Below are 72089 nucleotides of genomic sequence, written 5' to 3'. Positions count from 1 at the left end.
AAAGTTAGCAAGAGGCTATTTAGCTTTTAAAAAGATATTCCCACATTTCAAACAGAATTTACGAGTTTTCCAAAGTAAATGCTCTACCCTAGGTTTTAAATGTGAACCCTAATCCGAGACTACTAGGAACCTTCATAGTAATAGTGGCATAGAGCTTTTACCAGGTATACAATTGTTAAGTGAGGCAGGCAAATTAAGAATTTGGCTCCTATCTTGGCATTTCAATGGGGGATTTAAAAAATTACTTAGGTATCTGGGTATGTCAACATACAAATGAGTATCTACATTCAAATTCAGGTGGGAAGAACTGTAGTAGAAATGATACATCCATCTATTTCTTTATAATGTGAAACTCAAGTTATCTTCAAGCTACTGATGATAGACTCTTTTATAATGACCATGAACATTGCCACTGAATTATCAGATAAAGCCATTAAAGGTACTGAGTTCAACAAGATATAATTTAAAATCTAGAATGTTTGTATGTACAGTCCCAAGATAGAATGGTAGGTATGCTGGATTCCACCAAATTTAAAGTCTAGGCAGAAGACCGAACTCTTGCCTAAGAAATGGCAAAATCTATATCAGAGATCAACCAAGTTTGGGGTTGCAGACTTCTTCATATGTTATGAATCTAGTGATCTCTTGGACTAAGGCTACTTCCTCTTGTAATTGTGGATTAATTGACATAGCAATTATAGATGGAGTTTAGAACATCCATTCATGCCTCCAGTAAGAATCCAGTCAAACCCTTCACCAAAACTCTCATTCTTACTATCCTCAAGGGTACTAGAGAGGCAACCACTGAAGTTATATAGTATGATATAATATTTTATATAGTTCCAAATACTATGCTTGGCCTACATCTTTAGTGGGAAAATCTTTAGTGGAAAATAACTCCGGTTAACTAGATCGGGGGGGGGGGGGGGGATTCTTTCCCTTTTAATTTCAGGTATCTTACTTTCAGTGTGATTCAGAGTATAAGAAAGTATAAAGTGTTTTAAAGTGTCACCTATTTAGAAGGTTCAAAACCATAGCATCAATATAATTTCATTAAGAAATTAAGAAATCCATACTAGTTTAGTATTTTATAATTTTGTGATATTTAAGAATATGTAGCCTATTAGAATGCAGAATAAGTCCAGTTTTAAAATTTGATGGCTTGATAGCTCATTTCTTTTTAGCACTGAATAATATTCCATTGTCTGGATGTACTATACTTTATTCATTTACCAACTGAAGGGCATCTTGGTTGCCTTCAAGTTTTGGCAGTTATGAATAAACTACTATTAACATCCATTAACAGGTTTTTGTGTGGACATAAGTTTTCAACTCCTTTGGGTAAATGCCAAAGAGCTCAGTTGCTGGATAGTATCATAAGAGTATGTTTAGTTTTCTAAGAAACTGCCAAACTATCTTCCACAGTGACTGTTCCATTTTGCATTTCCACCAGCAGCGAATAAGAGTTCCTGCTGTTCCACATTCTCGCCAGTGTTTGGTGGTGTCAGTGTTTTGGATTTGGGCTTGTCTAGTAGGTCTTTTGTCCATTTAAAAAATAAGGTTGTTTTCTTGTTGAGTTTTAAGAGTTCTTTGTACATTTTGGTAACAGTCCTTTAACAGATAGGTCTTATGCAAATACTTTCTCCCAATCTGTGGCTTGTCTTATTTTCCTGGAAGTGTATTTTTTTTTCAATTTTTTGTTAATGTTTATGTGTTATTATTGAGAGACAGAGACAAAGCAGAGAGAGGGGGAAACACAGAATCTGAAGCAGGCCCCAAACTCTGAGCTGTCAGCACAGAGCCCTATGCTGGGCTCGAACCCACAAGCCATGAGATCATGACCTGAGCTGAAGTTGGATGCTTAACTGACTGATTCACTCAGGCACCCCTGGCAGTCTCTTTACAAAGTCGAAATTTTGAATTTTAGTGAAGTCCAGTTTATCAGTTCCTTCTGTCATGCATCTTGCCTTTGGTTTTGTAAAGCTGCATTGCCATACCCATGTTTCTTGTATGTTATCTCCTAGGAGGTTTAATGTTTTGCACTTTACACTTAGGTCTGTGATTCATTTTGTGTAGATCCATTAATTTGTGTGGAAGGTGTAAGGTCTGTGTTTTGACTGATTGATTTTTGCATGTGGATGTCCAGTTGTTCTGGCACCATTTGTTGAAAACACTGTTTGCTCCTTTGCATTGCCTTTGCTTCCCTCTCTCTCTCTCTGTCACACACACATATACATATATAATGGTTGACTATATTTGTATAGGTCTATTTCTGAACTCTTTATTTGGTTCCATGATCTACTTATCTGTTTTTTCATCAACATCATAGTGTCTTGGTTACTGTAGCTTTATAGTAAGTCTTGAAGTCTAGTAGTGTCAGTCCTTCATCTTTGTACTTTTTCATCACTATTGTGTTGCCTGTACTTGGTCTTCTGACTCTCTATAAAAACTTTAGAACTAATTTGTCAATATCCACATAATGAACTTACTGGAATTTTTATTAGGATTACATTGAATCTTAGATCAAGTTGAGAACTGATATCTTGACAGTATTGAATCTTTTTATCCATGAAGGTAGAAAATCTCTCCACTTATTTAGTTCTTCTTTGACTTCATTCATCAAAATTTTATTGTTTTTCTCATATAGATCTTGTACATTTTTTGTTAGATTTACACCTAAATATTTCATCTGGGGGTGCTAGTATAAATGGTATTTGTTTTTCGTCACAAATTCTACTTATTCATTGCTGATGTACTGAATTTTGAGTTTTGTATATTAACGTTGTATCCTGTAACCTTGCTGTAATCACTTATTAGTCCTAGGAGTTTGTTTTGGCTGAATTCTCAGGGTTCATGAGTTCAAGCTCTGCATTGGGCTCTCTGCTGTCAGCACAGAGCACACTTAGGATCCTCTGTCCTCCTCCCTCTCTGCCTCTCCCCTGCTGGTGCTTTCCCTTTCTCTCTTTCAAAGATAAACATTAAACAAAAAAGGGATTTGGGAAAGGGGACATCTTTCCTTGTGCCTAATATAGTAGCAAATATTCAGGTTTCTCACTATGAAGTATGATGTTAGCTGTAGGTTTTTGTAGATATTCTTTATAAAGTTTAGGGAGTTTCACTCTGTTTCTACTTTACTGAGAGTTTTTATCATGAATGAATATTAGATGTTGTCAAATGCTTTTTCCACATCTCTCGATAAGATGGTGTGATATTTCTTTTTTAGTCTGTCAATGTCATGGATTACATTCATTAATTTTCAAATGTTGAGCCAGCCTTGGATGTCCAGGATAAACCCCACTTGGTTGTGGTATGTAATTCTTTTTTATATATATTTTGGGCTCAATTTGGAAATGTTTTGTTGAGAAATTTTGCATCTTTGTTCATGACAGATATTGGTCTGTAGATTTCTTGTAAATCTTTGCTTGTTTTTATTATTAGGATAATGCTGGCCTCATAGAATGATTTGGGAAGTATTTCTTTTGCTTCTAACCTCTGGAAGATTGTAAGGAGTTGGTATAATTTCCTCCTTAAATGTTTGGTGGAATTCACCACTGCACCTATCTGGGACTGATGCTTTCTGTTTTAAAAGGTTTTAAATTATTGAAGCAATGTCTTTAGTAGATGTAAGCCTGTTCAGATTATCAATTTCTTGTGGGAATTTTGGCATAGTGTGTATTTCAAGAAATGGACCCATTCTATCTAGCTTATCAAATTTGTGGGCATAGTATTGTTCATAATATTTATTTGTGATTTTTTCTTTGTGATTCTGTTAATGTCCATGGTCTCTAGAGTGATGTCTCCCCTTTAATTTCTGGTATTAGTAATTTGTGTCCTCACTTTTCTTTCTCTTAGCTTGGTTAGAAGCTTATCAATTTTACTGATCTTTCAAAGGCTGGTATACTGACAACAGATTTCCTCAACATTTTTTGGTCTGAGAATGTGTTTATTTTTTCTTCACTTTTGAAGGATAGTTTCCCAGGATACCGAATTCTAGGTTGTTGGGTTTTTTCTTTCTCAATACTTTAAGTATTTTACTCCAGTTTTTCCTTGCTTTTGTATGCTGTCTGGGGATGTGTTTCTTTTCTTTGTTCCTCTGTAGATAAGGTGTTTTTTCTCTCTTAATTCCTTCCGGAGTTTTTCTTTATCTTTGATTTTCCGTTTAAAAATTATATGCAAATGTATAGTTTTGTTTTTTATTTTTGTTTTCGGTGTTTATCTTACTGGTTGTCCTCTGAGCTTCTTGGATCTGTGGTTTGGTGTCTGATGTTAATTCAGGGAAATTTTTAGTCATTGTTTCAAATATGTCTTCTGTTCTTTTCTCTCTTTCTTCTCCTTCTGGTATTGCCACTCTGCATATGTTATACCTTTTGTAGATATCTCACAGTTGTTGGATACTCTGTTCTTTTTTGTTGGTTTCTTTGTGGGTTTTTTTGTTGTTGTTTTTGGTTTTCAAGGACTCCATTGATATATCCTCTCACTTAGAGATTGTTTTCTCAAGCATATCTGGTTTACTAATCAGCTATTCTTTTTCATTGCAGTGTATTTTGTCTGTAATATTTCTTCTTGATTTTTCTTAGTATTTCCATCTTTTGTACTTACATTTCTCATCTGTTCTTGTATCTATCTACTTTATCCATTAGAGCCCTTAGCATATCAATCATAGTTATTTTAAATTCCTGGTCTGATAATTTTAACATCATTGGGTTCTGATGCTTGCTCTGTCTCTACCAAATGTTTTTTTGTTTTTGTTTTATGAAATGTCTCGTAATTTTTTTCTTGATAGCCAGATAGTTTTACCCTGTACATCACAACTCCTATAAATAGGACTTTAGTAATATGGTGAAGTATAGGGGGAAGGAAAGCATTCTATAGTTCTATGATTAGGTCTTAGTCTTTTAGTGACCTATACCTTTGGACTATGGACTTCACAAGACTTTTTCCTTTTCTTCCTGTCCCTCAGATGGGATGAGTTGGAGTTGCGTATTTCTTTTTCCCCATGTTAGTTAGGCTCAGACACTACCCTAGCAAGTTAGACTCTTGTTAGCCAGTTTCCCCTGAGGGCAGTCTTTGTTAGGAAGAAAAGAGTATTTTGCTGTATTGCAAAATGGTTCCATTTTCCCTCCCCCTGCTGAAAACAAGAGTGAATTTTTCACTGATGCTTACTGTGGGAACCCAGTTAGGCTCCTGGAAGTAAATTTCACAACATTGTAAGTCTGCCTCCTAATAACTGGGTCACTTTGGAGTGTTTAACTCTTATGCTTGTCTACATTGAGGCTCCAGCAATTTGTCAATCAACTATAGTTCAGGGTTTTCTGTCCCTACACTGGATCCAGAGGTGGTTTCTGCTTATGAGTTTTTGCTCACTCTGGTTATCTGCAATTCACTGTAGTTGTGTGCCTTTCCACTTTTGGGGGTAGAGGTTTGCCCTGTGACACCCCTTCACTTGAATATCTAAAAAGAGTTACTGATTTTTCAGTCCCATTAGCTTTTTATTTGTTGTTACATGTGAACTGGAAACCGGAAGTATCACCAGTGAATTAAAAAAAAATATTTTGAGGGGTGCCTCGGTGGCTCAGTCGGTTAAGCATCCTACTTTAGCTCAGATCATGATCTCATGGCTTGTGGATTTGAGCCCTGTGTCAGACTCTGCTGACAACTCAGAGCCTGGAGCCTGCTTCAGATTCTGTGTCTCCCTCTCTCTCTGACCCTCCTCTGCTCACACTCTCTCTCAAAAATAAATAAACATTCAAAAAAATTAAGGGGCTCCTGGTGGCTCAGTCAGTTAAGCATCCTACTTCAGCTCAGGTCATGATCTCATGGCTTGTGGGTTCGAGCCCTACATCAGACTCTGTGCTGACAGCTCAGAGCCTGGAACCTGCTTCGGATTTTGTATCTCCCTTTCTCTCTGCCTCTCCCCGTCTTGTGCTTTGTCTCTCAAAAATAACATTAAAAATTTTTTAAAATATTTCGAAATAACTATAGACATGCAGGAAGTTGCAAAAAACATTAAAATCCTCTGTATTATTCACCCCATTTCCCCAAATACAGACATCTCACCAGTGAATTTTTATCAAAGTTAAAGAAAAAAAAAATAATGGAAATCTTAGATAAACCTCCAGAGAATGCTCCAGAGAATGGAGCAGAGTCATCACATCCCAACTTTGTTCATGAGGCCAGTATCATCTTTATACCAATATCTAATTTTTAAAAATGTTTTTTTTAACATTTATTCATTTTTGAGAGAGAGAGACAGAGTGCAAGTGGGGGAGGGCAGAGAGAGAGGGGGACACAGAATCTGAAACAGGTTCCAGGCTCTGAGCTGTCAGCAGAGTCCCATGTGGGGCTTGAACTCCTGAACCACGAGATCATGACCTGAGCTGAAGTGGGACGCTTAACCAACTGAGCCACCCAGGCACCCCACCGATACCTGATTTTTAAAAAGTGCACATAGGAGAAACTATGAGCCAGCCTCTGATTCAAAAAACCCTCAACAAAATATTTAACCGAAATGATATCCAGTGATTTATCAAAATGAAACATATCATGACCAAGTTGGGTTCATATCAATATTACAAGGACCATTTAAAATTTTAAAATCAATGATTTTATTATTAACAAATACTAATCATATTAATTAACAGATAAAGGAATAAAATATGAGAAAAAATATATAAAAGAATCCACATTAGAAAAACCCATATATAAAAGAAACCCCATATGTAATCCATACATAAAAGAAACTCCATATATATAAGAGATCTATATATAAAAGAAACTCTGAGTAAACCAGGAATGAAAGGGAACTTCCTTAATCCGATAAAGTATAAGTCCAAAAAACCAACAGCACTAATGCCAGCCACATGAAATGTTGAAAGCCTGCCCTCTGAGATCAAGAACAGTGGAAAATCTTTTATTTTATATTCTAATAGTGCTATCTCAAGAAGAAATGTCTATTTAAGGGCAGTTGGGCACTTTCTCTTTATAGGAGATACAAAAATCAATGGGCAGTATTCAGATGTAGGCCTGCCAACAGGAGTTTCCTATGAAGAAATCCATTGTCTTTTAAAGGAAAGGGTTTGACCAAAAAACGCAATGACCTAATCCAACTATTTTAAATGGCTTAATTGTATGTTTTGTTCTATTTGGATTGGACGGTAACTATGAAATTAAAGATGATGCATTTTGTTAATGTTGAAATCTGGCTGGACTATGATTAATGAGATGGCTCATATTCTAGTCACATTGATTGCCTTAATCATTGTCCATCTATTTTTTCATACATTAATTATAACATAAATTTATGTATTTTTCAGTAGACTGTTCTACACAAGGGAACAAACGTAACTTAGATTAGTTTAGAAAATCAACTTCATGAAACTCTGATAGTTATCATCCATCCTCATGGATTTATATCATTGACTGAAAGTGACTAAAAATTCTACTTTTCTATTCCACATTAAGGTAAAACAGAGAAAAAGTTTTGCATACCTAAAGACAATAGTGTATTTTACCACATTTTATGACTATTCTAGTTACCGCTTGTCTGTTCAATTTGATTAGTATAATATAATTTTGATATTAGGAATTTTAGAGGTCAACAGTCAATTCCTTTCCCAATGCTTTGTAAACAGACTGTTGGAAAGAAGGGAATTGCTTTGGGAGGTCTATGGTTCCACTGCTAAATAGCTAAATGTTGGGAAACGCTTGCTTTTATTTCTCAGAAGATTCAAATATATTCTTTCTGGGTAGAGTCCCATGTCTAATTCTCTGATTATTCACACTTTCCTTATCACATTGGCACATCCTTCCATTCACCATCTTCAGCGGTCTATTGTCGTTCTACATGCTTCATTTTGTTTTCTTGTTTACTTACTTCACTTACTCTAGTGATCTTCATCTCTAATAAGTCAATGGCCTTAGCACTGTTCCCTCAGCTACTATCAGACAAGTAGACACACCTGAAGATTGAACACCTTCTCAGGTAAGAAGGCATATGGTACACACACACTGGAGAACAGTGCTGCATTAGGGTCCTTTGAAATTTTCTGGGTACTGACAATGGACCCCAGACCTTCATATTCCTCTCCTGAGAATTTTCACACATTAAATGATATGAAACATGATCTTTCCTGTCATAGCCTTACATAATAGCACATCAGTGCAGTAACACATCATTAACAAGAGTTTCAGTGAAGGCAGGGACAATTATCTCTCTCTCAGCACCTAGGTAATAAAACAGAGTGCCAAACTTGACATGTAGCTAGAACTAGATACGTTCTCATGGAATGGATAAGGGAATGGACTAGTGAGTGCCTTCTCTAAAACATTCACACCAGCATCTATAAAAGTTGTGGATCAACAATAGATATTCCAGGTTTGGTGACAAGTCAAAAAAGCCTATTGTCTTCCAGTTTTTCTGTTCTTTTTCATCTGTTAAGTCTCAGCAGGGTTTCTTGGCTGGAGTGGTTAGTGAGAGGCCAGGAGGTGATACAGAAAGAAGCTGGCTCCTCCGTCACCCACTGACATTCCACCTCCACCCTGTGTTTCTAGGTTGACGCTTGACACTTGAGGTTGTTGCTAATGAAGATGGAGAGATGGTGTGGGTTTTAGGCAGTGACAGATGATAATTGCTTTGTGGTGCTTATTATGATCTGGTTTCTTTCTAAAATTTTTTAACGTTTATTTAGTTTTGAGAGAGAGAGAGAGAGAGAGAGAGAGAGAGAGAGAGAGAGAGAGAGAGAGAGAGAGAATGAGTGGGGGAGGGGCAGAGAGAGAGGGAGATACAGAATCGAAGCAGGCTCCAGGCTCTGAACTGTCAGTACAGCCTGACACGGGGCTCAAACTAACGAACTGTGAGATCATGACCTGAGCCAAAGTTGGTCACTTAACCAACTGAGCCAGCCTGGCGCCCCTGACCTGATTTCTTTCTAAACATCCTCTTCTCACAAAACCTAGAACTTGTCAGTTTTCAGATGATTTGTGCAAATCATTGATAAAATTTGATATTAAAAGAAGTTTATATCAGGTCATTGATTATACAGACAATAAAACAAGAATTGTGTGCATAAAGATGTAAAATGCCCTCTGTAAATCAAGTGGCAGCGGGAAAAAGAATGAAGAAATTTAAATTTGTTTTATAAATTTTTAATTTTATTTTTCAACGTTTATTTATTTTTGGGACAGAGAGAGACAGAGCATGAACGGGGGAGGGGCAGAGAGAGAGGGAGACACAGAATCGGAAACAGGCTCCAGGCTCTGAGCCATCAGCCCAGAGCCCGACGTGGGGCTCGAACTCACGGACCGCGAGATCGTGACCTGGCTGAAGTCAGACGCTTAACCGACTGCGCCACCCAGGCGCCCCTGTTTTATAAATTTTTAAAGGAAATATGAAAAAACTGCCATGCTAAGTCAAGAGATTAATATTCCTGTATAAAATAGAGTTGCAATGGGCCAAAAATTCCTGTTACTCAAGCCATGGAAGAATTATATATGATGTTTTAATTGGTAACGAAATTTGAGCCAGATTCTAACAAAGACTATAGGTCTGGTCCAGATGGCTCTGCTTTTGTAGTTCATCCCAGTGGCAAGTTTGCCATGGGATTTTAAAAGCTTAAGGAATCCAACTTGCATACTAGAGGAATGTTCTAAAAGCGTACTAGAGGAAATATTTGAAGATGATGCACTTTGAAAACATTTTCATTTTCATTTCACAAAGCGAGGTGTGTGTGTATATATTACATCCATCTATGTGCATTCATTGTATATGTATGTATGGACATCTGGCTGTTTTGTGAAATGAATAAACACATTTGTATCTGATATTATAAAATTGACTAACGGATTAGAAGTTCAAAATATAAGACTGTAATGACAAGAGATGGCACTCTGTTGCCAAAAGATTATTATCACTACTCCTGTAGATCTTCCTTAATTACTCTCTTGGTTACTCCTTTTTTGGTTATTCTCTGCTGTCAAACTTTTCAAATACTGCCTAGCTCACAGCCGTCAGTTATATTGAATCCATTGTGATGGAGTTTCAGTTAACTTGTCCTTACCTATCCCACTGTCTTACAGGTTTTCTTTCACTAATTTGTTGCCTGAATATATAAGAAAAGCAGAACGGGTCACAAGGAAGCAACTGGAGAATCAGTAAATCCTAAATATTCTTTTCCCAACTTGACTAAAAAATTGGGGCCCAAGACAAATTTTGGTTTTAGGAAAAGAGTATAATGCATAGAAGTGGGAGTTAGGAAAGTCAGACACTGGTGAAGAAGTAAACTGCAATAGGGATATCAATAGGAGTTTGCTTTATGTGTCAGCTCCTCTTAATTAATAGTAGCTGCTTGGAGTGCTGTGTTGAGAAGGATACTGAACCAAATCAGACTTAAGAGGAAATAGTGCTTTGAAACACTATTAATAATTCCAGTGTGCATGGGAAGAGCAATAGGCAATGTTCTTGTCAAAAATTTAACATTCTTTGTTCCTATATCCATAGTTTTCAACCTTTGGCCCCTTCCCTACTCTGGGGATATTTGGTTGTGTTTGGAGATGTTTTTAGGTGTAACAACTAGGGGTAAGGACTCTATTGGCATTAAATGGATAGGCCAGTGAGTGACAGGCATGGGGCAGCTACCCACAATAAGTAATTATCTGGTCCTAAGTGTCAATAATGCTAAAGTTGAGGAAACTTCTCAGCTATTCCTGCCACACATAACTACATTGTCTTATTTTTTTTCCTTCCCCTACATTTTCAGTTGCTTAATATCTAAGTAAAACTAGAAGCTGTAGTTTTAGAAGAGGCAATTGTTTTCTATTAACAAAAAATACAAATAAAGATGATTTGAACTCCTAGCTGAACCCGAAGTAGGCAGCATTGGAACGTCCACGATGGATTTCTGCTGTCCCTTTGTCATGGTCTGAAATATAGATTCTCATATGGGAGAGGTTGCTGTCTGCCTTGTTTCACTTGTGTCAGAGTTTCTACTGGCAAACAACAGAACCCACTTTTAGTGGTGTAAACAGACATGGGATTTGCTAAAGGGGTTTTGATAGTTTAGAGATTTCCAAGAGGGCCAAATAGAGATAGAGGTTACATGTGCAGGAAAAACTGTGGGAGTCACTGAAGCAAAGATCCCAGTGCTGTGTGGGACCCAGAAACCAGTAACTCCTACCCGGGATGCTGTAGGATGAAATCACTTTACTCTCCTTGATACCCTTCATAAAAGATGGACTCTATCTAGCAATTGCTTTCTCACACTGCTCTCTTATAAATTGAAGTCTCACACATGTGCATCTGTTTGGTGAAGGGTGTTCTACCTGTGCTCTAGCTGCAAAGGCAGCTGGAAAGCAAATTTTGACTCACAGTGTGAAAGATTGTTTCAATGATGCTGGGCAGTCAGAAACATGTGAAATATTCCTTTTACCTTTGCTCCTCCATACTACCAAAAAGAAAGCATATACAGTTGCCCCTGGAACAACATGGGGTTTGAATTGCGGAGGCCATTTATATGCAGATTTTGTTTTATAAATACAGCACAGTGCTGTAAATGTATTTTCTTTTGTGATTTTCATAACATTTTCATTTCTCTGACTTTGTTGTAAGAATACAGTACATAATACCGTAATACATATAACATACAAAATATGTGTTAATTGACTGTTTTTAGTAAGGTGTCCAGTCGACAGTAGGCTCTTAGTTGTTAAGTTTTGGGGTCATCAAACATTATGTGTGTATTTTTGACTGTGCGCAGATCAGTGCCCCTGACCTGAGTTGTTCAAGGGTCAACTGTAATTACATAATGCTTTTGCTGAGCAGTAGGCTATATTTAATTGGTTCAGATCAGTGGAGAATCATGTTCAGAGTCAATGTGAGTGCAATAAAACTATGTCCTGGTCTCAGTACAGATCTTCTTCAATGTATTGATGGGGTTGTATCCCTATAAACCCAATGTAAGTTGAAAATATTGTAAGTTGAAAATGCATTTAATACACTTAACCTACCGAACATCCTACCGTGGTCTACACAACCTTAAATGTACTCAGAACACTTACATTAACCTATAGTTGGGCAAAGTCATCTAACACAAAGGGAAAGCCTGTTTCAGAATAGTGTTGAATATGTCATGTAACTTATTGAATACTGTACTGAAAGTGAAAAATAGAATTATTGTTTGGGTACCGAATGGTTGTATCAGTTGTTTACCCTATGGTCACATGGCTGACTGGGAGCTGTGGCTGCTACCACTGGCCAGCATCATGAAGGAGCATGGTACTGCAGATCACTAGCCCAGGAAAAGATTAAAATTCAAAGTTTGAAGGATAGTTTCTCTTGAATGCATATTACTTTTGCACCATCTTGAAGTGAAAAAATTGTAAGTCACACCAGCATATATTGGGAACCAACTGTACTTACTACAATTAAAAAAAAAATCAACTAGCTTGGTAATATCCAGGGCTAGTTAAAAATTTTTATAATCTTCCAGGAAGGAAATTTAGCATAGTATGTAATTTAAACTGTACTTTAATCAGGAACTGTTTGATCTAGGTACTGTTGATAACCATTAATAGATGAGAAAATTCAGACACAGAAAAAGTAAGTAATTGGCCTTAGGTCACATAGAATATAAGTAGGGAACACCATTAAAACCAGGCAGTTTGCTCCAGAGTCCACATATTTAATTACTTTTTATTACTTCCAGTTTTATACTTGAAGATAATGAGGTTCTAGATACTAAAGAATTTGTTCAGAGTTACATAGGTAGAGATTTGAACTCAGGCAGTTGGATTCCAGACACTTTTTTTTTTAATTGTTACATTATATGGCATTTTAATAGTTGGGAGAATTATAACTCACTCCTGTCAAGTCATAATTAATCATGTAGTGCAAAGTAAACAAAGATGTGTAATCATGAAGTTTACTTAAGATGTATACATTAAATTCTATATGTAAAAAGTGTAGTTGCTGTAGTAAGTGGGATGCAAATGCAAAAGTTGCTCCCACCCACCAGAAAACAGTGCTCAAGTTTGATTCACCTTGTTTGAAATAATTGAGAAGCATGTCCTATTCAGAAATCAACAGAATATAGGACTTCAGCAGGACCAAGACTGTGTTCTATTTTTCTGTCAGTTCTGGAATATCTTTATAACCTTCAACATGGCCGTCACTGCTCATAGCCTAACTAGCAGACATCTCCTGCATTCCACTCTACTCCCCAAGTTATGATCTCTCACCTCTCTGTCCTTATTAACATCGCCCTAATTTTTTTCAAGTAGCACGGTATTTCTCAAAGAGATTCCATTAGTATTCTAGGAAATAAAAAGTCTTATACATTTTTTAATTGTTGCACAATTGTCCAAATATTATTTAGGAAGTAAATAAGTTGTAAATTAATGTCAACAAATTAGTAACAACAAAAAACAAAATCCTGCTTATCTTGGATTGAATTTAGAATTTAAATACGTGAATCTATGATTGGCATTTATTACTTAGTAGAATCACATGTCCAAACAATTTATTAAAAAAAAAATCTTTTGGGTAGTGTTATCACATATGTCTGTGCCTTTGACCCAACTCCCAAGTTTCACTAAACTTCCATAAAGGCTTCTATTTTTATTTCATGTTTAATTATAGATAGACTCTATTGTCATTCAGTAAGTAGCATGACAATTACTTTCCAGAAAATTCAGCTTTTGGAAGTATGGCTCTGTAAAACATTTTGGAGAAAATCCAGGTTACTGGGAGTAACCAGTATTACTTCCTTTGGCAACATTCTTGGGGCAGACATAGGTGGCATGACAAATAGGAGTGATTCACTCTGGTATTGAATATATCCCATATTAAATCAGGGCTGACCACTCTTTTGTTTAAAATATATTTTTAAAAAATCCACCCATCTGCTATTATCAGCGAGGGTTATATGATAATAATATCACTTTTAGAAAATGTGACACAGTTGTTTTTATTTAATAAAAGTAATACAGTCTATGGTTTTTTAGTCCATTGTTTATGTTCTCACAGAATATCCTTGATAATTATCTGTAATAGCTGTGGTGTTATTTCATGGCCTCTAGCTACCATTTCACATACAAGCTTAGAATATTAGGTATCTTGTAGCATTTCAATTGTGTTTTCCAGTTTCTGAGACAGGGACTGAAAAATATTTAATTAAGAAGACAGAAATCCTGAGCAAATACACACCATGCTGGGTCCTGTAGAAATGTTGATCTTTTCCTGGGGCTGAGGTCTGGTTTTATTTTGAGGCAGCATTGAAGGATGTCTGGAGGCCACTGGCAGGCAAGTTGTAGTCTCATAGTGAAATTGATCTAATTCATTGTGAATTGCTGAAACAAAAGGAACACTGTTTCAAAATGATAACTGCCATTTCTAAGTGTTTACATGTTTGGATTGTCACCTACTTCAGTTACTTGAGAAATTTCAAAATGTACATTCTGAGATTCTACTAAACACAGATTTCAGTGGTGCTAGCCAGAAAGCAGGGGTCCAATCACAGATGAAAGAGTCTCCATATTTACCTTTAAAAGTTTCTCTTTCCCTCTGTTGCAAGCTATACTGCCTTGAGGGTGAGCAGGAGCTGTGGTTAGGGGAAAGGGAATGGGAGGGAGTGAGAGAGGGCAGAATGGAGAAATCAGGCCCATTCTGCCCAACTTTCAAGCAGAAGAGAAACTGGGGACCTGAATGCTACCAAATATCCATTTAAAGGAGACTGAAGTTTTAATAACCAGATTATGCTACAGATTACAGTGAACTGTTTTCTGTTTGAATGGATTGAGGCCTCATTGATTAGTGATTTTAACTTTTCTATTTTCTCATGGTGTGGTAGCTGTGGCTCTTGGGGGATGGAAGGGGGGAAGTTGATAGCATTTATTCGAGAATTAAAATTTCACAGCTTTGTCTATCACTGAGTAGAGATTGGTCAGGAACCACTTCTACACTAATTGAACAACAACAACAACAAAAATAAGATAACAGTATTCATTTGATTTAACTCCCACTTGAGGAACTGAGGAAACATGGCGGTGTCCATCCTGCTTCTTTCAAGAAGGTCCAAGATTTGGGGTGAGATGGTAGTTGTATCCTAAATATATGAGAATGCAGCTTATTGTGTGGGCCCCCCTTTTTTTTTCCCTCTAGTGTTTCTTCACAAATAGCCTTTCCAGAGAGAACACTTTTTTTTTTTTTTTGCTTATGATCTGACTGCTCCTGAATGCTGCACTTTGCCAACCTTAGTGCAGGTGAAACATGTCAGGCTTACATTTGTGGCTTTGGTCCTTTCTCTTTTGGCTTCCTGTATTTGATGCTCTTTCTCATATGGTCATTCATTTTTGTGATTAACTTTTCCAACTGTCTCTGTTCTGAGTTGGGAAAAAATGCCTTATTTGGGCAAACACTGTGAATAATAATTATTCTGTTACTACAATGTCCATTTACTGAGCACTTACTATATAACAGGAGCTCATGTGTACCGTGTCCCTTCCCTTTAGTTCCATAGCACAGGATTTGTTCTTCCCCTGGGATGCTTGCTGGCCTCATCTTGGGTTTCTTAACCCTTATTCATACTTCAGGTTCACTGGCAGTCTTTCAGGAAGTCTTCTCAAACTCCCCCATAGCGTCATGAACTGTTCCTTCCTAGCTTCCCTCATAGCTGTAGCTTGGCATTTGTTTGTGTGGTTAATGTAAGCTTCATGTACCATTGCACTCAAGATCTTCCCTCCATTTACCTTCCCACAAATCCTTTCCATTCCAACCAGTCTTTTTTCCCCATTAGCCCAGGGTCACTGACAGCATGATAGGAGTGGAAGGTGATAGGACAAGGTGGGACAAGAAGAGAAGAGGCTCCCCAGGACAACACTAATAATATCTGGGGGATTTGTGAGTGATGGGAACCCGTGGAAAATGGTAGAAGAATAGCTGTCACAGAAGCCCATGTGGAGGACTTAGGTCATTTGAAGGCTCCCCAGAATATAGAGATGGTGTGCTGTTCAACCATGGTCCTTAATTGGGGGCTGAAAGGAATATGCAAGCCTGGATAGTAAGCCATTCCATAGTGATTTGTGTGACCAAGGGATGAACTGAGGGGTCCGAGGGAATATTCTGCTCTATGTACCATCCCTGAGCCCTTCATAAACCATTGTTGGGAAGGGGATGGTGGACATTGGGGAGAACTGAGTGATTTTTTTCACCATCTAGGCAGCATGGGGTATACTGTGAGATATAAAGAAAACAAATAAATGTTTCGCTTTCTGCACTCACACTTTTGGAGTGATACTCATACCCACTGCACTTATGGTAATGGTGAGAAAGAAGAAAAGAAGAAATAGTGGTGGCCCTGCTCTCATTGAGGAGCCTGCAGGAATCTCACACTTGAGTTGTGTCATGAGTGAGGTTATTCTTAGCACATTCAAGGGTGCTGGAAGGAAGAAGAGACCAGTGAATTGGTGATTGTCCCCTCCTGCCCCATTCCACTACTCACTGATCTGTGATTTAGAGCAAGCAATGAAACACTATGGGACTCAGCTTAAAAATAAGAATACTTAATATATAATTTGTAACTTATGATGTTTTGCTAGAGGAGGTAATTCTGATTTTCCAGAATAGGCCACTTTGATTTAAATGTCTTCAATGTAGCTTTCTTCAACTTGCTTTTTTTTTTTTTAAATGTCTATTTATTTAGAGAGGGAGAGAAGGAGGGAGGGCAGAGAGAGAGAGAAGAGAGAGAATCCCAAGCAGGCTCTATGCTATCAGCATGGAGCCTAATGTGGGACTCAATCTCAGGCATGACCTGAGCTGAAATCAAGAGTCTGACACTTAACTGACTGAGCCATTCAGGTGTCCCATCAACTTGCTTTTTGAACTCAACATTTTGGTTTGAAACATTTTTCATGTTGATAGTACTTACCAAGTTTATTAATGTTAACTGCTGCATAGCTTTCCACTATGTGAATATATCGCTTGCTTATTTCTTTATTCATTCACTAAGGAATGTACTGAGTACCCACTTTAGTTAGGGTACCAGGTTTTGGGGATACAGGAGTGAAACAGATGAAGTTCTGACTGTCAATGAGCTTGCATTCTTACTGAGAAAACAGAACAGGCAAATAATGAACCAATCCACATACCCTATATCAGCTAGAATGTCCTTTAAAGAAAATAAAGCTGGATAAGGGAATAGAGAGTGATTGGGATGTTTTTGATAGTGGAGTCCGTAAAGGATTGTCTGATAAGGGGACATCTCAGCGAACCTGGATTAAAATAAGGTAGCTCCACAGGTACTTGGGAGAAGAATATATCAAGAGGGACTGATAGTTACAAAGATGGAAAGGTAGGGGCAGTCTTGGTCCATTCAAGGAATAATGAAGAAACCCATGTGATTGAATTGCAAAGAGAAAGGGAGATAAGGGTTGCAGATGAGGTCAGAAAGATAGTGAAAGAAACAGGTCATTCCAGAGCAGAGTGAGTAAGTAATTCTGAATATGATCTTTCTCAACCAGAGGAAAAATTGCATCTGGTATAGGTTGCATGAGGTTATTCTAACTACCATGTGGAGAATAGAAAGGAAATTTGCAAGTTTAGAAGGAGAGAAACTAAGCTAAGCTAATACTGCAGCCAGGCAGGCTGTGGCCAAAGCGGCAGTGGTGGGAGTGATAACATTTGGGCTATGTTTTACATTACATATAGTCTCCCAGGTAATGCTAGTGCTTAGAATATGGAGTTGACAGAAAAGCAAAGATAACTTGTCATGTTATCAGTTTTTATACTGATATTCAGATTAGTTCCTACTTCTTATTTTTTCACTCTTTTAAGCTGTTTTTGTTAATTATTTGCAATATGGTTTCTATTCTCTCTTTCCTGGTTCATATTCCTATTATAATATATATTTATATATTCTATATATTATATACTTACATATTTTGTATGTTATATATATTTATATAAAGTATACCCATTTGAATACTAGTAAGTGATCCAACTTGGGTAGTGTATAAGAAAGAAACATGACAGGGGCACCTGGGTGGCTCAGTTGGTTAAGCATCTGACTTTGGCTCAGGTCATGATCTCGTGGTCCGTGAGTTTGAGCCCCGTGTCAGGCTCTGTGCTGACAGCTCGGAGCCTGGAGCCTACTTCAGATTCTGTGTCTTCCCCTCTTTGCCCCTCCCCCATTCATGCCCTGTCTCTCTCCGTCTCAAAAATAAATAAAAATCAAAGAAAAAAAAATTTTTAAAAAGAAACATGATGGAATAGCTGGAGATAAAACCTGGGAAGTTACATTACAAGAAGAAACTAAAGAATCTGTACCTCATTTTGTATAGGGGAGAATCATCGACACCTTTTAGCAGAGGGATGTTATGTTAAGAAATCAGCTGCAGGAAGATAATTTGGACAGAGGGATTCATACAAAAGATTCCAGATAATTCTGGAAATTATCTAGGAAAAAGGAAATGAGGGCCTGAGTTCAGAGAGTGGCAGTGGGTTCTTAAAGCCATGTTTTATAAAGGGGAAGGCTATGGAACTCCTTACTTGTGCTTGTCCTCAAGGCCTAGTTGTTAATGAGTTGGTGATAAAACCACAAGTCATTTCACACTTAACAGTCAAGGCAATCTTTCAAAAATGGGAGCCATCTCACACATCTGCTATTTTAAGTCTTTCAGGAATATCACATTGCTTTAAGAATAACATCCCAATTCATTATCTTCATCTGCAAGGCTCTGCATGTTCTAAGCCCTGCCACACTCCCTCCACCCTTGCCTCAGATAGGAGTCCACTGCACCAAGGCCACACTGGCTGTTTTCTCAAGTTGCCTCACTCTTAGCCTTTAAGCCTCAGCCCAAACTTGACCTCCTCAGTGGCCCTCATCCCTCCCTTCTCCTCAAAGACCCTCTACAAGGGACTGTCTCTTTCTTTATCAGCACTTATTAAAATTAGTAATAATCTTGTTAATTCATTTGCTAAACTGGTTATTGTTCATCTGGTTTTCTCTTGTGGGCTTCATGGGCCAGAGTTCAGGATTTATTTGACGGGATCTCCAGCACCTAGCATAGTAGCCAGACCAAGTAGGGGCTCAATACACATTTGCTGAATTATAGATATTACCTCAAGGATTTGGGACTTTTTGTCAAGAGATCTGTTTACCACATCTTTTGCTTCAGCCCAGCAGATTTTAATAATAGGTAGTTAGTGGTTATTAAATGCTTCTGAAAACATCTCATATTCATTGGGTAATTAAATTCTATGTAATGAGAAGTACTTCCTCCTTAGAACTGGAACAAGATTGAGGTTGAGGCACTCTGATACGTTTATCTTTCTGACTAAATCTTATCAAGAATATCCTCAGAAGATGGCTCCATGAAACATGCATGGCAGAACTTTGCTCAATCTTGGTGATGACTAAGTGGGCATTTATTTTATAATTCTATGTAATTTTGTGTTTGAAAATTATAACAATAAGACATTAGAAAAACATGATATCTATCGATCGCCTGTGTGTTTTTGAGCTCCTGCAAAGGTAGAACCTGATGGGAGAACTTGGGTGCCGGTCGTTTGAGATGGTCCGGGAAAGAGAAGTGAAGGGGCGAAGAGAGTAAGATGGAGGGGGCATCGGGGATATAGAGGTGCACTGTTCAGCAGGTTGCCACTGTGGGCAACTGAGGATCAATCCATCTGGGACTTGCTGAGGAATTGTGAAAAAATATTCCTCAGGCTGTTTTATCAGATGAGAGGGAGAGGGAGGTGAACTGTTAACCCAGTGAAGTCAGGGACCAGCGGTTGAGGGTTGTTCCCATGGGTGTTAACTTCCTTAAATGTCTGAGGCTGCAAAGAGTGAGCAGCCTACCATAGCTTTGGAGAAAGTTTCAAGGCAGAAAAGCAGACAGGTACAGCTCATGTGCTGGAGGTGGAAAGGACATGTAATTATCCAACACAACAGATAACTTCAGTCTGGTAGAAGGGTTGTAGTGTAGGACACCACAAAGATTTGCTGTGATGTGTGTGTTTATCTATTTTGATGACAAAGCAGCTGTTTTACTACCTCTTCCATTTCTTTGCAGATACAGTGCAGTTGCCATAAATCCTTTATACAATTGGAAGATTTGCATGTGGCTTGTAAAGCAGGCAGAATATTAACCATTTAGATGCTGGAGATGTAATTAAAAATAAGACGTAGTGGACTTCGCCACTTTTGAGATTTCGTCTTTTAGGTGGTAGAATGTCTTCTCTTTACTTTTTGGTGCTATCTTAAGAGTGGTAAGAGGAAATCTGAAGGGAAAAACTCTAAGAGAAGCAAGTGTAGTTAACAGGAATTAGACAAAATGATTAGTCCTGTTCCTCACCAAGAGCCATAATTACAGTCAAAGAGAACTTCTGTTACCTAGTTGAACTTAAAAATTTTAGTAGTATGAAACATCTCAATGTGTTTTCCTCTTTTAAAATTCAAGCCAGGACTAGGACTTGACAAATGAAATAAATATTGTAGCTTGTAATGCTTGTGTTGCAATAGGATTTATATATATACATACATATATGTGTGTGTGTGTGTGTGTGTGTGTGTGTATACATACACAAAATTGAGCTCAGTTATATATATATCTTTAATACAGTTAGCATAAAGGCTAATTAATATTCTTTAGTAATAAGATCTCTTCAAAAGCATTTATGAAGCTTCTTTACTGTACTAAATAAATCATCTCCCAGTTTTGAGTCCAGGAACACCATCATTCAACTAGGCAAGGTAATCTTTTCCAAATCCTCCATCTTCTTGTAAATATATAATGATGACAAAATGCAAAATATTACCACATAACTAAAATTTTAAATTTCAAGGGCTAGTACTTAAAAAATGGTATCAGGATTAAAATCATTACTTTCCTATATTTTAAAAAAAAATATTAATTTTGAAAGAGTGCAAGTGAGCAAGGGAGGGCAGAGAGAGAGAAGGAGAGAGAGAATCCCAAGAAGGCTTCCACATGCTGAGGGCTTCCACAAATCATGAGATCATGACCTGAGCCAAAATCAAGAGTTGAACACTTAACTGACTGAGCCACCGAAGCCATGCTGATTACTTTCTTATCCTTAAATGAGTGAAAGGAGAGAGTGAGATGATGAGGAAATTGCTTCACTTCATAGAACCATAACATTTTAGAACTTTGGTTTATCAACTGTAACCATCTCATTTAATAGCTAAGATCACCCAAGCACATAAATGTTAATTGAGAAATGTGAAAGTGCAATGAGTTGAGGCTGCTGAAGAAATGGGCAGAATACTAATGAGTATTGTTAAGAGAAATTTCCATTTCCATTTGAAATCCATAGCTGGTATTAACAAAATTCCTATTCTGGGTTTTCTGATACTACTATTTTCATGGTCACCATTGGTTGTTTAAAGTTTTCCAAGTTACTGCATTTCTTCATTCAGAAATGGCCCTGAAAGACCGATATGCCCACCCCATTCTTGCTTCCTATCCATTTAAAAAATAGAGCTGAAGAATTAAATAAATAAACAAAAAATACACTGGCTAATATATCTCTATCATGTAAAAATTTTATATGCCCTTTCTACCTACCCATCCATGTATCCATCTATCACCCATCCACCCACCCACCCATCCATCCATTCATCCACCCATCTGTTCATAATAAGGTGTTCATAGACTCATTAATGGCATCTAAATAACGGTGTGATGGGACCCAACATGCACTGGATAATGAGACCTGATTCTGTGCACCTTTAACCAACTTCACATTCAGTGACCCTAAGGTGATAGCTTGAAATTGGCTATGGTAAGACTTTTTACACCATAGAAAGTAGCAAATGTTGTAAATCATCACCTCCCTGCACTCCCCTACAGTGAACTGGTTGTTAAACATTTACTAGTGCAGTGCTGTCTTGCCAGTAACTCCACTTGGGGTTGGTTTAAAAATTAAACATAGTGAAAATAAGACGATAAACTTGAGGATAATGAGAAATTTACTAAAGTAAGCTGTCAACTGAGCCCATGTTTGATTTAAAAATTATAAACCTATAAATCTGAGGAAAAGAAAAAATATTTCCTTGGAACTGAACTAAGAAAGGACCACATTTTCTTTTTTAGTATTATAAGAGACACTTTTGAAATGGACAGTTCTTTGATGGGCTATAAAGGCTAAAGTTATACTATTTAAAAATATATGTCATTTATGGGCCTTCTGGGTGGTTCAGTCAATTAAGCATCCAACTCAATTTTGGTTCAGGTCATTACCTCCTGGTTTGTGAGTTCGAGCCCTGCATTGGGTTGTGCCCTAACAGTGCAGCCTTTGTCTCTCTTTCTGCCCCTCCCCTGCTTGCTCTCTATCACTCTCTCAAAATAAAAAAAAATGTTTATTATTTGTCCAGATCATAGAAATGTCAAATTTGGATTTTTTCTAGGTTTTTGAATTGAATGCTTAGATTATTTAATATTGGTTATCATGGAAATTACTATTTTCCTGAGTATAGGTTTAGAAAATTTTCATAAATTTTTATAGATACAACTTAATGGGTAGCATTATCCCTGTCAAATAGTTACTTATGAGATTTTTTTTCCAATTTCCAAAGGTTTAACTCTAAAATATGGTTTCTTTGGTTTGAAGTTCTAGTTTTATTTCAGTGTGATCAAAGTATGTAGCCTGAGGAAGTTCCTCTTTTTTTTTTAATACATTTTTTAAAAAAGTTTATTTTGAGAGACAGTGGGAGTACGGGAGGGAGAGAGAGAATCCCAAGTGGCTCCATGCTAACAGCATCCCAAGGTGGGACTCCATCCCTTAATCCACAAGATCATGACCTGAGCGAGTCAGATGCTCAAATGACTGAGCTATCCAGGTACCCCAGGTTATGCCCTTTCAAATATACTGAGAATGGTTTAACTACAGTTGAATTTTTTTCATGAAATTGTGCATAGTGTGTGTATGTATCTATTAAATTAGCTTAATCTTCAAATTATTAAATTTATTTGTTTTACCATATAGTTTATGTCTTCCTTATCTATCTATGAAGATATGTTAAGTAATTACAATTATAGCTGAATCATAATTTTATTTTTCATTACATAAGTCTAAACATTTATATTTTACATGTTTGGAATGTTATTTCACGCTTACAAGTTTAAGACAACTAACTTCACTGTGAACTACATCTTTATCAACATAAAATATCCCTGATTTTAAAACTTACTAGTTTTACCTAAAAATCTACTTCTTATATTCAGGTCAATATCCCTATTGTTTGTCTACAGTTTCCGGTCAATTTCCCTCTATTAAAAAAAAATTGTGTCATTAAATTTTATCAGTGTCTTTTGTTCATACTGAAATATTTTTGTTCATTTTGAAATATTGCTTAAATTCTCTTTTTTCTTCATATAGTGGTATTAAGTAATATATGTTATTTTTAGTCCCTTTGGTTGTTTTCATATTAAAAATTATCTATTTGTTGGGGCACCTGGGTGACTCAGTCAATTGGTTAAGCGTCCAACTCTTGGTTTTGGCGTAGGTCATGATCTCATGGTTCATGGGTTCAAGCTCTGCATCCAGCTCCGTGCTCTCAGCATGGAGCCTGATTGGGATTCTCTCTTTCCCTTTCTCTCTGCCTCTCTCTCAAAATAAATAAATGAACTTAAAAAAAAAATGATCTATGTTGATTAGAGTATACACACTGGGAAGCAGGGACCCAGATCTGATCATTGATCTCTGCACACTAGCATAGAGCCAGGTACTTGCACACAAAAGACAAATGAATAAATAAATAAATAGACATTGTTAATAAAACAGAACTGATTTGCTGTTTCTGAATAAGAAAAGTTTAGAATACCTTTATTTCTCTCCTCTTCTTAAGTCCTGCTACTGCCCTGTTTCTATTGAAATAAAACTAGATACTTTCAGTATTTAAAAAAAAAAAACGGTATTTTTTTATCCACCCAAGAATTACTTTTGACATTTGTCAAGATTCATAACTGTGTTTATAACAGTTACTTAGACACCAACCTTGTGTTAAGTTCATTACTCACTGCCTTTTCTTTTGAGCCACACATGCCTTCAAATTGAGTTAATTTCTTGGTTTTGATTCATTTCTTGGTTGGGTGAAATACTTCCTTAAGTAATTTTTTTCAAGACAGATAACTAAGTAGTATATTTCCTGAGTCACTTCATGTCTGAGAAGGTCCTTCTGTCCTCACTAATGAATGTGGACTTGGATGAGATTGGAATTTTGGAGTCATAAACATTCCCCCTAAAACCTTGAAAACACCTTTCCATTGCCATATTTCATACACCACTGAGAAAAGTCTGATGGTATCTTCATAGCTCTTACTTTACTCTCTTCTGCCTGGAAGCTTTGAGAATATGTATTTATACCCCAAAAATACAAAATATATCATTATTGTTTAATTGCAGATTGATCTTTATCAATATCTAGTATTCTTAGACCCTTATACTAAATGCTCAAAACTTTCTTTAGCTCAGAAACTTTTCAGATTACTTTGATTATTGCATCTCCTTTCTTTATAGCATTCTAATTCATACTTTTTCAATCCCCTGGTTCTATATGCCTTGCTTCTCATGTACTTGTTCATTGTCTTTCTCCTCATATCCTTTAATCTATGAACTTGGGCTGAATTTCTATAATCCATCTTCTTTTTTTTTTTAATTTTTTTTTCAACGTTTATTTATTTTTGGGACAGAGAGAGACAGAGCACGAACGGGGGAGGGGCAGAGAGAGAGGGAGACACAGAATCGGAAACAGGCTCCAGGCTCTGAGCCATCAGCCCAGAGCCTGACACGGGGCTCGAACTCCCGGACCGCGAGATCGTGACTTGGCTGAAGTCGGACGCTTAACCGACTGCGCCACCCAGGCGCCCCTCTATAATCCATCTTCTAAATGTTGCTTTTAGCTTTCTGTGGACTATAGTATACCATTTATTTTATTGACTTTTACTATTTGCTGATAATTATTTTTCACCTGCAAAAATAATTCCTAATAGCAGGCTTTCCTTTACATGAATGTTAGGTCCTTTCAGATTGTATTAGGAATAGGGATTAGAGAATTCTTTTTTTTTTTTTTTTAATTTTTTTTTTCAACGTTTATTCATTTTTGGGACAGAGAGAGACAGAGCATGAAAGGGGGAGGGGCAGAGAGAGAGAGAGACACAGAATCGGAAACAGGCTCCAGGCTCCGAGCCATCAGCCCAGAGCCCGACGCGGGGCTCGAACCCACGGACCGCGAGATCGTGACCTGGCTGAAGTCAGACACTCAACCGACTGCACCACCCAGGCGCCCCATAGAGAATTCTTAAAGAAAAAGTTATTCCATGGACATCACAGGTTCTCATGCCTTAAAAGAGTCCTTTATACTGAATTGCTGTATTTTTCATATTTCATTGAATTTTCAACACACACACACACACACACACACACACACACACACACACAATTATAGTCTATGATAATACAGTATGTGATTTGAAATGCATTCTGTTAGATGTCATTTGAGTCATTAAAACAAGCAAACAATCCCCAAAGAGGAAAAAATGTTTCTTTTTTTACAGTTTCTTTTTTTTAAGGTTTACTTATTTATTCTGAGAGAGAGCAAGTGTGCACACATGAATAGGGGAGGGGCAGAGAGAGAGGGAGAGAGAGAAGCCCAAGCACCCTTGGTGCTGCCAGCACAGAGCTTGATGCAGGACTCGATCCCACCAACCATGAGATCATGACCTGATCCAAGACCAAGAGTCATATGTTTTAACTGAGCCAACCAGGTGCCTATATGGTTTCTTTTAAAACTGGGATTTAGGGGCGCCTGGGTGGCTCAGTCGGTTGAGCGTCCGACTTCGGCTCAGGTCACGATCTCGCGGTCTGTGAGTTCAAGCCCCGCGTCGGGCTCTGGGATGATGGCTCAGAGCCTGAAGCCTGCTTCTGATTCTGTGTCTCCCTCGCTCTCTGCCCCTCCCCCATTCATGCTCTGTCTCTCTCTGTCTCAAAAATAAATAAATGTTAAAAAAACAACAACTGGGATTTAATGGGCCCTGAGAAATAGTGGAAACACTCTAGGAATCCAATGTGTAGTTGAGAAGTTCATGAGATGCCTTCTGCTCTTCTCCTTAGCTACTCTGTACCTGTGGGTGTAGTTCCCAAAATTGTTTGTGAAGTTTTTGTGCTTTCTATTGATAGACCCTTGTGTATATTCTACTCCATCTCTGTGCATAATTAAAAAATACTTCAGCTGCATGTGACAAATCCCAAATAACAATAGCAATAAACAGGTTACATTTTTCTTTCATTGTTGAATGAAGGATGCTCAGTGGAGACATAATGTATCTTGAGAAAGGAAGAGGTAGGATCAGGCATCCAGTATGGTTTTTGAGATAGAATGAAGGAAAGCCGGGGCCTCAACAAAGAAACTTAAGACAAAATAGTTTCAAGGATAAATTTGACAAGAATAATGGACTGTTAGCTATGCATCTCACCCTTAGTTGAAACTGTGTCATTATTATCATCCACGAATGTTGAGGCCATATTAGATACTGTGGTGATCAAGAGCATAAGCCCTGGGTTCTGGCAGGTCTGGGTCTGAATCTTGTCTTTGCCATTTATTGGCTATGGAACCTCCAGCAAGCTATATCACTATTCTGTGTCCCAGATTCCTCACTTCTAAGAGTGTAAAAGATTCTTACAGCACTATGGAAAACACATGCAACAGTACTTGTGAAACAAACCTGGCATATAGGAACTACACTCATTAATTTTAAATTTAAATATTATTATCACATATATATTATATATCACATATGATAACACTGTATATTAGAGTTGATCACCAACCCAGAAAGAAAATCTCTCTTATAAAAGAATGGCATTGAGAATATTAGTCACATATTTTCGGTTTTTAGAATTATCTGATTAAATACCCCAGGCTACATGCAATGTAATATAGAAAATTAATAACTTCCAAGAACCCTGACATAAAAGAATAAGTGGTTCTATTTTGTCACCAAGGAGTTTCCAAACCTTTCTTCATATTTGAAGCACGTAAGGGTCTCTTAAAAATTACAAAGCCTAGGTCACACTCTAGAGCAACTAAACTACAATCTCTGGGCTTGGGACGGAAGCATCAGTAGTTGGAGCCATCCAGGTGATTCCAATAAATGTAGAAACCCCCTACTCTAACACATAGCACCCTTACCTGGCATTTAGTATCTTTATTTGTAAAATGGAAGTAATGACACATTTATGAAAAGGTAGAGTTTAGAATTAAATAAGAGATTTGTAAACAAAGTTCTAAGTATCATATATAACTATGGGCTCAGTGAACAGTGCTTTAAATGATTTAAATTTATTTAGAGAGGCCTGAGTTTTATATCTTCTAAGACCAAAATATTTTATATCTTCTTAAGTCTTTGGTAAGTCAGAAATATTAATGTCAATAGTCATATTGAAAATCCTGATTTAAAAAAATTCTCACATGTCTTTTTGTTACTAAGAACAGTAAAAATGCTTATTGACTCAGGAGAGTGATTAATATGTTGGGCCCTCTTTATAAGAGAAGTATCTCATCACCTAGCGTACCATACTGTATTGACGTCAGCATTCTGAAACAATTTGTTTGCTAAAAGTCTCACCAAACCAACGACAGTAAAAGTCTCAAGAATTTTTTTTTTAAATGTGGTTTGTGGCTAATGGCAAAACCCTAACAATATCCAAAAGCATCTAGAACTGTAATTGGTTTTTTTTTGAGATCTTCCCACAAAATAGTAAAAAGGTATTTAAAAATCAGCAGGCACTGTTATTTCTTTTCAAAAAGGATGTATCCATCATTGTTTTTTTAGCACTATGAATTTCTATGTGTTATGTCCACCTTTATAACACATGACATAGACATGGGTGTGGAGAGAAGACAGCTACTCAGGACCTCTTAGGGAATCCTCCACTGTAGGTGAAGTCAAAGCTTTAGGACTTAACATCTTTAAAGAACCTTTTAATCTTTTGTAGGATAAGAATCTAATTGTCAAAGGCACAGTAGGAAAGAAACCACTAAAAGGAACCATTTTATATTTGAAAAGATAAATAAATAAGCTGTTGATGACTTGGGTTAAGTGTTCTACAAGTACCAAGATGGTGTTCTTCAGAGTTTCTCACAGGTCCAATATATACAAGTTCTAAAAATTTGAATCTGGGTTCGTTAGAGAAATTTAGATTGCATTATTATTGGGAATGTCATTACATGTATGATCTTTCTGTGAAATTGGAGTAAAACTACTTGAAAAGGAACTAGAATTTCTAAAGCTGGTGTAAGCTGTTCCTGAGTTGGGAAGAGAGGCTTTTGGCATTTATCAATAATACAAAATTTCTCCCACCACACTGACATTAGCTTTAATGGCCAGATGCAGAGGATATTGAAAATAGATCGTGCTTCAAAACTAAGAGTGAATATAAATAAAAAATGCTAAAGAATGTCCGCCTCAACCCCAGACATGTCCCCTGTAAGAACCTGCAACAATTCTTATTATTGCAATGTCTCCTTTGAAAGCAATATTTTGTCATCTTGAGAAAAAAAATACATACTTCCCATCCTTATGGGACAACAATTACCTAGAAATGGTGCACTGCAGGAAATGGAGTCAGGCGTGTTGGGAACTACAGATCTGGGCTGTGTGGTCAGCAGAAATTCCCCCAGAAAATAGGTACTCGGAAAAATCTGCTTTCTTACTTACAGATTTTCTCTGTCTTTTTTTTAATAGTGGACGTTCTCCCACCAGGTTATCCTTTACGTTCCCATCTCATTGCATAGTGCAAAGCCATGGTGGGGTTCATTTTTCAGACAATGTGGGATGATGTTCAAGACTTGACACATAATCAGCAGTAAGACTGGCGCCCTGGCCAACAGAGTGGAAATATTCACTTTGAAAAGGGATATCGTAAACCAAAGTATGAGAATCACATTAAAACACATGTCTATAAAACACAACCTATGCCCTGAAGCTGACATTTGACCTCTCATACTTGCATATGAAAAATGATTTTCTGCTGCCCAAAAGTATGTTTCAGAAATTGATATGAGGGGAACTGTCTCACTTTTCCATGCAGGGATAGAATTTCAGAAAGGCAGTCTTCTCCCTGCATTCAGTTTCATTCATTCTTACCTGTAAAGCCTAAGAACTAGAAGTTAAGTTTAAAAGGAGTATAATAATATCTTCCCGGTGATAATTTATCTTCACGCTTAAGAGAGTTGGCTTACCTAATTGTTCTCCATTTACAGATGGTGTTGAAGTCAATCATATTGGACTCTCTTCTTTATCTTTCATCCTTTTTATAATCTTCTTGCTCATCAATTAAAATATATTAAATATTGATCTGTTGAAGAAGATATACCTTTTATTTTTACTGTATTGCTGCCTTTTATTATCATTTGATAATAAAATGGTTCTGTTACATTTTAGAATTAGATACACTAAGGTAAATTGTAGGAATCTCTCTCTCTCTCTCTCTCTCTCTCTCTCTCTCTCTCTCTCTCTTTTTTCTTCAGTAGTTCCTATATGCCCTGGTCCTAGTCCATTGTATGATTAGGTTTAATTGGATTTATAGACCTCATCTTGTCATATGTCACTTGTGTCATTATGGCGTGGCAGGAATAAAAATGGCTGTTGAAACTGTTGCCTTGAATTTGAATTGAAGGTACTTCTCCTTTATTTATTTTATTTATTTTATTTATTTTTGAGAGACAGAGTGGGCAGGGGAGGGGCAGATAGAGAGAGAAAGAGAGAGAGAGGGAGAGAGAGAGAGAGAGAGAATCTGAAGCAGGCTCCAGTCCCTGAGCTACCAGCACAGAGCCCAACGTGGGGCTTGAACTCATGAGCCATGAGATCATGACCTAGCCAAAGTCAGATGCTTAACCAACTGAGCTACCCAGGTGCCCCAAAGGTACTTCTCCTTTAAATGGCCTTGAACAGTTTGCTCTGTCTCAGTGACCCCCCATTTTCTAGTGTGTAAAATGTAAGCAGTGACCCTAACCTACCACAGAGCACTTTGGAAAGCATCAGATGGATGTACTTGAGACTTAACTGCTCATGCATGTAAGGTGCGTTGCCTTACAGAAGTGTGGACATACAAATATTAAAAGTGGAGACATGAATTCTGCTGCTTTCTGAGGTGATGAATGCTGCTCTGTAAGCAGGAAGGAGTGTACACGTGTAGATCTGTGGTGACGTAGCTGATAACATGAGTGACCTGCCAGGTGCCTTTAGCCTCGGCCCAGCCTCCCCCTGCCTGAGGGCTTCCTCTGTTGGGCTCTCACGCAGCAGGCCCCACACCAGGTACTGAGGTCCTGAGGTGCCGGCCCAGCGTCTTCCATCCAGGGTTAATGAGAATTGGTTAGTAAGGATGCTAACTCCTTTGCCCCTTGGGTGCGATGGTCCTGAGATACGTGTTCTACATGGTCTCCCAGTTCCCTGGCAGCTGGTGAAGCTCCACTAGCCCACAGTGGTAGTTTAATTGATACCCCATCCTCTGTCTGCTGTCTTCCCTGTTTTGTGTCATATCCCCCCTACTGGTGCTTTTTGGGCTCACCTCCTTGCAGAGCCCTGATCTCAGAGGCTGCTTCTGGGAGGTGCAAACAAACGAGACACTTCCACTGTCCCTCAAGGCCCAGCAGGCTTAAAACCCTCCTATGCCACTTGAGCCTTTGCCGACTTCCTGCCAGCCCCCTGGATCTGTTTCAGTCCCTCAAATATGCTCAGCCGCATGCTCTCTCAGGGCCTTTGTTCATGCTGTTTCCCTCACTGGGACACATTTTACCCTTTATCATAATGTTCACAGCAGTTTATGTGTGTTCATTTTTCTGGTATCAGTTCAAAAATTCAGTGTTCAGGAAAGACTGGCATCCCTGCCTAGACTGGTTTCTACCTCTGTATACTTCTTATCCTTTAATCTTCCTAGCGTTTATTACAGTTTGTAATTATATACATGTGGGGACATTCCACTGTCTGCCTCCCCAAAAGGAATGTAGAACTCTAAGAGGGCAAGGATCATTTCTATTTTACTCTCTATTTTTTTCCCTTAAGTCCTAGCAGAGTGCTTATTGACTCTTTATTGAATGAATAAGTGTGAGGGTGTGTGTGTGTGTGTGTGTAATTGTATCTATTCCTTTATTTTTAACGTAACATCTGCTTCCAGAAGTTTCACTTATCAGCCCTTCCCCTTAGAACAAAAGGCTCCTGGGACTAAAATTCTCTCACATCCACCATGATGGAAGTGGAGCTCTGTATCGTCAGAACTCTTTCTAGAGTAGAGTAGACTGGGGTGGAGATAGGAGCTGTTACAGCAGCTGTGGTAGGCAGGTGAGAAGGAAGTGACCCAGAAGCTGCTGCCAGTGAAGGCTTGAACCTTTGGGGTCAGTCAGTGGAGTGTCCTGGGGCTGGAGTTGAGCTCTGGAAAACAAAAATCCCCTCCATTTTGCTGAGAGGCTTAAGATATTTTCCTTTTAGGGGTTCACTTCCCTTTTATGACCCCCATCCAAGGATTTCTCGGTGCACATTTTAATCCATGTATCAGATCTTATGGGGTGCGTGGGTGGCTAAGTTGGTTAAGTGTCCAACTCGATTTCGGCTCCAGTCATGATCTCACAGTTCTAGTCCCGGCATCAGGCTCTGTGCTGACAGCGCAGAGGCTGCTTGGGATTCTCTGTCTCCCTCTGTCTCTGCCCCTCCCTGCAATCTCTATCTCTCAAAAATAAACATTTAAAAAAATAAAAAGAACTTACCTGTATCAGAATTGATTGCGTCGTCTTTGAGTTTTAGTGGTCTAATGCATTTTCTCTGGAATGGTCCATTCTGTGGGTAGATTGTATTTAGTGTAAATTTTTATTAAAAAAACAAAAAACAAAAGGATGGATACCAGAATGTTCTCATATTCTAGTATAGTATCAGAATTCTAAATATAATTATTCAGTTTAAAATGTTAATCAAAATAAATTATAATAAATGTGTAAAAACTGCTTTAAAAATGTATACTAGATTCTCGTGAGAAGTGATATTTAGATATCCTTGGAATAGAAAATGTGTACATGTGAGCACTTCATCCCTTCCAGGGTCATTGTGTGTGACAGCTTCTTGTGAACCATGTAAATGAGAGTCAATGCCCTTCTCCCTCACTGTATTTCTACATGGGCACACTTGTGTGTAGGAGAAACAAATCTCTTAACTATTGGGATAATGCAATCAAACGTCACCAGCCCTTACTCCAGAAATCTCCAGGTATCTGAAGCAGAATAACAAAATCGTTTCCTATTTCTCAGTTTTGCTTGAACAGCGACCTCATTCTGGACTTTGTTTTCTGTGTGCTGACATCATCCTTGTGCTCTGAGCAGTTGCCTCTGATCAGCTGCATCAATTAAGGGAATCAGTCCCCCAGCTTGGTAGTCAGAAATGCTGGGGAAGTTTACAATGGGCCCTTAGGGAAGGACTCAGATGTACAAATGAAATTACAATAATATCAGTAGAGAGGATACCTGTTGGGTTTCTTTCTTTCTTTTTTTTTTCCTAGAGCAGAAGGAACCTTAGGGGAAATGAACACCTGGTGAAATGGTTTGCTCAAATTCATTTAGCAATTTATTTTTTTCATTCCTGTAGGGGAATTAGCAGAGTGCTAAAGGTTTTAAAGAATTCAGATGAAAAGCCATCTGTTCCCTGGGCTTTGTTCAATCTGAATTTAAGGATGGCTTTGGAGATTTCCTATTCCCTAATTAATTCCTCTAGATGAGCTTGTGGGGTTGGCTCAATTTATTTTTTGAAAGATGGAAAAAAATGCTCCCATCAATTAGTCCTTTGTTACATCGTGACTGAGATGGAAATAGCTTTTTGCCAAATGGAGCGAGGAGCTGAGAGATGCCTGTGTTTGCAGTGGCCAGGTGTCCTTTGTCATTAGGCCTGGCTTTGATGTAAGTCCTGTTCTCTGGGCCTTTCAGATAATTGGTGAGAAAGCACCCAGCCTTGCGGGAGTCTGAGTAATATTTAGCCTGAAGCACAAAGGCAGGGAAACCAAAGCACTGAATGGGAGTCATGTTTTAAAGAGCATAATTGTTCTAACAATTGTTTGTATTACCACGTGTAATGCATTATCGTTGAAGGCTCCCTGAGTACGGTTTTCTAGAATAGAGTTTTCTATGTGGACAAGCATGAGGCAGCCAGCTAGAGGATTGAATAAGGGAGAAACAGAGGAAAGGGAAAGAGAGAGGGAAACAGAGACAAGAGAGAAGATAGGAGGGGGGTGAGACCCTCCAATAAGTTGGCTTATGGATTTGGCAGTGTGACAGTATAAAAGTGTAAAAATCTGCCTTCTTAACTTATGTCTGCTCTCAAATTAGAGCATCAAACTAATGCCTTGTGCAGAAATCTCCATCCACCATGAGACACAAAAAGTTTGAGGCTTTCAGATCCATTGGTTGGGGATGGGTCCAGGCCATTCTGAATGGCACATTGAAAGAAATGGTTTTAAAGAAAAATGATGATCCAGTGGTATTATTTTTAGAACATTACATAGGTTTTAATCCTCTCATGTCCCTATTTTATTTTCAAGATGACTGGGTAATTTTTTTATAAGACTTATGTCTGGCAGACTCAGATCACTGGTTGTTTCACAATGCAGGGTAAGCCTTAAATTCTCCTGTAGCACGTAGTAAGGAGGATATGATACAGGGGAAGTACCAGCCAGAGCAGGATAGAATGGGAACTCTCAGTCCTTCTGCTTGGTGGATTGTAGGAAGGAGAAGAGCGCCAATAAGGAGGGAAAAGAGCTGGTGATCTAGTCTTAAATCCTGTAGGGTATTTTTTCTCAGATCAGTTAAATGAAGAAAGAAGGTGCAGTTCTTCAATCAAGATACACACACACACATATGTGTGTGTGTGTATATATATCTTATATATATCTTATATGAAGACATGTATGTATACATATCTTATGTATATAATATATATAAATATATAAATATAAATATATATACATATTTATTTATATATTTATATATGACTAAGTCAGCAGTGTGGCTTGCTTGGGATGTGTGTGTGGAGACAAGCATGATCTGGGGCATCTGGAATTTCCTACGTGTTCCATTGTAGAGTGGAGGTTGCTACTGATGACAGCTGGAGAGAAGGGTTACCATGGTGGAGACACCAAGAGCTTTCGAGCTGAATGTCTCAGGTTTGACTGCCTGGTTGGGATTGGGTAGAAGTCATGGTGGACACTTGGGGGAGTAGGATATGGATTGCCAGCAAGAGTCAGGGAGGACCTAACCTAACTCAACAGGAAGGGACATCATCGCCTAAGACCAGAGAGAGTAAGACCGTACAGTCACAAGCAGTAAATATCACAATGATGTTACCTAAGAGAGCAGTGAAAAGGTAGATACAGGACCCATTGCCAGTAATGGCCCATGGATGCCTTGGTCAGGAGAGCATCACAAGACTTCCCCCCAACACACTCATATACCTTCCCCTATCCGCAGTCACCATGGGATAGAGGACCTGTCCCCACCATGGGAAGGAGGAGGGAAAGAGATGAATCACCAGTCTGGATAGTTACAGAATGTGTAAAATTAAAGGAGAAGGTGATATTCCTCTATGTCATATTTAAGTCAACATTTGTACATAAAATTGTACAAAGATTAGACCAGTGTAGGAAAAAAAAATCACATAAAATGCTATGTTGTCTTTGCCCATCTGTATGTAATAGAAGGAAATTTATGACTCTTTGCCGCAGGATCCTTTCAAGTATTAAAGAAGTAAGATTGAGAAAGGGAAGTTATCTTGGAGGAGGGCTTTTTCTTTTTAACTACAGAAAGAATAATTTTGAACACTTTGCCTGAAAACTTTTGTTTACCACCCAGTCCCCTTAGGATGAAATTCAAATTCTTCTGCATGCCCCTCCAGATGTCACGGGGCCTGTCACCTGATTGTCTTTTTAAACTGCATTGTTTCCCTCCACTTTCTTCCTGTCCTGCCAGATCCAGAGATTACCAATATTTGTGTCTCGCTCCCACTTCACGTTGCTCCAGGGTTGCATGTGTATGTGCTGGTGTCTCTACCTGGAACACTGTTCATTTCCTCCAGACAGAAGCCAACCTCCCCAGTCTCCCTCATCCATACCTCCACCAACAACCGTATGGGCTCCCCTACCTGCTTTCACAAACTTACCCACTGCCTGAGACCAGGGGAAGGATTTTTCCTCCTTTGGGACCACGGACCCATTTAGTCATGCTTCAATACATACAATAAAGTGTATGAGCAAGGAGAACAGTTCTTTTGAAATACATCTATCAAAATTTAAGAGGAAATAAATTTATTCTTCTTTATTCATGTGTTAAATGTGCTTCTTTATTCGTGTGTTAAATGACAAAATACAGTGATGGGTTTAATAACCTCTGTCATTTTGAAGTGATGATAAGCATAAAGGACATTTTAAAATATCTTCAGTAACTGTGATATGATGTGAAAATATCTATGATTCCTACTTTGTGACCACAGAGTCCATTTTTGCTGCTGTGGTTTGTTGCCTTACAATCATTATAGAAAGACATACTAAATTTTCAGTTAGAGTTATTGAAAGTAAAGGTGCAATATTTTTCACATTCCAAGTTCATAACCCTAAAGGGAAGACCCCTTGATATTTCCACCTGCTCTTCCTGGCCCTGCAGCCTGTGCTAAGCTCTTTCTCTGTCCCCATGGCATACAGAGCTGTCCCTTTATAGCATGTACCACCCTGGATTGGAACCAACTGTTTTTCATCTATGGATTGTCACTATATATAAGCTTTATGAAGTCAGGTCTATCTGCTTATCATTTCCCTATTCCCGGAAGAGGGGTTTCCATATATAGCTGTGGCATTAGGTTGAGCTTTTAGAGGTCTAGTTATGTTTTTAAAAGTATAAATAATCTGGGGTGCCTGGGTGGCTCAGTCAGTTAAGCATCGACTTTGGCTCAGGTCATGATCTTACGGTTCGCGAGTTTGAGCCTCACATTGGGCTCTGTACTGACAACTCAGAGCCTGGAGCTTGCTTTGGAATCTGTGACTCCCTCTTTCTCTCTGCCTCTCCCCCACTCACACTCTGTCTCTTCTGTCTCTCAAAAATTAAATAAATGTTAAGATTTTTTAAAGTATAAATAATCGGAGCCCTACTCCCCAAAGAATTGTATTTTTTATTGTTTTCAGACATTTAAATCACCAATTCTACTTGTAAAAGCTTATTCAAATGTCTTTTTAAGATACGCTTTCCTTCAAGGGTCATGTAAATGATGTAAATGTTATCAACTCATTGATATATTATCCACTCATTGATAACAACCATCTGGATTGCATTCGCTGATTTATTTGGCCACCATTAATTTGAAATGCTTATTTATTGGGTCTGACGTTACTAAAGGTTGATCCTTGGGTAAATGATTGTAGCACAAACAAGGTCAGGGGCCAAACAATGCTCATTGCAGGAGCAGTACCTCATTGGAGAAACTCACTGCCCCAGATCACTTGCAGACATACATACATGTCTCCTGGTACCCTCATTGAGTATGGGGCAGTGACCTAGGTAGGATTTGGCAGGGCCTGACTTCTGACTTTGCAGGAGAGCTTCTGACCCTTGGGATGTGGATCTTTGATACTATATGACTAGACTGAGATGTGATCAAGGACCAGGATATGATAGTAAAATGAAGAGCAGAAACTTAGTGCTGACCTTCTGCAGTCGGCTTAGTCCTGTGATGAGGATGGAAGGGAGACACAAGCCCCTGCTCTGGCATTATCAAGAAGTTGGATTGCAAGACTTGTAATTGCAACTGGATCACATGAGTTAGCAGCATGGTCAGCCATGTTGGAATTCTTGGTTGGTGAAGCATAGACGCCTCCATTGGCAAGACTGAGGGTGGAGGGGAAGAGGGGTTGCGTTTCAGGCCTTAACTGTTACCAAGCTGTTACCAAGCATTGATTGGCTTGCACACTAACCATTGTGGGTTTCTCACAGAGCACTGCAGAAGGAAAACTCCTTTCAGGAGAGGCCAGGCTTCAGGGGTCAGTCTTGGACAAATTAACCCTTCTCTCTCAATTATTAGCTTACCAGTTCCTAAATTTCCTCTCTTAAAAAATGGCACCCTTTTCTATAATTGTTGGAAGGAGTAAGTGAGGTGATACATTTAACACCATTGGCACAGTTCTTGGCAGACAATAAGAACTCGTATTTTATTATCATTTTTCTGTGAACGTTTATACAACATTAGTGACAACTTGCTTAGAGTAAGATTTTCTTCAAGCACCAACTAGACTATAGTGATCTGCTCCTTTCTATCTCTGGAGGACCAATTTTCTGAGTAGTTTGTTTAGGTTCTTATTACTGTGTTCTCTTTCTCTATTGGTTTCTTGTATATGTTCTGGCTTCTTTTTTTAATTTTTTATTTTTAATTTTTTAATTTTTTTTTCTGGCTTCTTAACAAGATTGAAAATTCATATCTCATATTTCTGGTGTGCCCCATTGCCCTGGCTCCAATTCTTGGTCTAGACCAAAGAGCAAAGAAACTCAACAAATATGGATTAATTATTAAGATAGTCATAAGTACTTTAAATAGATTCCTTGAAGCAAAGCCAGTGAGAATTCTACTATACCATTTTGGTATTTCTCATTTTGGTTTTAAAATATGGTTTATAATTCATTTGGGTTTTAGCTCATATAGTTACACCTGATTTGTAACATTTCCACTAATATCTTTCTCATTATAAATAGAGTATTATATTTAATGTTTTTCCACGGATGTACTTAACTCACCAAACTTAACAGATTCATATCAACAGTCTCCCCTGCCTTATGCCTTCCTCAAGGCATCTAGAAACTGAAATATGCTGGGTTCAGCACTTTCCCTTTACCTGTATGGAGGGATGTTGTCAATTCACACCAGTGACTCCTCCACAGTCTTACTACCCAGGATGCCATTCTTCTCTTCCCAGCCCTCAATCCAGGAGGTATCCACACTTTCTGAGTATGGCTTTTCTAGGCCTCTATACCCTAACCTACCCGTGCAGATATGCAACGTCCAGCCCTTCATTCAGCTAACCGGTCTATAAGCTGATCTCTCCTAGCATGTAGTCTAGAGGAGCTGATTTACCTTTTGAAAATTTGCCAAATACTTTTCGTATGCATAGCTGCTCATGTCCTCTGTCTTCTAAATAAGAGTAGTAATTCTGTAAGAGATCTACTTCCAGAATCTCGATTCTGCCACATTAGCTTAATGGCCGAATCAGAAAATTTACAAATTACCTAATTTTCCTGCAGCTCAAAGTCTTTGTCACTAAATTTTGTATTAGTACTTACCTCACTTCTCCTATCTGGAAATAAAGTGACAGCATGAAACATGCATAGGGATCTCTTTGCCCAGGTATTTCAAAATTCATACTTACATGTTCTCCCTCAGACCTCTACCCACTAAAATTGTTCATATCTTACCCAGTGCAAAATATACTACTGTGCTTGGAGAGAACATGCTCTTCCTTTAAAGCTTTTATCTTACTCCAGGCATTATCCTATTCCTGGCTAATTATTTTCGTTTGTATAAAATCCTTATATGTTCTAATGTTTCTCTATTTACTCTGCTGACCCTCTGTTGGTTAGGGTTGGAGAAACATTTAGCAAACAAAATTTAAATGAAAAGAAAGATGGTGTGTATGTTGTATATGGGGGATGTGGTTTGCAGGAAGAGAAAGCCAACACAATATGGACATCATGGAAGATAGAGAATGTATACATACGTATTTGTCAGCAGGAGCTGTAGATACAGGTGGAAGTAGACAGTGATAGGAAGAAAGATGTACTTAAGGTGACCAACAGACCCAGTTGGCCTGAGATTGAGGGGTTTCTTGGGCCAGGAGACACTCAGTGTCAAGTGTGATGAGTTGGTTCCCTTAGGTGCAATGGAGATACAGTGAGACAAATTCAGTAACAAGAAACTGAATCATAAGGCAATGAGCTGGTTGTTTTGGAGGGTGGATTCAGAAATTCAAACCACTGGTTGTTGATACTTAAGGGAAAAATTATGATAAATCCTGTAAGGATGGAAGCTAGAATCATTTTCCATAAAAAGGAACTCAGATGAAAGGGAGTCTCTCCTGACTGATTTGTGGTCAAAGAATTATTCTCATCTGAACATGAGGAGCAGCCTCGTGCTACAGTGCTAGGATGATCAGGTTCAAGCCAGGTACGTGAGGACCCAAGGGGTTAATCCTCAATCCTTTGTGAGGCAGCCCCAAGGACAACTGCAAATGGGTCGACATGTTTGAACAGGCCACGGGTGCTATTCCTCCGGACTTCTGGTGCTCTTGATGAGAAGCAGCTAAATTAGCATGTCTCCTTGGCCCCATCCTTGATTTTGATTTCTTCATTTACCTTGGGTATTATCACTAGATCAGACCTTGCTATAGTCATTAACTTCTTAATATAAAACTGTTTTGGATAAAATAGGAAATTCCTCCAGAGCAGAATTTTGATCTTGCAATCCTAAGACACAGAGAGAGAGTGGTATCTTACGAATATGAAGTCTGGTTTTAACAATCTTAAATCCTTTGGAGTGGGATAAGTTTCAGCTCTGTTTATTTTTTCCATAAATGTTATGGTAATTTTTAAAAGGATTTTCAAAGTATGTGGTGATATCATCAAGTGAACAATCTAGAAAGCCTAACATTAAAACCCATTGAATGATCTTGAATTATCATTAGTGTTGGAGGCAGGCCTGCAATCTGTTTGAAATGCTCTCATTTGCAGCTATTTCCAATACACATTTTATTTTTTTTTCAATATTAAAAAGCTAGTGGTACAGGGGAAATCCAGATTCTTTTCTCTAAATCACTGGCCTCATGACAGGCTATATTAGACATGCCCTGTGGTGAGGGGATTAAAATATTACTAGCTTTGTTTTGAAACTGTGACACCAAGTGTGTTTTTGGAATCTTTCTGAGGTGGTTTGGGCCCTTGACTTGCCTGGTAACCACAGCTTCTGGACTAATCCAACTCACAGTTTGGGAATTTCCAAAGTGACTTAACAGGGGCCTTGGTTTATATATATTAATGCTGTCTGTTCCACTTCACAAGTGAGCAGACCCTTCCTTTAATCAGCAGGTGGGGGAACTTTTTACACTTTGCCTCCAGACAGCAAATTTGGAGGGAATCTTTTAGACCAGAACTTCTCCAGTGCTAATGTGCATACCAATCACAGAAATCTTCCGGAAAACTTGTGGAATAATTAAGTCTGGGGTGAGGCATTTCCATCCAGGTGATGCCGATGCTACTAATCTACAAACCATACTCCACACAGCAAGATCTTAGAAATCAAGTGTGCGTGGGGTAGGGGAGTGTACCATGTGCTTTCAGGACAGTCAGAATTTATGAGTCTTGGTTGTCCTTGGGGGTCAGTGCAACAGTGTCAGAGTAAACATCTTCAGCTATTATAAGCTCACCTGAATTTATGTATTATGATAACCCCTCTGGAGATAATTTTCTTTGTGACACTTACAGTTCTCTGTCCAAGTTGGCCTGTATCTCTTCTAGGAGGTGTTGCACACTTGATTTATTCAGTTATGTCTGCTGTCCTTGCTTACCAGGACACGGAGAATTGATGATTCTTGCCAAGGAGTGACACTTGGGCTTTCTACTATCCTACCTAAAGATGAAGGGCAGGCAGAAAACATAATGCTTCCTCAGGTTAAAGGAAACTGATAACTCTTATTCAAGGAAACTCTAATTCAAAAGCAATGAACACTCAGATAAATATAGTTATCACTGTGAAGAGAAAGTAAGATAAAAATTAAAAATTAAAAATGTGGGAAGAGTATATTCAAAGACAAAGCTGCGGAGTTGAAGACAGTGGTTCTGTTTCCTTTTTATTTTACCTGGCCTTATAAAATAGAAGGCCACAGAGAATTACTACCCTTGACAATAGGCACAGAGTCTTAGGTAGGGCCAAAGAATTGAGTTGTAACATTGTTGGCTCAGAAGCAGAGGACTTCAGTTGTAAAGTACTAGAATTTACACATATTAATCTCACTGTATACTGTGTGGAGAGGGTGTGTTTCTGAAGAGCTGAGTACAGACTGAACTTTGTCCAGTTTCTTTAAAACACATGATCATTTTAGAAATTATTTCTATTTTTTCAGGAATTTAGTTCACAGTTATTGTCAACAACTGAGACCTGTCAAATACTACTAAATCTAAAGGAATTCTTGAGTGTGAGCCTTCACCCTTTCCTAATCCACTGCGGAGGTCAGTTATAGGCTTTAAGATCTGGATGTTTTTCTCAGTATATAATTGAGTGGAAGCCTGCTTCCTAGCAAAGCTTAGTGCTCCATCTCTGTGAGGTTGTTATAGAGATGGACACTCACCAGAGCCTTCTGTTTGCACATAAAATAAAACCTTTGCGGCCACAAGTGCTTTTGTGTTAACCAAAATAGAAACCCAAATGGAACAGAGGGCACAGGGATGGTTTAATGGTATACAGTTACATGACAGACCTCTATGATGCCTCTTGAATATGCATTAATTTTGTATTTTCTTCACACTCAGGTGATCAGCTTCAGTTTCAAACTTTTCCCATCCACCTAGCAGCCATTTCTCTTTTCCATGACTCCAACTTCTAGCCAAACAACAGAAGAGTTGAATCATAAAAGAAAAGTCCAAAAAAACTTGTATTTGTTTGAAGGAAATTCTTTCCATGTGTCCCTGCTCCATCCTTTGCTAATTTGGGTCATGTGCTTTGCTTTAGTCATCTGTCCCAGGCAGAAATGGGCCAGGCTCCTCCCCCCTTACCACAGAGAGGTCTGGAGGTCTACAAGTGGTAACTGAAGACTGCTGGACTCACCACATCCTACAAAAGAACGTAATAGTTGCTTTAGGCTGAAAGGTTCCACTGGAATGTGAGGCTAAGAATGCGAAGTAAGCCCCAAACTAAAAGGTCTTCAAGGCAGGGCATGAGTTGACTGAAGGAGAAAAGGAAAGAGAGGAGGGAGGAACAAGGAAGAACCATGCCAAGCGTAGAGGCTGAGCCAGCAGGAAGCAGGAGAGCTTTATATTTGAATAACAGAGGGTCCGAAGTTCTCTAGCATACCTGGAAAAAGCGGAGGTAACTTCCTGTTGAGGATGGAAGTCCAGCCATCAGTGCAGATTACCGCTCCTGAAGATAAAATTGTGTGTATGGTAGGTCAGCAGAAGGACTGGCCTCCCAAGAATTCAGAATTCACCTTGGTTTGGACCTACCTTGTATGTGACATGCTCTTCTAAAGTTTGGGGGAAATAGAGGATTTCCCTATACTTCTGTACTTCAGCTTTAGGAAAGCTAGAAAATGTTTTTGGAAGCCATGCTTACTTCTCCTCACTGATTTATCCTTCTAGACCTTGTGAAACTTTTATTGTCTGTGGTACTCATTTGGCAGTTATTCTGAGTGCATGGTGATGTACATCATTTGTACTGTCTTCTGGTATTGTTTAGTCCTTGCATTCCTTTTTGAATTTTGTTCTTTATCTATGTTGGTTTTGTCTGTGCTCAGGAGAGTTTGTTTCAAAACATGGCAGTGCATTCTTTTATATGCTTCTCATTCAGAGATGGGCTGCATGCCCCCTGTCAGTGAATCTATGTGGGCTGTGACCTCTTCAGTCTATAGAGTACAGCAGAAGTGATGCCATACTCCCAAAAACACAAGGCTATAAAACCACAACTCACTTCCCATGATGGCTCATCAAAGACTCAGCCTGGTTTGCTGGTCAGATTCACTCTTGGATCCCTGAGAGATAACCATGTGATAACCATGTCTGGCCACTCTGAAACCACAGTACAGTGGAAGCCACATATAGGTACTCCAATTGACAGTCCATGCTGAATTCATTCTTTAGCTATCCCGATGCAGGCACAGAGAATCCTTAGAGTTGTCCTAGCTGAGGCTCCAAACATCACAGAGCAGACACCAGTCATAGCTGCCACACCTGTGAGCATAATGCAGTGGTTGTAGTTTTACCACACTATGTATTTGTGTAGTTTATTACACAGCAATAAATAACCAGAGTATAAGAGAAGAACTAGAAGGTACATTTCCCATTGGTTGGAAGGTAGTTTCAGCCAATAGGAAGCATTAGTGGACAACTGGAGGGAAGAGTGGGGGCAGACTGAGGTATTTCTCCTTTCTCTCTCTCTCTCTCTCTCTCTCTCTGTCTCTGTCTCTGTCTCTATCTCTGTCTCTGTCTCTGTATCAGGCAGTGTGTTGTGTGATTATGTCTGTTTTATTATCCCAGATCCTGCCATGCAGCCCTTGAAATGGTTTTAAAAAGTACCTTGAGGTGTCAGCTTCTGGTCTCTGGCAACAACCTCCCATTAACCCTCTGATCCTAGTGGTAATGGTGGCTTTCTGCTATTGTTAATCTCTGAGTTGCCCTATAGGCCCCCCTTACAGCTCTTTCTTTTGAACTGACTCTCAATACTAAAATGCTTCTGTTAAACTTCCAGTTTTCTTGGCCAGGCCCTGGTTGATATAGGCTGCATGCAATTCCTATTTCTTTATATGCCCAACTGGACACAAGAAATATGTCTTGTTGACATATTAGTTGACTGATTAAATATGAACCAGTTGACTGAATAAATATGAACCAGTCTGCAGGAAAGTCATCTTGCTCTATGAGGTAGGATCAAAGACTCCTTTGTAGCATCAGGGTGACCCTTTGTAGTACTTCCAAAGTCTACCATCTCACAATATTAGCTAGAATTTGCACTGGAGTATGATTTTATGGGAACTCTTATGCAATTTGTCAATTCCTTTACGCATAATAGGAGCAGAGTGCCAGAAATTTTAATGAGTCTCTTTTGCACTTGGAAGAAAGTTATTTGAGCCACTGGTCTCCAAAAGATGTTTCCAGCTTAACTTTCCATTTTTTGAGGACAAGAGATGGAACATGTTTTGGAAGGTAATGCAAAGCAGAAGGCCCATAAATGCTCTGCTTGAGCTATAGAACTTATTTGTCTCATTAGTATCTTTGTATTTAAAAAAGCTTAGATCTTATAAAAAGAAAATGTATCTATGTACATATATCTGTGTCACATAAAATTGTTTTAAGACCTATATGACATTCATGCAAAGCTGCATTTTCTTTTAACTTCAACATATTAGCTAATATGTGAAGATAGCTTGAATGACCCATTCTAGTAGCACAGTTTCAAGAGCAAATATCGTCTTTTTTTTTTTTATCTTGTATTATTGAGTTTACTGTAGTGGGATAGAGCCGTGGCTCTGTAGGATCTGTTGTATAATCATGCCTGAATCACCCAATCCTTTTGGTCCATGGAGTCCTTACATATAAATGAAAGGGTTGGACCTCTCAGATCACTACAACTTGAACATTCTGAGTCATTCTACCTAAATTCCTGATTTCATGTTCCTTCTAAGGATGTTTCTTCCTCTCCTTTTTTCGGGAACCATCATGAAATCATTGTTTCCTAATGCAAATAAAGAACTGAGACCTGATGGTACAGGATACTGAATTTGTGCATATTTAGCTGCATCTTGCCATCCTTTGTAAACCTTGATGCTACAGGGATGATGAAGTAGAGAAATCCCAGAAAGGGGACCCAGAAGGGGACACTGATTTTGAAGAACATCATGTACTTAAGGACATTTTCATTGAAATTCATTGATAATTTTAGAAGATGGGGAAATAGAATGAAATCTGCAAGACCAGTTCATTTTTGTATAAGTTAATGTAGGAAATATATTGATTTCTCTTGTCTGCCTTGCTAAGACTAAGAAGTCAAGACAGTTCCTCCCATTGACCACCAGGATGCCCAAGAAAAAAAGGGATCAGATGATCTTTGGCAATTAGCCTGCCTTTCTCTAACAAACTGCCTTCACAGTGGCCTGAAGGCCTGGATTTTGTAGAGCATTTAGAGGCTCAAGTTAATACTGATGGGTTTGTCAGTTTATTTGTGATTAGTTGATTCCAATAGTGAATGTTCTGCAATAATAATTTCCAGATTTCAGATTTCTGGGATCATAAATGGTGGATTGGGGGCTATTATAGGTTTGTGGATGTGTCTTAATTGAACAAAGACTAGCTCAGGACTTAAACTGAATTAACGTAAGCCCTAATTTCTCCATCCAGCCCTGGGATAAGCCGTTTGAACACTCTGATCATCATTTTGTTTTACATTCTGGAGTTTTTGGTAAGCATTATATAAGGAAAGGTTTTGATAAGCATTTAGCACAATGTCAGCTCATGGAAGACATTTGATGTTTATTGTTGCTTTTTCTCCCCCTTCCATCTATCCCAAGAAACTAAAAAAATTCTTTAGTGTGTATTTTTTCTGGGTTAAAATATACAACAAAGAATATTTCCTCCAAAAGTAAAGTATTTATAAGGGGGGAAGAGAGGGCAGTTGAATGTGATGACCAAAATGTTGAGAGAAGTTTATTTTGGCAGTAGAATTTTGGAAACTCACATTATTTTATTGATTTATTTTTAAGTTTTGTTTTTAATTTATTTAAGTAAACCAACTGTCATTAATTATTTTTTTTTCCAGCAAAATGGCCAGGTACATGGTCAGACTTGAACTTGAGATTCCCAGAAGAAAACACATTGGCATCTTTGAAAACTGTTACACTTTTTCTAACTGAATTTTTTTAAAATTTTCTTAAGTAAGAATTGTATTAGATAGTCTCTCATAATAGTGTGTGCCAAAGGTATTATGTAAGAGCAATGACATGTCATGCTAATATTTTCTTTTTTTCCTAAGCACATTTCTCTTGAACTGTCATTCATGTACATTATATTTGACCCTTTTCTCCTCTGCTACCTAAAATACTGTAATCCTGTTATCACTGGCAGAGGCTAAGATATAATCTAACTAAAGGATCTTTATCACAAGACATTTTCAAATCTTAGTAAAGTCCTTTTAGTAGTAAATGTTATCAGTGGCAGGAGGCTTGGTGCCAGCTGAACATGGGGTTCAGAAGCAAAGCTTTAAAAGACTATAAAGCAAGTCTCCGTGTCTGGAAATAGCTTTTAGAAACTGTCCTGGGTACACAGATTAATAGATTGTGAAGCAAAAGATCATGTTGAAACACTATAGTATTTTATAGATATGATCTTAGAAGCATATTCTATATCAATAGCAGAGTTTTTTAATGATGGCCAGCTTGTGTTCAAATCCATCATTTACCATTTGCTGGCTGTGGTAACCTAAGGAAGTTACTAAACCTCTCTGAACAACAATTTTTAGTCAAATTAGGTTCTTACCCAAAGTAACATGGTATAGTTATTACCTCTATTTTACAACACAGAAAATGAGTTTGCATTGTGAAATTTCTCCTATTTTTGTATCCTACACTTCTTTTACCCATACTAACACAGATGCATTCAATATAATGAATGCTGGCGTGGTTGGTCATCATAGTATTTGTTCACAGTTCTTCTTTACCTCCCCGTGTGTGGTGGGCACTTCCCTACTCCATTGTCTTGGGTCACATAACTTGCCATATTCAATGTTATGTAGGCTGAAGTGTCTCTTCTGAATGGAGGCTAATTACTAGACACTACCACATCTGCCTGAGAGTTCAAGCCGGATGGGGATGCTAACAAGGGCATATGCAAATCTAAGATATATTATTTTCATCAGTTAAGGATAAATATTGGCTTAACTTCAAGCCTGGTGTTAATAAAAAGCATAAATGTTACTCTTTTTAAAATTTTCAAAAATTTCTTTAAATTTATTTGAGAGAAAGAGCAAGAGTGAACGTGCATGCAGGGAAGGGGCAGAGAGAAAGGGAAAGAGAGAATCTCAAGCAGGCTCCTCGCCGTCAGTGGGGAACCCGATCTCAGGGATCATGACCTGATCTGAAATCAAGAGTGAGACACTTAACCAACTGAGCCACCCAAGTGCCCCCCTATTTTTAAAAGTTACTTATTTAGAGTAAATATTATTTTTATTGAAAGTAGAAAGTGCTATTGCACATTTTTGGACTTAAGGAAATTATTTTGAAGCAAAGCTTTCACACAGTGACCACTTAACAAATCCTTGCTCTAGCTTGCAGTGATTTTTGGTGAAATAGCAACATTAGCGATCACGTCTTCCCCAAGAACAGTGAGCTGCTCCACCATAACATGTGGCTCATGTGCTAACCAGATATGGGCTCTTCAAATCAAAGTTGTAACTAACAAATTGGCAGTTCTGGGGATTTTCATGTATGCAGTAAAAACAAAGCAAAACAAAAGATAACTATGTGAGGTGATGGACATGTTAATTAGCTTGCTTGTGGTGCAGTCAGGTATAGAAAACCACAGCAAATAGTGAAACAAATACATATACACACTATCCAGATTTAACAAATGTTAATATTTTGTCACTTACATATTTTTTAAATAATTAAGTTGTTAAAGATACTGTTGCAGCCTTTTACTCCTGGTCCCTTTCTTGGAAGTAACAATAATAATACATCTGGTATAAACTCTTTTGTTAGAGCTAGTGAGGGCCTAACAGGAAGCCAGCAAAGAGAAAGTCATGGCCAGCTTACAGGCTAGTCAGAGGCCTGTCTGTTGCACTCCACAAGAAGCTGGATCAAACCAGACAGGCCCAAGATGGTGGGTGCCATGACAGGAAACCCCTGGCCAAACAGGGAAGAAAAGGCAGGAAATCCTGTTGGTAAGAAGTCCCTGTCCCAAATAATGAATATTCTGCCGCCTAGTTAACAACTGTCAATAAAAGATAGAAACCCAAACCCCAGAGCACACAGCTCTCTCTTGGGTGCACCCACTCTGACATCTCGAGAGTGTACTTTCACTTTAATAAACGTTCCCACTTGTGTTCCTCATCTTCTGTGTTGTGCCTGCCCTGGAATTCTTTTCTCATGAGGAGACCAAGAGCCTTTTTTTTTTTTAAAGTTTATTTATTTATTTGGAGAGAGAGACATTGTGAGTCGGGGAGGTAGGGCGAGAGAGAGAATCCCAAGCAGGCTCTGTGCTGCCAGCACAGGGCCAGATGTGGGGCTTGAACTCATGAAACCATGAGATCATGACCTGAGCCAAAAGCAAGAGTTGGATGTTTAACCAACTGAGCCAGCCAGGAGCCCCTGGAGATCAAGAACATTTGGCAAAATCTTTGGGATGGGTGGGTCGAGGCTTCAGGGCCTGGGGTCACCTCAGTTCACCTGGCAACACTTTTGTATTTTTTCTAGATAGATTCATAAATGTATTTATAAATAACACATTCTCTTTAAATTTCTCTTTAGATTTTATATACATGTTATCATACTGTATGTTAAGTTTTGAATTCTCAAGTTGATGTATATATCCATAAATACACAGGTTTCATTTTTTTAAGTGTTACATAATATTTTATTATATAATTTTAACACAGTAACTTTATCCATTCCTCTTTTGATGGATATTTGTTTTCAACCATTTATTGCTACAAAGAATATCATTAATGACTGCGCTTCTTGGACTGTCCTAAGTATGTCTGATACTAATTTTTGGGGTCACTTGAAACTGTGTGAAATCCAGTTTACTTTTCTTCCTTATACTGAAAATTATCTGACCTCTTTTATTTTCTTCCTGTTTGATTGACATAAAATTAATATATAACATTGTATAAATTTAAGGTATATAATGTGTTGATTTAATACATGTATATATGGTGAAATGATTGCTATGATAAGGTTAGTTAACACATCCATCACCTCACATAGCTACCTTTTTGATGTGTGATGAGAACATTTAAGATTTGCTCCGTTAGAGAAAGAAGACTTCAACGACCTTCATTTTGACCTCAGTTTCTACTTTCTAATTGGTTGTTCTTGCCAGCTTATCTATTAGCTCAGGTAAAGCATCCCATAAAGGGAATGGAAACTGCCCCCTCAAACAATAAGAACTGTTCTGAGCCAGCAAGACCTGCAGTGATTGACCCCAGGGCAATGATCAACCTGCCCACCTGCATGTACCCACCGCCCTTTGTCCCATATTTTCCTTATATACACCTAGAAGTATTTTCAGCACTTTAGAGACATTAGTTCTCTGTCTTCCTGGTGTTGGTCTCACTGAAATCAATTCCTTTCTTGTTTCACCTCCACTGTCTCTCTGCCTTTGGATTTTGTCAGCTGCGAGTGGCCAAACCTGGTCTGTGTGGGAACCCCGGAGCCCCAGTTACATTACAGACTTCCAAGTATACAAGGTACTATTGTCAACTATAATCACGTGTTATATATGACATCCCTGGAACTTACTCATTTATAACTGGAAGTTTGGGTCCTTTGACCAACATCTCACCGTTTTCTCTACCCTCCAGCCCCTGACAACCACCAATCTCCTCTCTTTTTCTTCCAGTTTAGCTCTTATAGATTCTCCAAATATTAGTCTCACCTTTTTTGGAAACAGAAACATGATACATACAAAAAGGAAGATGATGACATCTGAATGAACCAACCTGAATGAAAGAGGATGGAAAGGCATGATTAGTATTTGAAAGGAAAAAGACATGGTGAACATTATTCCACAATGTGCTTCTGAATCCAAAATATTATGTCTATGGGGGAGAAATTGATGGTGGTAAAGGATATTCTCATGTAAGCATTTTAATTATTTCACACCAACTCAATATTACTAACCTCAACAGTCTGTATTTTCCTAACAATTCTATCTTAAAAAGTCAGTGTTTCAGTAAGAACATGGGACGGAATACTCCCAAAGTGTAGATGTTTCTGAAATAATATTTATAAAATACTCCTCTCATTGTTATGTGGCCATTAGTTAACATATCTTGATAGGACCACCAACTTAATGGCTTATTCCCATAGGAACGTTTGACTTAAAAAATTTTTTTTGTTCTTTTTTCTTTAACTTGTCTTAAACATTTGACTTCATATTACTCTATTGCAAGTTTATTACCTAAAGAAAACTTAAAATATCTATTATCTGATCATATCATTTAACTAAATTAAAGTGTAAAAAGTTACATAAAAATTGCCCAAGAAGATACAAAATTCTCATTTACAAACATCATGTAACGGGATGATATTTTAAATTTGTGAGTAGAAGACTTTTATTTATGTCTGAAAACTAGGACAGGAAATGATATAAATTGATAGTTATGTAATCTCAGAGCCCACACCAACTAAGTTTTTTGGTTAACGTTGCCTTTGTGGTTGAAGTGGCAGAGAAACCCTTCACGTTTCTGACAGAAAAATAATGCTTTTTTTCCTCTCTAGTCTTCAGAAATTATTTTGCCATGATTTGTAGAAGAATAAACCTCCATTATCATCACTGGAGTGTTTTTCTATTTTAAGGCTCATCTTAAAATGTTTTTTTTTCTCCCCAAGGGAGAAAAGAGGAGGGAAAATATTAGTCTCTAAATTTTTTTTTAAAGTTTATTTATTTTTGAGACAGAGAGAGACAGAGCATGAACAGGGAAGGGTCAGAGAGAGAGGGAGACACAGAATCTGAAAAAGGCTCCATGCTCTGAGCTGACAGCACAGAGCCTGACGCGGGGCTCAAACTCATGGACCGTGAGATCATGACCTGAGATGGAGTCGGATGCTTAACTGACTGAGCCACCCAGGTGCCCCTCTAAATCTTTGAAATAAGAATCTACCTGAATGAGCTTTTCTTTTATAATTTTTAACAAGGGTTATATAGGACTTACTATTTTCCAGGTATTGTTTTGAGCACTCTGCAGATATGTCATCTAATCCTTATAATAATATCTCTATGGTACCCTCATTTCAACCATAAGCAAACTGAGGCACAGGGTCATAAAGTAACTTGCTCAGGGTCACACAGCTAGGTTGTGGCGGAGCTGAGATCTGAATGCTGGCAGCTGACATTCTCCATCTCTAGACTCTGCTGTTTAATAACATACCTAAGCAGCTGTGGGCATCATAATTCTCATAATAGTTGAGCACCCCAGCTGGCACATTGGTGAAAATGTGCCAGATTTGAAGAGGAAGTTGGATAACTTCAGTCGTGTGTAATTTCCACAAATATGAAAATGTAGAACAAAGGGAGATATTTACATTCTCTTAAGAATGATTTTACTTGAGGGGCGCCTGGGTGGCGCAGTCGGTTAAGCGTCCGACTTCAGCCAGGTCACGATCTCGCGGTCCGTGAGTTCGAGCCCCGTGTCAGGCTCTGGGCTGATGGCTCGGAGCCTGGAGCCTGTTTCCGATTCTGTGTCTCCCTCTCTCTCTGCCCCTCCCCCGTTCATGCTCTGTCTCTCTCTGTCCCAAAAACAAATAAACGTTAAAAAAAAAAAAAGAGAGATTTAAAAAAAAAAAAAGAATGATTTTACTTGAAGGGCACCTGGGTGGCTCAGTCCGTTAAGCATCTGACTCTTGATTTTGGCTCAGCTCATGATCTCATGGTTCCTGGGTTCGAGCTCTGAGTTGACATCCTGTCTCTGCGCTGACATCGTGGAGTCTGCTTGAGATTTTTCACTGCCTCTCTCTTTGCCCCTCCCCACTCCTGGGCGGGTGCATTCTCTCTCTCTCTCTCTCTCTCTCTCTCTCTCTCTCTCTCTCAAAATAAATAAACTAAACTAAAAGAAAAAAAAAAAGAATGATTTTGCTTGAGTCCACTCAGTATTTTCTAGAAATTGGGGTCACTATTAAGGCTTTTAAAAATGTTTTTTTAATGTTTATTTTTAAGAGAGAGAGAGAGAGCACGAGCATGTGCACGCAAGTGGGGGAGGGGCAGAGAGAGAGAGGGAGACAGAATCCAAAGCAGGCTCCAAGCTCTAATCTGATGCACAGAGATCAACAGGGGACTTGAACTCATGAGCCATGAGATCATGACCTGAGCCAAAGTCGTACACTTAACCAACTGAGTCACCCAGGTGCCCCTAATAGGTGCCCCTAATATAACTTCTTTCTATTAGATTTGGATGTGACCACTGTTGGAGGCAGGAGGTGGATAAAATGCTTCATTAGTATTCTAATCTTTGGGTTTTTTAAACTGATGCTATCTTGTTATGCTCAGGTTTTGGCCTGGATCCTACCTTCTTTCCTTCACACTCTTGGGCCAGAAATCTTACTCTAAATATTTCACATAAATGTTTTATTCTGATTACATATTTATAGTGATAAGTGAACACTTATTATGTGTAATAATAATAATAATAATAATAATAAAATATGTAATAATGTATATTAATACTGCATATAATTATATAATTTCTTTTTAAAAAAACCGAACCTGGTTTTATTTTCTTTTCCTAAACTTTGCATTCTCTGAACTAAAATCCCTTAGGCTCCCTAAGACTGACTTCTTTTAACTAATTTTTTTCTATTTCCTCTAAATATCTATATTCTCTTGAAGTTTTATATATATATATATATATATATATATATACACACACACACACACACACACACACACTCACACACACATACACATACATACATGTATACACACACTGTATACCTATCTATGTATGAATATACATATGAATATTTTATACACACACACACCTACATATTCTAGTCAGAGAGGAAGGGAGAGAGAGAGAGAAAGCAAAAACACATGCGAATAATTTGTTGCTGGGATTCTTTTCTCTGTGTGACATAGTTCCTGACAGAATAATATGGTTCTCAAGCTCCAACTGCATGTGCAGCAATGTCTGTACATTGTAAAATAATTGAATGGCAGTTGGTGGCTCTAGTTCCATCTGCCTTTGTAATAATACATGTGGCTGCATCACATCTGGGTAAAAGGCAAGCTGCTAGATGGTGACTGAGTATTTTCTGCTCTGTCAAAAGGCAGTTTTCTCTGTCTCTACCAGTTGATCAAAATAAAAGGAAAACTTAAATAACTTACATAATTCTTGGCTTTTAAAAATGGATTAAGTACTTCCACTCAGTATTGTAACATTTTTTTAATGTTTTTATTTAATTTATGAAAGAGAGACAGAGCATGGGCAGGGGAGGGGCAGAGAGAGGAAGACACAAAATCTGAAGCAGGCTGTAGGCTCTGAGCTGTCAGCACAGAGTCCGACGCAGGGTTCTAACCACAAACCGTGAAATCATGACCTGAGCTGAAGTCAAATGTTTCACCAACTGAGTCACCCAAGTGCCCCAATATTGTAACATTTTTTTAATTAAACAAATGGAGATTGTTAATTAAGGTTAATTTTAAGGACTAATACTCAGGGTTTTTGTTTTGCCTAAGCCCTCCAAACCAAACAGGGTATTCATTATCTCAAACTTATTTTAATGGCTGCATATTTTATTAAACTTGTTCTGAAAGTGCTTTTACTGGATAGCAAAACGTACTCTGTACTTTCAGTTATTTCACATTTATTGAGATTTGCCTCTGACCTAGCATGTCTTCATGTGTCCCATATTTACACTTGAAAAAACTATGTATTTTCTTGTTGTTGGGTGGAATGTTCTTTAAATGTCAGTTTATTTACATTAGTTGCAAATGTTGTTCACATATACATATTCTTACTGTTTTCTCTATTTTTTTTTCCTGACATCACTAACATTAATGGGTTAATTTTATTTTCCTTTTAGTTCTATCAATTTTTGTCACATGCATTTGAAACTCCTTAATTGGGTGCATTAAATTTAGGTCCTGCATTTTTTTAGCTGAATGAGTAACTTTCATGTTCCATTTTATTGCCACTATTGGCTTAATTGCTATACATCTTTGCTCTATTTTTGAGTAATGGTTTTGTGGGGGTATATAATATGCATTCTTATATATAGTTTACCTTCAAATAATATTATACCACTTCAAGTGTAATGTTAGAACCTTACAAATAATAAACCACCATTTCTTCTCTCTTGTTCTTTGTGTTACTTGACATACATTTTGTTTCTACATATATTATAAACTACACAATGGATTGCTACTACTTTTCTTTAAACCAGGGCAATTTTTTTCTTTCCTAAAGGGCTATATAGTAAATATTTTAGGCTGTGCAGGCCATAATGTCTCTATCAAAACTACTGAACTCTGCCATTGTGGTATGAAAGCAGCCATAGACAATACAAAAAAACTATCATGGCTATGTTCCAGTATAGTTTATTTTCAAAAAGAGGCAGGCGCTCATATTTAGCGTGTGGGCCATTGTTTGCTGACCCCTGCCTTAAACAACTAATTCTCTCTTATTATTGACATTAAAACAAAAAGAAAAAAAAACATTTACCATTTTTGGCTTTCCATTTCTTTGAATGTATTTGAATTTTTATCTGATATAATTTTCCATCTACCTGCAGAGTTTCCTTTAATATTTCTTATCATGCACTTTTGCTGCAATCCCCCCCAATAACAAACATAAAATTCTCAGCATTTTTATGTTGAAAATGAGTTTATTTTATCTTAATTTTAAAATTATACTTTCAGGAAGTTAAGAAGTTTTTGCATAGTAAAAATTTTCCCCAGTATTTCAAAGATTCTTTTGTTTACTGGCTTGTATTGTTTCTGACAAAAGGGCTGGGGAGACTCTAGTCTTTTTTTTTTAATGTTTGTTTATTTTCGAGAGAGAGAGATAGAGCACAAGCAGGGGAGGGGCAGAGAGAGAGGGAGACACAGAATCCAAAGCAGGCTCCAGGCTCTGAGCTGTCAGCACAGAACCCAACGTGGGGCTTGAACCCACAAACCACGAGATCATGACCTGAGCTGAAGTTGGATGCTTAACTGACTGAGCCACCCAGGCACCCCTAGTCTTTGTTTTTATATAAGTCATGTGCCTTCCCTCTTCACCCATTCGTCTTACCTTGTTCCTGCTTTTAAGATCTCCTCTTCATCAATGATTTCTAGAAATTTGATTATAATGTTTCTTGATGTAGTTTATCTTCTCTGCTTTGTTGTGCTTCTTGGATTTGTGAGTTTATAATTTTTATAAAATTTAGAGAAAGGTAAGCTATTCTTGTTTTTTAAAAAATTTGATTTTCTTGCCTATCCTCCCTGTCTTTTTCTTCCAGGACTCTAGGGTAGGCTGAATAATGGCCCTCCTAAAGATGTCCATGCCCTAATCCCTGGAACCTGGCATATGTTACCTCACATTTGCAGACATAATGATTTTAAGATGAGAAAATGACTCCTGATTATCCAGACAGATATCCAGTATAATAATGATTCCTTGGAGAGGGAGGTAGGAGGGTCAGAGTGAGACGGTGATATGATAATGGAGGAAGAAGTTAGAGTCCTATGCTTTGAAAAGGGAAGATTGGGCACAAGCCAAGGAATGCAGACCACCTCCAGGAGCTGGAAAGGGGAAGGAAATGGATTCTTTATGCTAGAGTCTCCAGAAAGAATGCAATTCTGCCTATACCTTAATTTTAACCCATCAGACCCATTTCTGACTTCTGACCTTTAGAGCAGTAAGAATAAATTTGTGGGTTTTTTTATGCCATTAAGTTTAATTTTTTATAGGAAACTAATATAGACTCCAATTTTAAGTATATTAGACCACTTGACAGTGTCTCATAGGTCACTGAGACCCTGTTCATTCTTTTAAAAAATTTTTTTACTCTGTTTTATGTTAGATGGCTTCTATGGCAATGTTTTGAAGTTCCTTTTTCAGTGTCTAATCTGTTAAACTCATCTTGTGAGTTTTAAATTTTTCATAGATGGTGATTTTTATCTTAGTAGTTCCATTTGGTTTGTTTTTATATTGTCTGTTTCTTTCAACCTGATACTCATGTTTTCCTTTAAGTATTTGAGCTTATTTGTAATAGCTCTTTTAAAACCCTTGTCTCCTATAACTATCATCTTTATTTATACTTATATTAATAGATTAATAGGTGATGTGTTACAGTTTCTTGCTTCTTTATATGTCTCGTCATTTTTGATTAGATAATAGACATTGTGAGCATAATGTTTTTGAGTGTCTAGATTTTGTTGTTTATCTTAGAAAATGTTGAGCTTTGTTTTGGCAGGAAGTTAAGTAACTTTCAGATCAGCTCAGTTCTTTCCATGTTTGTTTTTAATATTTGTTAGGGCATATCCATACTACTGGTTATCATAGTACTGAGTTAGCCTTACTCTAAATTTAACTCTGAGGTCTCTAATGAATGTTCCATGTATCTGTTAAGGTCACTGAACTCTTGCTTGAATATCCACTAGCCTTGTCTACATTCTTGCAATTATTTAAATTAAATCTTCCTGAGAATTCTTTGCCCAGCATCAGGAAATTTTACCCTATTCACGTGGGCCTTAGTATTTAGAAACAGACTCAAAAAGATCCTGTATATTGATTCCTGGAGCTCTTTCATCTGTAGTACTCTGCCCCACAAAATCTAGCCTTCTCCATCTTCCCAAATCTGATCTATTATCTTCTCACCCAGTGGGAGCTTCCAGCTCTTCTTGAGCTCTCTTGCTGTGCCACAGTCTGTGACCTGCCTCCTGGCAAAAGAGCTGGTGGATTGTGGGGCTTATCTCGTTTGTTTTATATTCTTTCTTACATTGCAGTCTTGCACTGCTAGTTGTTCAGTGTTCAGAATGACTCTTTTATGTATGTTGTCCAGTCTTCCAGTTGTTTCTCATGAGAGGACAAGTTCAGTTCCAGATATGCTAACATGGCAAGGTGGAAGACTCTACTAATAATTTTTGTATCAGGCTTTTCCCAGAAGGATTTGGACTAACCAAGGTTGATTTGAAAATTGTGTCATAATCAGTTAATTTCTTAATGTTTCTATTTTCTAAGTCAGTGTAAATTTTATAAGAATGTCACATCTGTATAATAAGGTGCCGATTTTGTTTTTTCACGGTGAATAATTCCAGTTTTTGGCTCAAGAATTTTCACCAAATCCATTTGTAAATTTTCAACCAAAATATTTGAAAATTAAAAAACATGAAACGATATCATTCTTTATGCTGTGTTTCAATAAGAGGCTTATCCTTGGTGCAAGGGGAATGTCTTTAAATAAGGAGGAAGAATAAGTATTTTGGCAATGTTATGCAAAAACATGTCACTTAAGGAAATTGTAAATTTATTTTTAGAAATGTGATTATTCCAAACAGGTTAATTCTTCCCTAACCATTTTCTTCCCCTCGTGGTAAAAAAAAAAAAAAAAAAAAAAAAAAATATGACATTCCTATTTCACTCTTCCATATAAATAAGTTTCCTTTGAGGCCCATATTGACTCTGTATGAGCATCACATACTTATTTTTCTATTCACTGAATGCTTTGTTGGTTAATCTGGGTCCTAATTTTCTTCATGACCTGTTAAATTGTCTTTTCCAACTTCTTGGCAGCAACAGCTTGCTGCCTTGATGATGTTTCATGTGGCCTACCCCTTGCCTTGGCTAAGCTCAGATCATATGTCCATTGTCGGAAGTATACAAAATGTGGTCTAACCACGAAAGAGACTTCCAAGACAAAATCATAAATAGAGATGCTTTAGTTTAGAATGCTAAAATATCTGTACCATCTGTGAATACAGAATTCATCAAAGAAAAATAAGTGGGAAATCTATGGTTTTCCTTTTGAACTTACATTTTAAAATGGCCCCAATATTGAAGTTATTTCACCACAAAATATATTTTACAAAATAGTGTTAATTATAGTTATGCCGGCTTTCCATATACTATTTTCTTCTGTGATTACAGTGTAAACACTATTATGGTTTCATTTTCTATTAAGTAATGAAAAGAGATTCTTAAAACATCTGAGCAAAGAATAATAGTAATAATAGTTATCAGTATGTTGCTCATTTACTGTGCATATCCTTTATATGTTATTTAATGGTGAAAATATTAGGGGCTTAACAATATAACTAATAGCTCATTACATTATCACTAAGTGTGAATTGTCAAAAATTAATAGCTCTTTAAAAAACGAGGGAGGCAACTGGCAGGGGACCTCCTGTTTTGCCATCTTGATAATGTCATTCCACAGTATTTCATTTCATAACATGACCATTTAGCTGCCAGATTAGAAAAGAGTATTAAATATTCTCTTAAAGCCAAATGGTCAAGCAACATAATTCTGACCAAAGAGTTGTGTGCATCCATTTTTATAGTCCTAGCAGGTTTTGGCCTCTGAGAGCCACTCTGAGCCCTCCCTTAGTTTTTACAAGGGAAATAATTCTTTGAAAATATTTTATAGCAAAATGAAGAGCCTGTCAGGCACACAAGTGAAGGAAGTCTCCAGTGATCTTTTTTTTCTGGGCTCCACTTATGATGGGTGGGATTTTACTCACTTAAAACACTATACTTTTTCTCCCAGCAACAAAAGTTCCAGACTGATATACATATTTATATTCACATATTATAATTTTGTTTTTTATTATTTCACTAGTAGCTGGACAGGAAAATGTTCTTTTGAGAAAAAACAATTAAAAAAAGTTTTTAATTCTCTGGGAATTTCCTTTTTAAAAATGTTTTTAGTCTGAGAGAGTGAGAGAGAATGCACAGGGGAGGAGCAGAGAGAGAGGAAGAGAGAGAATCCTAAACAGGTTCCACATCAAGTGCAGAACCTGACACAGGGCTTGATCTCAGGAACCATGGGATCATGACCTGAGCTGAAGTCAAGAGTCAGATACTGGGGTGCCTGGGTGGCTCAGTCGGTTAAGCATCCGACTTCGACTCAGGTCATGATCTCGCGGTCCTGGAGTTAGAGCCCCGCGTCGGGCTCTGGGCTGATGGCTTGGAGCCTGGAGCCTACTTCCAATTCTGTGTCTCCCTCTCTCTCTGCCCCTCCCCCATTCATGCTCTGTGTCTCTCTGTCTCAAAAATAAATAAACGTTAAAAAAAAAAAAAGAGATACTTAACTGACTGGGCCACCCAGGTGCCCTGAGGTAGGGAAAAAACTATTTTTAAATAAAACATTTTTCCCCTAATGTCTGGATGGTGGGTTATTCAGAATCTAGCAACAGTAGGAAGTCATTATCACACATAGAAGACCTGAAGAGAAGGGGAGTAAAGAGGTGACAGTCAAGTGGGAAGTGGAACTGTGGAGGAAGCATGAGAGGCAGGGGTAGTAGGTGCAGCTGCTGCCAGAAAAGCACTGTGGAAGGTGGGAGGAGGAAGGGAAGAAACAGTAGGTAAGTGGCTGCCATTGGTCAAACCCAGTTGGGACCCCAAAGCCAGAAGGTCCAGATGGTAGAACCTGTAGCTCAACTGACACTGAGTGGGTTGGAGTAGCACAGAGAACGGAACTTGAGGAAGAGAGAAATTGTATAACCATCACATAGAGAAACATCTCTTTTAGGTAAAGGATACTTCTGAGTTCTCCTCAAATATTAACATATACACAAAGGCCTATGTCACCCAACACAGGATGATGGTGTTTTTGATAATTTTTTAAGTGGACTATACAGGACCGAAGCTCTGGTTCCACTGAATGCTTTTCTGTGTTGGATAGGTGTATGGTGGGTCTGGGTGTGGTATGGTAGGCAGAAAATGGGGCTTGTCAAGAAAGTTACTCTACTCTTGAAAAAACTTGTGGTAGACTAAAAATGGTTCTCACGGGGTGATATTGACTTCCCCTCTCCCTTGAATCTGGGCTGGACTTAGTGACCTACAAGATCAATAGAACATGGAAGAAGTTATGTTTGGGGCTTCTGAGGCTCAGACATAAGGAGCCTTGCAGTTTTCTCCTGGTTTTCTTGGAATTTTTGCTCTTGGGACACTCCCTCTCCAAACGCAGCACCATACTTTGAGAAGAACCTAGCCACATGTGCAGCCCATGTGTAGGTACTCTAGTCAGAGTATACTCCAGAGTGTAGCTGTCAACCATAGCCCACACCAGCTCCCAGGCACAAGAGCCAACCATCTTTGACATCTAACCAGGAGAGCCCTCAGGTGACTGGAGGTACACTTGCCATCCTACTGCAGCTGCCTGGGAGACCTCAAATAACAGCTTCCTAGTTGAGCCTTGCCAACACACAGAATCATGAAAGAAAATAAGAAATTGTAGTTTGAAGCCACTGTGTTCTGGAGTGGTTTGTTACCCAGCAACAGATAAGTGGAAGAAAACCTCAAGGAAAGAGTTTCATAATTTCTGGAAAGCTTGTGGAAAATGACCAGTGATCATTTGTTCTATCAATGATGTTGAGAACTAACTTTAGGATTTAGTTTCAAATTACTACTTTTCACCCACATTATTTAGAAACAAATTTTAATGATAAACTTATTATAAGTTTACTTAATCCTGGGCTATTATTATTTTCAGATAATTTTTTGTTTGGCAGTTTTTCTAACAAGCTTGCTCTTGAGATATTTATGCAAATTCCTATATTCTTGTTCTTCACCTTCTGAAGATGGACTCCATTGGCACCTAAGCATAATGTGCTATATGTAGCAAGAAGTGGACAGTTGAGAGCCTGGCAATTTGACCATGCTTGCACTACATTCTCAATATGAATTAATGCCCCATGCTTCTCAAGCTTCACTGTGCACATAAATCACCTGGAGATCTGGTGAAAATGCAGATTCTGATCTGTAGGTCTAGGGTGGTTTCTAAAAGTCTATACTTCCAATATTTCCAGTTGGTATGGATGCTGCTGGTCCACTTTGAGGAGCATAGGCTTAGAGCACCCTAAAATTAAAAAGAAGTAGAAATTTAATTGAAAGAGAGGGGGCACCTGGGTGGCGCAGTCGGTTAAGCGTCCGACTTCAGCCAGGTCACGATCTCGTGGTCCGTGAGTTCGAGCCCCGCATCAGGTTCTGGGCTGATGGCTCGGAGCCTGGAGCCTGTTTCCGATTCTGTGTCTCCCTCTCTCTCTGCCCCTCCCCCGTTCATGCTCTGTCTCTCTCTGTCCCAAAAATAAATAAAAAACGTTGAAAAAAAAATTGAAAAAAAAAAAAGAAAGAGAGATGAGTTTTACTCTTGGATGAAAAGCAACTCACCAACATATAAATGATAATCGTGAATTAGATATCATTATAATAAATTGGTTATTATCAGTAATCATTAATAGCATTGTGGGTTTATATGCTCACTGGGCTTGGCAAATACCTTAAATAGCAAGACTTATCATCATAACATACTAAAAAATAAATCTACCCTCTGCTTCAGCTTCAGTTTGCTCTTAGATATTGTGTTAGATTTGAACGTATCTATTACATTTTGACTCTCTTCCTGTCTAGCACACTCACGCTCTGGCATAAAGTCTGTTCTTCTGCAGAGAGATATTAAAAACAGGGGAGCATGAACTGCAATTAATGTTTATAAGTTGCCCAGGTGATTTGTAGAAAAGTAGAGGACTGTTTATTACATAAAATCTCTATGCACAAGGCACTGATAGTACAGATGGCATGGTTTATGATTACAAATTAGTCTAGGGGGCTGCAACCTTGATGGTCTATTTAATATATAAAGTAACCAAATGAAAAATGCAAATTAAATGTACTGTTGTGGAATTTCATCCCAAATTGTGTTGTTTGGTCTCCCTGAATATCCATCTCTCCACTGTCTTGCTATAACCAAACTTCCATTTTATTTTTCATTTATCAAAGTGGTAAATATATGTGTTTTTAAGTCATGATTAAGAAATCACAAGGAATTGGGCATAGGCAAATATCGCTAATGGAAGTTCAAAATGGTTTGATACTTCTGGAGGAAATACAGTAATCTCTATAAAAGTTTTTTTTTCTCTATAAAAATTTTTAAAGTATTTTTTTATTTTTCATTTCTAAGATCTTAAAACTATCACAGATACAGGCAGAGAATTATCCCAAAGAATGGTTATGACCTAATTTAGAAAAGGCAAACATTTGCACTAATCTAAATATTTAACAAGAGAAAACTGCCTAGGAAAATTAAGGTGTATCTGTGCACAAAGAAGCACCAAGAAATTGAGTTGACAGGATGCACAGAAGACTATCCAATGATCATAATATATTGTCCTTGTAAGAAAAAAAATGCATATACATTAGGATTTTCTAGAGAAACAGCACCAATAGGATAGATAGATGGTATGGATAGAGATGATATAGAAATAGATGGCATAGGGGTGCCTAGCTGGCTCAGTGGGTAGAGAATGTGACTTTTTTTTTAATTTTTAATTTTTAATGTTTATTTATTTGAGAGAGGGAGAGAGAGAGAGAGACAGACAGTGCAAGCAAGAAAGGGCAGAGACAGAGGGAGACACAGAATCTGAAGTAGGCTCCATGCTCTGAACTGTCAGCACAGAGCCTGACACGGGGCTTGAACCCACTAACTGTGAGATCATGACCTGAGCCGAAGTCCGATGCTCAACTGATGCAGCCACCCACGTACCCCAAGCATGCAACTCTACATCTCGGGATCATGAGTTCAATCCCTACCTTGGGCATGGAGCCTAGTTAAAAGCAAACAAACAACAACAAAAAAGAAATAGGTGATACAGATGTAGATATAGAAAAGGAGATTTATTAAAGGATTGGGTCATGTGGTTATGGAGGCCAAGAAGTCCCACTATCTGCTGAGTACAAGCTGGAACAAGGAAAGCCAGTAGTGGAATTCATTTGAGTCTGATGGGCTGAGAATCTAGGTACCGATCGTTTAAGTCTCAGTCTGAGCCTGAAAGCCCGCTGTCTTAAGGCAGTAGAAGATGGATGTCTCGGCTCAAGCAGAAAGAGAATTTGCCCTTCCTCCACCATGATGTTCTTTTTAGGCCCTCAAATATACTGGCTGGTGCCCCCCTTCACTGGTGACAGTGATCTTCCTTATGTGGTCTGCTGATTCAGAAGCTAATCTCTTCAGGAACACCTTCACAGACACTCTCAGAAATCATGTTTTGCCAAATGTCTGGGCAGTCAGGTTGACCTAAAATGAACCATCACAGTACATAATTTTTTTGCTCCTGTTTATTAGAATTTGTATGTAAACTTCATAGAAAAATACTCTAAGTATATTCAGTATACCCACATAGTTACAGAGCTGGATTTTAAAGGATGTAACAGTAGGTGATTTTATTTCCTTCTTTGTCCTTTATGTATCATCCTAACAATTTTATGTAGTAGACATTTTTGAAAATCATATTTAAAATATTTTATTTAAAGGAGATTTTATTTTTTATTAAAAAAATTTAATGTTTATTTATTTTTGAGAGAGAGACAGAGAGACAGAGAGTGAGCAGGGGAGGGGCAAAGAGAGAGGGAGACACAGAATCCAAAGCAGGCTCCAGGCTCTGAGCTGTCAGCACATAGCCCGACATGGGGCTGGAACCCATGAACCATGAGATCATGACCTGAGCCAAAGTTGGCCACCCAACCAACTGAGCCACCCAGGTGCTCCTATTTTTTATTTTTAAAATGTTTGTTTATGCTGACAGAGAGAGAACAGGGGAGGGGCAGAGAGAGTGAGAGAGAGAATCCCAAGCAGGCTCAGTGCTGTTAGCATGAAACCCGGCATGGGGCTCCACCTCATAAAACATGACATTAAGACCTGAGTGGAGATCAAGAGTCAGACCCTCAGGTTACCTGGGGGCTGAGTTGGTTAAGCATCCTACTTTGGCTCAGGTCATGATCTCACTGTTGGTGGGTTCGAGCCCCTCATTGGGCTCTGTGCTGACAGCTGAAGCCTGTTTCAGATTCTGAGTGTCCCCTTTTCTCTTGCTCTCTGCCCCTCCCCCACTCATGCTCTTGCTTGTTCTCTCTCTCTCTGTCACAAAAATAAAATAAACATTAAAAAAAAGAGTCAGACACTCAACTGACTGAGCCACTCAGGTGCCACTTAAAGGAGCTTTTAAACACTATTTTAACATTATAACATTTCTTCCATGGGATTTTCTATTTTTCTTCTTTTCTTCCTTAGCAAATTTGCTCTGTACAGAAAACCAGTGTTCATAACCTATCTTTAGTATCTCAACTTCTTTTCAGAAAGTGACCATGTAATTATCCTAGCTCTTTCCCTCTGATTTAGTTCTTTGCCTATGTTTTTTTTTCTTTTTTATCATTTTTGTGTCCATTTATCACTCATTTAACAAAAATCTATTTGAGTACTTACTATGTGTCATGCATAATTCTTGATTCTAATCTATTATTACTGTTTTGTTTTATGGATTTGCCAAATAATTTCCTCTATATGCATTTATTCAACAAACGTTTTTCAACAACATTTTTCATTGTGTATCATGCTCTGGAGAACAGAAGGGAGAGAACCAATGGAAAACCCCTGTTCTCATGGAGCTCACATTCTAACGGTTAGAAAAAGACAGGAAAAGAAATAATTAAATACATAGTGTATCAGAATGAAATGAAGTGTGGGGAAAGACTCAGAAAAAATGAGGGTGGGGCACAATTATAAGATAGGGTATATCAAGGAAGGCTTTACTGAGGTGATTTGAACCAAGACTTGAATGAAGGAAGTAAGGGAGCAAAGGGCTAGAGGAAAGAAAGAAGTCTTCAGATGCTCATGTCTTTAAGTTACTTAACATAATTCAACAACAAAAATTCTCAATTTGCTAAATAATCAGAATTTCATTTTTATTATATGAATTCTGGATGACCAGAAAAGGATTATTTTGGAAAAAAAAATCTTTAAACACACACAGAACTCTGAAATCTGATTTTTGGAAGAAGATAGATTTCATCATAAAGGAATCCAGAGGCCTCAATTAATAGAAAGCATGTGTCCAGGACAGATACCCTTTTCTGAAGGCAACAACTATGATCCTTAACAGCACTTTAAATTCTTGGAGAGTCATAATGAGGCAGGAAAACACTAAGTTAAATGTTGATGAATTACCTTGTTGAAAATAGGTGAAAAAAGGTGAAAAAATAAGTGGTTCTTTATAAAACTCCTGAAATTTATGACCAAGAGATGGTAACTCATCTTTATGGCATCTCTCTTTAATAGATGATTAAGAAGAAATTGTGTTCAATAGCCAGAAGTCCAGATGGGCTCCTATTAAAATTTCCTACTGTGCACTCATTGCCGTAGATGGTTTCCTGTCAGAAAACTGTGTAAATTAGCAGCTTGATGTTCTAAGACTGGGTTAAGTGGTCTGTCTCAGACAGGGAAAAATTTATGGCGTGAAATACAAATGCTTAAGTAATCATAAAAGTATTCCATTTTCTGAGGCTGATTTTACATTAACACTTGGCCTATCATATAGCTCATCATGTCTTCTCTTGTAATCAGGAGGAAATGGGTTCTTTATCTCAGAAAAGCACAGGGAAGTTTGTAATCTTTTTCACAAAAAGAACCTTGTAATAGGATGGAGAAGGGGGTTAAGAAAACAATAGATGTGTAAATGTCATTGGAGGGTATACATCTGTAAACCATTCCCTTCTGAAATGTTGGAAAGATTGCAATATAAATACTGCTTCATCACATGTTTTCCTTTTGTCTAGCTCTTCTGTTGTCTGGAGTCTCGTGAGATGAAATGCACACCCTGAAACAGCATCCCCTATGAACCACAGTGAGAGGATATTACACTATTTTGTGGCCTTCCTCACTCTATTTTAGCCCCCGGTATTTTCTTCCACAGGTGCCAGGTCTGGTTCAGGGATGAAGCTCAAAGTGAAAACCAAATCAATTGCATACACAGGTGGTTAGACTAGAATGTGTTTGAATCTGAAAACCAGAATAAATGTTTTATGTTAGAATGCTCCCAGCAAGGAGTAGGAAAAATCTTCAGGGCAAAATGATGCCAGCATAAACAGTCGTGGGCTGCTTTGAATGCGGTTGACCCTTTCACTTCTCACTCTTTTTTGCACGTTACTTTGCTGATTTTCAGGTTTAGCACAAAGCAGATAAAATGGAATATTTTTTAGTACAAAGGAGGGTCATAGTTATACTGTCTAAGAATGACAGTCAAAGACTGGCAAAGGTTTGGGGCACCCGGGTGGCTCAGTTAAGCGTCTGACTCCTGATTTTAGCTCAGGTCATGATCTCCCGGTTTGTGGATTCGAGCCCTGCACTGACAGTGCAGAGCCTGCTTAGGATTCTCTCTCTCTCCTTCTCTCTCCACTTCCCTGCTCATGCTTTCTCTTTCTCAAAACAAACTTAAAATTTTTTTTTAAAAACTGGCAAAGGTTAGTTCCATGTTCAAAAAAAAAGCATGTAAATAAATATATGTAAATATATATGCATTATACATGTGTACGAACAGTGATAAATAAAGGCCCACACTCAGTGCCTCTGCAGGTGAGGCAGGCTCCTCAAACCAGTGAGTTGAAGACAACTGCGAGGAGTATAGCCTGTGGCATACTCAAAAAGCCCAGACGTTACCAAAATACGTCAGCTACTACAAATTGGCAGTTTTGTGGGACTGTGAACTCAGCGTTGCCAGCTCTTCTAAAGCAGAAACCCAACATCTGACTCTGTGTGTTGTGTGTCTGTGTAATTTTCTGTGATTTTGTTGCTTATTTTGACTCTCACGCAGTCAGATTGGGATCATACACCTAGGAGTGTAGTAAACGCTCTTGTTTCACACCCCAAGCCTCTGATTAAGAGGTAAATGGGCAGACTAATTAAATTGCAGCAAATTTAGCACACTCTAGGCTGGGTTTTGTGTTTCTTAGTAAAACTCCAGTTAGTTATCTTTCTGAAGAAAAGGAATATTTATTTTAATTGAACTAATATTTACAATAGCATTTATAATTAAACATATTTTTTTTAACAAACCAGAGTTTTAAAAACATTTTTTTTTCCCTTGAAATCTCAGTATACTAGACCTCAGGGATTTTTCTATTAAGGTTGCAATAAAACTCTAATGGGCCTTAATGCAGTAATTCAGGGTGTAGTTTACCAGCAAGTAAATTTGTAATTATTTGTATTAATCTGGAAGATGACGGTAAATATGTTTGATACTTTAAAGAACATGGTCATATAAACTACCAAGGGTTTACTGGGTGAGGATGGTCTAGGTTTCCCAGAGCAAAGAGACAGCTCAGTTCAGATGAGGCCAATAAGTTTGTGTATAGAATTGAGAGCTGAAAGGACCCTCTCTCAGACAGAGGTCCCACAACATGGGCTGATCAGACATCAGGGCTCTATATTCAGGAGGCTGAGATATGTTAATGGAGTGCAAGGACAGCCATCTAGAGTTGTGAATTCTATTTCTAGCTCTGCTATTATTTCATTTGATTGGCTTATTCACTCTTAGTTTTAATTAACAGAAAGTCTGCATTACACTTTTTAGAAGATCTGTAGTTAGATCATTATCAAATTACATTTAAAGGGGATGTTACTTTGAAGGATAGTCTTGGGGATGAATGATACAAGGAGTTGGGCTAGATTTTTCTAAAGCATGTTTAATTGCAAAGGTCTAGGATCGGTGTAAAAATGTTATTCTAACTTGGCCCAGACATTAACCATTGCCTGGGTAGGATTTTTAATCTCTATATTGTGAGTCTTGTGAATAAAGATCAAGGCAGATCCTGTGCTAATTTCTCTGCCTTTATACAATGCTCCTTCTTACTCCTACAGCACCTGAACATATCTTGGCAATTCTTTCTTCTGTGGAATGTTTTCTGACATTCACTTAGAGGTCACCAAGAATATGTATGTAAATGGAAAAAATAATTGGCACATATGGAGAATGGAAAAGATAACTAGCAGAAATTCAAGACTATTTTCCATTTGGAAAGATCAACTTCTGCCATCAAACAGATTTGGTCACATACTTCTGGTTGGTTCCTGCTGACTTGTCTTTGTTTATGTTTAAGGAAATATGGGAAGAGTTACTAAATTAGCTAGAAGACCACTGGGCATAGGCCTCAGATTTCTATTATCTATAAATATTTATCAAGCACATGCCATATGTCAGGCCCAGAAGAGAATGTGGCTGTGGTATGAGACACTGGTGTTGCACTTGGAGCTCTGAAGCTGGGGGGGGGGGGGGGGGGGAGTTGGGTATAGTGTGCATCCAGTTCAGTCACCATAAGACTTCTAGAGGCCAGAGGGCCTTCATGGTGAAGATAAAGGCCTTTGGAGATGACTAGGGAGGAAGATGTGGTGAAACTTCAGGGAAGAGTAGACCTAATGAGCAGTGCTTCTCTGACTTCAGAGGCGCCTGGTGGTGCTTCTCTGTTGGATGTGACCTAGTGCTTCAGCTCCAGGCATAGTTCCTCTTTCTCCTCTCCTTGGGGCCGCCCCTCCCACACTATAGGAATCACTGCAATCCTCTGCTGCTGTAAGGACAACCCCTTTAACATGACACCGTTTGCCTGTGCAGAATCTTGCTGAAATGAATATCAAAGGAACCCCTGAAATGGAAAAGGAATCACAAAAGGAAGGTCACGTGAAGCCTAATTTATTATATGTGAGGAAAGTGTCTGAGTGTGTGTGTGTGTGTGTGTGTGTGTGTGTGTGAGAGAGAGAGAGAGAGAGAGAGAGAATGAATGAATGAATGAATGAATGAATGAATGAATGAATATTGCTGTTTTGGAGCCAATGCTTGCCACCATTTTTTTCACTGGAACTCCGTTTATATTCTAATTGTAAGCACATAAACTTCATATCTTTTCCGGAGGAGGTTCATACAAATAAGAAAGCCTGGGTTCAAATACGTGTTCCTGCACTTATTAGGCATATTTGACCTTGTGCAAGACACTTAACCTCTCTAGGACTCATGTCAAAGAATAACTCAGAAAATTTGAATTGTGTACTTGCAAATGTGCTCATAAGGGAGAGACATTAGTAGATGGTTGTCAATGAGAAAGTGAAAATAAAGGGATTCTAAGAGAGAGGGGGAAGGGAAAATTGCAGACAGCCTAGTAACAGTAAATCTTGCTTTAACATTTTTGTTATTATCATTAGAGTGATGGGCAGCCAGCTAAGAGGCCACTGTCTTTATCAGTGCCATGTCTTTGTGCAGGCTGTTCAAGGTCATTTATAGCCACAGTTTCAGTTGTTGATGTATCTGAAATACTCATTCCACACCAAAACACCCTTGAGGTTTCAGCTATGAAGTACCTGCATGATACACCATTTTTGGTGTGTACCCTCTGTCAGCACTTCTACCTTACCTGTGCCATGTATTGCATCATGATTTCCTGCTCAATTTCCTCACTTGTCCAGTGAAGTTAATACCATGTCTTTGGGTTTTCATGACTGTTAAATGAGATATTGCATACAATACCCTGAAAATGATACTTGGCTCAAAAATGCAGTCAGTAAATGCTATTTCACCATCATCACTGTCATTGTTATCATTATTCCTATTGAGGGACCCAGATTTATAGAGCATAGAATTATTTCAGTTTTCCAAACCCTAGAAAATATTCTATAGTGCCTATATCTTGACTGAGAAAACCTAAGTACCTGCCTGCAGCATGCCTCCCATGAAAGCCTAAACAAAAGGACTTTATGAATAGGGCTGTCCAATCTGTTTAATAACAGCACTCTTTGCTCATCTCAAATAATCAAAATCTCCAAGTCTATAAGATGAATTGTTCATGGATCTAGCTCTAATTTCCATTCTTTTTCTACTCTGTGATGGCACAAGCCATTTTCAGAAACATGCTGGGGTTAGTCTCTAAAGGAAGAGCAAACTGTGCACACATCATCCAAAAAGCCCACAGCAAAATCTCCAAATCAGTCATTCAAGAATGAAATTCCGTATCATGAGCAAGGAGCTCAAACTTTTTTCCATCCTTCCTTAAAGTGAATGAACCTCACCTGCCAGCACATTTGCTAACTTCTCCAGTAGAACACAGTGTCTACTTGTGGCCAAAAGCCTTGACCACATCACAGGAGAAAATAGTCAGCCTTAGAGTGTTATTTGTCTTCCTTTGTTGTCACTTACTTTATTGGAGTCCCTGGAAAAGAAATAACAAAACAGAGTTTGAAAGACTAATATAAATACATTTTGCTTTCAAAACATTTGTTTGTACTTTGTTTTGCTTTTGATTTCTCTTTGTCTGAACTTCTCTTGGAAACGTCATTGCTCTTGTCCTGAAAGTCAATGCAATACTATTCAATTTTCCAAATTTACTTTATTTCTTTTCTCTCCTCTTCCCCTTCTTCCCTTTCTCTTCCCTTCCCTCCCCTCATCTTTCATCCCCATCTATTTCTCTCTCTCTCTCTCTCTCTCTCTCTCTCTCTCTCTCTCTCTCTCTCTTTTCTTTCTACTTGATTCTGGAGGTAAAATTTAAAAAGGATTCTTGTAGGTCACCACTATTTGTAATGAATAGTTATGGCAGATGCCTTCCCTTCTTTGGGCACAATTTATGGTTTCATTCACTTTGCCAATTATGCTGGGACTCTGCTTCTGATTTCTTCTGGAGGAAAGCCATACAACCAGGCTTTTGTTTGATCTTTTAATTCTTCCTACCTGATAGTTCCCTGATGAAGCAGGAGGGAAAGTACTCACTGAAATCTGGTTCTCCTCTCTCAGTATTGTCTCATAGGATAGATAGCAGTGATTCATTTGAGTACCAGAGACACATACAAGAAAATCAGAGGTTCAAGGAAGACTATTTGGTTAAAATGCATTGAGGACTGACTATTGGGCAAAACACAGGAGATCTGTGTTCACTGATTTAAAACTCATACCAGCCCCATTTTACAGACCAGAAATTTTATGCCTCTAGAGTTTAAATATTTCTAAGAACCAAATCTACAAGTTTGTGTTTCTGTGCACTCAGATGTATCACCTCTTATTATTGCTTTTACTTTTTAAGGTACTTATCCAGTTATCATTTGAAGAAACATTGAAATGATTTACTTGAAGAGTAACATGACTTAAATATATTAACTAACAATTTTGGGTACTTTGTCATCTCAAGTTCCTTATTTGAAGCTTCTGAGACACTGAATAAAGCTGAGGTGAACGGAGTTCTTAGGTACTCATTGGAGGACTTGCTGATGCTGAGTATTTCTTCTCTTAGGATGCAGTAAATGCTTATTCACTAACTCATTTCCACAATTACCTCATTAGCTAAGAAAACTTTTCCTTCACAGGCATTTAATACTTTTAAGAATTTTTAAGCTCATTCTGGGTTATTAAGTTATTGTGTCATTGACTTCTTCCTGGCCTATGATTGTCTTAAAAAAAATCACACTATGAAGAGTGCACCAGTCTATCATAAGGGAAACCTGAATTACCTTTGTTTTGTTGTTTCGAATCTTTTGAACCTTGGGTACATCACAGGGGCTCAGTTTGTATATGTATTGATTTGGCATAATGTCAGCTACTCTGCTGACCTCACAAGGTGATTGTGAGTATTAAATATTCTAAACTGTGTGCTTTGGGAAAAATTACAAATAGCTTTTCAGTACAGGGATTTTATTTCATTGCGGAGTCCTGTGCGGAGGCCTTTGACAGTTTTCCTTTTCTAAGGCCAAGTGCTCAGGATGGAACCAAGAGAAGCGTCAATATTCATTTCCACTTAAGAGTTACCCAAAGAAACTCTCCCCTAATACCCAAATCAGAAATTAATAAGATTTATGAAGAAGTCTTTTGCTTGATTATTCTGTGAAAACGAACAGGGCTGTAGTTGGAACAGCAGCTGCAAGTGGGAACAAATATTTGGTGTCACAATAGTCAATAATGTTTTGATTTAAGAACATGGCAGACATAAATTTGGGTATTACAAGTTCAAAAGTAAGTTGACATTACTTAGAGATATCTTACATTGCTCTTTGTGTATCCTGAATGCAAGCTCTAGACCTTCATTAATCCAGATGAGCTTAACAAATGACTGATGTCTGACCTGAATTTTTGCCCTTTGATAATTGAAGGCAGACACATTGATGTGTGTTGTTGCATAAACCACTCAGAGAAATGACCCTATAAATCCCAAGCAATAAAATGTATTACAAAAGAAGTAGATCATGGAGTAAAGACAAGTTACAAGTGCAGTGTATTTTTTTTTCATGATTTGTAAAACATCATGTTGCCCTGACTAATGCCTTAGTGTTTTAGATGTAATTGGCATCAGGCTAAAAAATACATCAAATGGCCTCTTGCCTTTATATAATATGCCAAATCTAAAGACCCAGTAATATAAAAGGGCACTTGAATGTATTGCATTACCACACTTGTGCCTCAAGAAATAAAGATGTCTTTAAAAAGTGCCTTGAGCCAACGAGGGTGGCTACATTAATTGTGAAGCTCTGCAGTTAGAATACAGCAGCATATTCTCCAAATGGACCACTCCCTGCTCTGGATAAGTCTCCCAACCTCTCAAGTTCCAGAGTCAGGGAGAAC

General features: G+C 38.1%; 1 long non-coding RNA gene across 1 annotated transcript; it reads left to right on the top strand.

The window, feature by feature from the left end:
* The first annotated feature begins 36112 nt into the window (after window positions 1-36112).
* Window positions 36113-50418, top strand: LOC123384360. Its single transcript, XR_006595353.1, has 4 exons — window positions 36113-41291; window positions 45168-45228; window positions 49157-49230; window positions 49383-50418. It is a non-coding gene; the product is annotated as an uncharacterized LOC123384360 (long non-coding RNA).
* The last annotated feature ends 21671 nt before the right edge of the window (window positions 50419-72089 follow it).

Source organism: Felis catus, chromosome A3 (genome assembly GCF_018350175.1).
Source record: "Felis catus isolate Fca126 chromosome A3, F.catus_Fca126_mat1.0, whole genome shotgun sequence".
Lineage (NCBI taxonomy): Eukaryota > Metazoa > Chordata > Mammalia > Carnivora > Felidae > Felis > Felis catus.
Note: the sequence above shows the minus strand (reverse complement) of the source record. Positions and strands in the feature narration are given on the sequence as shown.